Genomic DNA, 71,350 nt, shown 5'->3' with positions numbered 1-71,350 from the left:
CTTGAGGCAGCAAGGCAGTGCAGTGGACAGAATGCCAGATCTGGAGTCAGGAAGACCTGAGTTCAAATTTGACCTCAGATAATATCTGTGTGACTCTGGGCCAGTTCTTTCACCTCGGTCTGACTCATTTTGCACATCTGAAAGATGGGGATAATAACAGCAGCTTCCTCCCAGGGCTGTCATTGTGAGTATTAAAGGAGACAATATTTGTTGGGGGTTTTGCAGAACCTTAGAGTGCTATGTAAACGTTAGCTAGTATTATTATTTTCACATAAGTGGAGGCCGGAGAGAGGATTCCTAGGTGCTTTTTAAAACTTCTTCTATTCCATCATTCTGTAAAAGGGCAAGACATTGCTCTTAAATATCGCAAGTATGTGACATCAGCACCAGGATATAGGCAAAACCCATCTAACCATCAGTAATTGGTTCCATCAAACATAACTGTCCAGGGAGCACAAACGGGTGAAGGGTCAGAGAGCATCATAGTGGGGCTTCATGACTTTGCACTTAGTTTGAATCCTGTGTATGAATAACGAAGAGGCTGAGAGGCGCCACAGCAGAGAGGACGGGGCTTAGAGTTGGGAAGGCCTGATTTCAAATCTCATCTCTGACACTCAGTTGTGTGACCATAAGCAAATTGCCTGACCCACTCTGGGCCTCAGTCTCCTAATCTGTAAGATGGGGTAATAATACCTATGGCATCTGCCCCACAGGGGCAGATAGTATTTGTAGCATCTATATCATGGGGCTGTTGTGAGGCTCAAATGAGATCCCCCATGGAGAGGGCTATGTTATTGTGACAACCTTATTGTTGAATGGCTTCTCTACTCACTGGCTGGTTCTTGAGGCCTCCCACTCCCTCACCCCATCCCTGTGTCACTTCTATAGACCATAGATTTAGAACCTGAAAGGGACCTTGGAGATTGTATGGTCCAACTTCCTCATTTATAAAAGAGGGAGGGGCCTGAGGGAGGGAGAAGTTAAGTGACTTGTCCAAGGTCACCCAGGTTATAAGTGGCAGGGCCAGGCTGAATGCCTAGGTCCAACATTTTTTCCACTGCACTGCAAATCCCATCCCTCCCCCTCCCAGAGTCTTCAGGGCTAGGCTTTCCCTTCATAATTCTTTTGTTGCTTCCACCCAGGTATAGGGAAGCTAAAGAAGGCAATCCACTTAAAGTCATCCATAGCACAGAACATCCACCTATATTTTAACGATTCTACAGGTCAGTTCATGCACATACTACACAGGTGTGTATATACTTGCACTCACACACATGTACACACATCACAAAGTAGAAAATGTTGGTGTGTGCCTCAGGGCCTTTGAAGGGCGCTGGCTTCCCTCACTCTGTGTAGCTGGCTGGCAAATACCTCTCACTGCTGTTCTGCTCTGTTTCATAGCTAATGAAGTCTTCTCTGCCTCTGGTCTCCAGCAGGTCTCCCATCTCTTCCTTTCCAGGTTGTGATCATTGACTCAAGGTTGCCTGCTTCCAACTGCAGGCTAGGGGACTCCTCAGTCATTCCTGCCAAGGAATGGGGGCCACAGTGACTGCAGTTTGAGGACCCAGCAATAGAGGGTGCTGTTAGTCTTCACTTACCTGAGGGCTGAGCCAGGATTCTAAGAGAAGGAAGCAGGGTTTCTGTAGGAGTGGGTACTATGTGGTCATTGAGCACCCTCCCTGCAGGAAACAGAATTCCTGCATTTTCTGCATCTTTCACCTCTTAAACAGCTACCATTTGACCCCCATTCCTTTATCCTTTTGCTCTGTTCCCCAGACCTGGGTTCCCTGCTTTCATTAAATGTGCTCGGTCCCCGACTTTCACAAAGGTGAAGTGGCATTCACATTTATTCTTGCCTCATTCCTCCCAGCCTCACCCTGCAGAGCTGGAGCATTCAGGGCTCCTATCAGTGCCCCTTAGTGAAGAACAACAAGGTACAAAGGAGCTTGTACTGTTTAGTCAGGTAGGAGCTTTATGAATTTTTAATATTTTGTAGCTTAAAATGAAGATGTGCATCTGGCATGAAGGATAAGGGCAAAGTGACTTTAGAAAGTACGGTATGTCTTCTATGTGACAATGCCTCGTCTGCTTCTCTGCATGGAGGCCCTGCACCACACTAATGCCCATGATCTCTTCTTTCCTAGGCTACACTCTCCTGTACCCTCCCAGTTCTCCCCAAATGCCTCCCAAAGAATAGCACTCTTCCCAAATGGAGAGTTAGGGAAACCTGAGCAGAGCTAAGCAGACAGCCGAAGATCCCAAGCAAACATCACAGATTGCTTCATCTGGTAGGACCTTTTGGAGGTATCATAGCCAAGCCCCTGCCTCCAGGCATGATGGTTTTTTAATTCACTCTGAATACTGAGATCGCTTCTATTCTCCAAATCCTTAATGGAAAAAAGTTTTATTCATTCGCTTGGTTACCTAGGCAGCTGGTGTCACAGGGTACAGAGCATCGGATGCAAAGTCCAGAAGGTCGGAGTTCAAATCCAGACTCTGACAATTACTGTGACCAGTGTAACCTTGGGCAAGTCATTTAACCCCCGGTTGTCTCAGTTTCCTCTTCTGTAAAATGAAGATAATAATAACACATATCTACCAGGGTTGTTAAAAAATGAGGTAATATTTGTAGAGTGCATTGAAAATCTTAAAGCGCCGTATAAATGCTGGTTATCACCTGTTTCAGCATCCTTAAGTCCTCACTGTCAATACCAGACACATTCCGCTTCCTCGGCCTATTTCAAGGTAAGAGATCAAGTACTCTGTGCTTCCAGAGATCATCCATTCCATGAAGGCAAGACAGTCTTCTCCCTAATAGGGAGAAGTTGGAAGCTGGGATCCAGGGGCTCTTTCTGGATGAGTTACACAATCACAGAATTAAGGGATTAATTATTAAGTATTGTATTAAGTTATATATTAAATATTAAGGGATCTTTGAGATGATCTAATCCAGCATCTTTCCCCAGTTTTACAGGTGGGAAGGCAGAGGCTCAGAAAGGAAAAGTCTCTCACCCTAAATCCTATTCCAACTTGTGCCTTGGTATGGCCTGTCCATCCAACTAGATTGTAACACCCTGGGGGCAAGATCTCTTCCGTTCTCTGTATGCTCTCACAGCACCCTAAAGTATAGAACTGAGCAAGTAGTGGGTGATCAACTAATGTGCTTGACGGATTGACTGACTTCCTCTCCTCCTTCTGATCTTTCTCTCTTTTGGCATCTCTTGTCTAGAGCAAGCTGCCCCCTCCATCATTTTATGTCCCTCCGCTCAAAATCCACCTCCTCTAGGAAGCCACTTGGATCATAGAATTTAGATCTGAAAGTGACCTTAAAAATCAATGAGTCTGATCTTGGTTTTTTTAGGTAAGGCATCTGATGGCAGTTAGCTGGCACAGTGGATAAAGTACTGGGCCCGGAGGCACAGAGACCTGAGTTCAAATCTGGCCTCAGACACTTACTAGCTATGCGACCTTGGGCAAGTCACTTCACCCTGTTTGCCTCAGTTTCCTCATCTGTAAAATGAGCTGGAGAAGGAAATAAGGAACTACTCCAGTATCTTTGCCAAGAAAACCCCAAACAGCGTCACAGAGAGTCATACATGACTGAAATACAACTCAACAACAATAACAACGTCTGATGGCCAAAGAGAAAAAGTGTCCTGCTCAAAGTCGCCCAGGGAGTAAGGAGCAGAGCTGGGATTTGAACCTTGTTTACCTGATTCCAAGTCATGTCACTGGGACACTCTCTCCACCCAAAGCAGAGATGACAGACAACCCCAGGCAGAGATGACAGGAATGGGGCACTGGCCGTGCCGTCCCCTGGGATTGCTGGAGCAGAATGATGCTGCTGAGGTCCAGGCAGTCAATCGGTGACTCAGCATCTTGATCATTCCCCTGTGCGCTCTCTGCTGCTGCAGTATTAACTCTCTCCCCACTCTGGGGCCAGGCAGCAGCCTTCAGCTTGGGGATCCACTCCTCTGCTGAAAGAATGAAAGATAAACTCCTTCAGGTTAGATGGGGCCACACCCAAACTGTAGCTAATGTCATTCTAACTACAGGCTAGAAGGAGAAAGGCTGGGCATTATGTAGTTTTGGGGGTACAAAATGGCGGCTCAGGCTGGAGAGTTGGGTAGTAGCCAGTGAGGAGGTGAGGGCCCTGGGAATCCAGTGGCCAGAATCTCCTTCCTTCCAAGGCCTGGAGTGAGAGGCAGGGACCTCCCCCAAGCTTAGCCCCTCTCCCCAATAGGGAGAGCAGGAGTAAGTCCTCCGTAGATGATAGCACTGAAACCACCAGTTGTGTCGTCCTTGCTCGCCTTTGGGGAATGGGGAGACAGGTCTCATTGTTAAGGGTAAGGAAACAATAAAAACAGCCCTAGACTAGGCAGGGGTCAGGAGATCTAAGTTTTGGTTCCAGGTTTGTTCCTAGCTAGACAAGTGTAAGTTTGGGCAACCCACTATGACTAAAGATGAAAATCAGGAGGTTAGGGAATTTATAATATGCCTCAGAATCTGTAGCTTTAGAGTATGATTGCAGAGAGGTTTGCCTGTGAACAGATGATCTCAGGGTAAAACCAATCCATGAATAATCATTTACTGAGTGCCAATTTTGTGCCAGGGATGGTGCTAAGCACTGGAGATGCAAATGAACAGAATGAAACAATTCCTGCTTTCAAGGAAGTTACATTCTAACAGGGGATAACAACAAGGGGGTGTGTGTGTGAATGTGTGTGTGTGTGTGTGTGTGTGTGTTTGTGTGTGTGTGTGTACAGATTAGGTATAAAGGGAAGAAATACAAATAAATGCAAAGATTTAAATACGAGGTGGTTAGGGAGGGGGGCACTGGCAATGGAGGTAGGGTAGGGATCAGGAAAGGGTTCCTGCAGATAGATGATGGTGTTTGTGCTGCATCTAAAAGGAAGAGAGAGATTCTACGAGGCAGAGGTAAGAATCAGAGCAAAGGAGCTTCTGGAAAGAACTTGTCGGCCATTAGAAGTACGTAGCAACTGAGGGGAGACTCTGCCTCATCGTCTTCCCTGGAGACTTCTCAAAATACAGCCAAGTTCCTCTATCCGGGCTGGGTGAGGTTTAGTTCTACACACAGAGAGAGGGATGGGATGAAATGGCCTCTGGAAGGCTCATCCAAAGGAGCATTTGTTTCTGTGTGTGCATCGCTTAAAGAAATGACCAATTTATTTCCAAAATGAATTGGTTGGTACAGCCCTGCAAAAGTTAAAATGCATAAATTTATCTCTAAGTATTGATCTTTTTTAGTCTCTGAGATTCAGGGAAAGGGATCTTACTGGTTAACCTATTTCCATCTCATTACTTTGGCTTCTGCAAGTGTAATTTGGGGAGAAATAGAATCTACCCAGTCAACTCTCAGCTCTATGCACCAATAGAAGGGCAGCCATTTTCCAGATGATCCAAAGCCCAGTGTAATACTCTAAAAATCTCTTCCATCTGGTTGGGCATTGGGGGTGGTAAGGAGGATCATACAGACACAGGACCATTTAATACATTAGCACTGTGACCTTGTACAAGTCACTGCCTTCTCTCTGAAATGAGGAGATAGATCTAAGATCCATTTCATCTCTAAAGCCGTTGCCCCTGTGAATCATAAAGTTCTAGTGAAGATGGGGTCCTGGACAGGTCCTAGAGTTCCTCTAGTCTAGGGGTGGGGAACCTTCAGCCTCAAGGCTACTTGTGGCCCTCTAGGTCCTCAAGTGTGGCTCTTTGACGGAATCTAAACTTCACAGAACAAATATCCTTAATAAAAGGATTTGTTCTGTAAAACTTGGACTCAGCCAAAAGGCCACGCCCGAGGACCTAGAAGGTCCTGGAGGCTGTAGTTCCCCACCCCTGCTCTAGCCCAACCCCTTCATTTTACAAATGAGGAGACAAGCTCACAGAAGGAGAAATGACTTCCCCGGGGCTACACAGCAAGTTTAATGTCAGCGTCTGGCCCAGCAGTCAGCTTTTCTGTCTCCCAAACTAATGCTTTGCTCGCTAGACTGTTGAATTTAGTGCCTTTTCTCCCCCCTTGGATTTACCTGCTTAATTTTGTTTGGCTCAGATTGACACATTTTAAATGAACCTGCACTTGCGGAATTACAGAAATTTGGAATGGAAAGGAATTTTGTTGAGTTCCATCTTCATGTGCACACACACACACACACACACACACACACACACACCATTATAATACACAGTCAAGTGGTCAAAGTGAAAACTTTAAATGAAGGGGAGCCCTTCAGCAGCTGAGGCTGCCTGCTCCACTCTGGGGTAGTTCTAGTTATTAGGAAGCTCTTCCTTACGTCCAGTCCGCACCTGCCTCTTTGCTATCTCTACCACTGCTCTTGTTTCTGCCTCTGGGGCCAAGCAGAACAAATCTAATCTCTCCTTCACGTGCCCTACAGATGCTTGAAGACAGTTATCTTGTCCCTCCTGAGTCTTCTCTTCTCTGATCTAACCATTCCCAGCTCCTTCAAACAATCTATATTTGATGTGGATTTCAAGCTTTGCTTGCCCTCCTTTGATGCTGTGTTGATTTTTAATGTCCTGTCTAAAATGTGGTGCCAGAACTGAAGACATTTCCTGAGAACACCCAGGTCTCCTGGGGCACAGAAGTAGAATGAGGAGGCTGCTTGGTAATTGTGGACATGCTCATCACCCCAGAGGAGTCTGAAAACAGGAGGAGGAAGAAGGAAGGAAGAAGGATTTCTTAAGCACCTACTATGTGCCAGGAAGTGTGCTAGATGTTTTATAAATATTATGTCAATAGATCCTTACATCAATACTGGGAAGTAGGAGCCCCATGCTACAGTTGAGGAAGCTGAGGCAGGTAGCGGAGGTTATGTAACTTACTCATGGTCATGCCGCTAATAATAAGTGATGTTAGATTTGAACTCAGGTCTTCTTGATGCCAGTTTCAGTGATCAATTCATAGAACAGAGAGAAGAGAGAATTCTATGTAATTCAACAAACATTTATTCAGAATCTACTACAGGATGAGATGCCAGAGGATCAGATGGCTAGATAGTGTCGTGGAAACAACAAACATGAACTCGTACACCCAGGTCTTCCTGACTCCAGGCCCAGGGCTCTAACCATTGCACCACCTACCTGCTTCAGCTCGAGGTTTCCTTGATGCAAGTCCCTCATACCAGGGCCCTCTGGAATCCTAGTGGGAACGGGAGGGATCATCCCATCCAGGCTTCTGCCGTTAGGCTCAACCACCCTGCTAGCATACAAAACAGGTCCAGTAATTCTTAAACATCTCCTGTTCAGATCCTGCCTCATTATAGCTCTTTCCAGTCGAATAAGGGATTATAGCCTAAGTCGTAATACCTCTTTAGCACCTCTGGAACTTATTATAAGAGCTTATTACAGAAACACTACAGAGAAGGCAATCCCACTATCTTCCCTGAATCACGTAGTCCAGGGCCTTTGCCTGAGCTGCGGCTCACACCTGGAATGCTCCCCTTCCTCTCTTCTACCCCTGAGAATCTGTGGCTTCCTTCAACATCGAACTCAAGAGTTACTTACCGCTGGAGGGCTTTGCCAGTATCACCCTTCTCTAATGCCTTCCCCTTCAAGGGTCACTAAGTATCTACTGTATCTATGTACCCATTGCCTCCCTAATTAGACTGTAAGCTTCTTGAAGGCAATGGCCCTTTTAAGCTTTTTCTTTATATTTCGAGCACCTGGCATAGTGCCAATTACTGCTTGTTGATCAATTGCATACTTTTTTTTGTCATAAAGTCTTTTCTGGTGTTTAACCTCAGTCCTTCTATCTTATTAGCCTGTTTCTTCCTTTGGTTCAATAGTAATAATTTAGATAGTTTAATTCACAACTGAACAGGAATTCCCACTACAAGATACCCTATGGATGATCATCCAGCTTTTGCCTGAAAACCTCCCCAAAACTGACTTCACAAGTATAAGATGGGGAGGCATACATCATTGGGCAACCTTTTGCCTGAAGATCTGGAGGATTGGTAAATTTGGGGGTCAATATGGGTCAGAGGTATGGTAGTACATTGTGTTCTGGGAGAGGCATGGCTTCCAGGAAGAGGCAGGGGATCATCCCCATGTATTCTGCCCCGGTCTGATCCCATTGGGAACATACTGTTGAGTTCTGAGCATCACATTTTGAGAAGGCTATTGATGGCCTGGAAAGCACCCAAAGAAGGGCTGTTGGGCACTAGTGAAAGGGCTCCTTAAGCAAGGGCTGAATGGCCATTCATCAGGTATGGTATCAAAAGGATTTGTTTTAGGTAGGAAACATAGCATCATAAATTTAGTCAAGTTAACAAACATTAAGTACTTACTATGTGCCCTCCTTGAGGGTAAAGGCTATCTGTCTTTCTTTCTCTCTTTCTTTCTTTCCTTTTTGTCTTTCTTTCCTTCTTTCTTTCTCTCTTTCTTTCCTTCTTTCTTTCCTTCCTTCCTTCTTTCTTTCTTTCTTTCCTTCCTTCTTTCTTTCTCTCTTTCCTTCTTCCTTCCTTCTTTCTTTCTTTCCTTGCTTCTTCTTTCTGTCTTTCCTTTCTTCTTTCTTTCCTTCTTTCTTTCTTTCTTTCCTTCCTTCTTCTTTCTTTCCTTCTATTTGTATTTCCAGTACTTAGCATAGTGTCTGGTGCATAAGGTCTAATAAATATTTAATAAATGCTCCCTCTTCCTCCCTCCCTAGCTCTTTCCCTTACTCTCCCCCCTTTCTTTCCCCTCATACTCTATCTCCACTCTTCTCTCTCCCTCCCTCTCTTATCTCTTCTCCTCTTTTCCTCTCTGTCTCTCCCTGCCTCCCTCTATCTGTCCCTCCTTCCCTCTGCCAGTCTTTCCTTCCCCCTCCCTCTCTTTCTGTCTCTGTCTCTGCCTCTCTCTCTGCCCACCCCCCTGCCCCCACCTCTCGCTCTCACCCATCACCAGACTGTCAGGAGGTGAGTAACCTGCTTCAACATCTCTCCTCTGGTTGGTCACTCTATTGATCAGAGTTCTTTAAATCATTCCAAGTTATTCTTCTTTGTAATGTTATTGTTATTGTAGAAATTGCCCTCATTCTGCATCTGCATTTCATTTCTAGGCTGTTCCTCTCCCCATTCTTATGTCCTCCCTGATATCTTCCCTATTCCTTTGGCTTAACTTCCTGGTCCCTGGGAACCACCTTCCCCAAGCCTTAGAAGGGATCTGGATCCCATAAACATGCATCGTGGAAAATTCTTATCAAGGATATTGGCTCATCCCTAGGTCCTTCTTTCCCTCCTGCCCTCAGTTATCACGGCCAATCCATAGAGTCACCATTGTCCCTTATGGCATGTCCCAGCAGCCACCAGATTCCTTGGAATCTCACAAGAGAAAATGGACTTTTACAATGTGCCTGTGGCTGAGTAGGAACCCAAGCCGGGAGTTCTAACTCCTAGCCCTCAACCCAGCAATCTCTCTGGTCTGAGCTTGCTGGGCCAAGCTGGGGCCTTTTGCTGGACCCTGGTTGGGCATAGCCAAGGCCTCCCAGGACCCTGGGTCCCCTGGGTCCCTCCCTGCTCCTGCCAATCGATCCCCTATCAGGCTTTCAAAAGCTCATCCCAGAGCAGGTAGGGCATTTTTCTCTACCTGTCGTATACAGAAGAGAGGGAGAAGGTAGTACGAGTCATGTTTCAGGGTTAAGTTACAGAAGCCTGTCAACATGTAGAATCCACAGGGTCTAGAGGAACTGGGCCTTTAGGATATAAAGGGAAGAGAATCAACATTTATGCAGCACCTACTGTAGGCACTGTGCTAAGCACTTCGATCCTCACAACACCCCCACAAAATAGATGCTGTTTTTATGCCCCAGAAACACACAACTAGTAAATGTCTGAGCTGGAATTTGAACTCATGTCTTCTTGCCTCCAGGTCCAGGGTCCTGTCCATTCTGTCACTTAGCTGTGAAAAAGTACAACAAGCATGGGTCTGGCAGGAATCATGGAATTGCCCCCATCCCCAACTGCTGGCTCAAACGGTCCCTGGAATTCCACTTCTTCCAGGGAGCCCGCCCATTTTTTAAAAATTGTCTTGTTGGTCGTGTGATGCATTAAAAAGTTTTATTGATCTCTTTTCTTCACATCACAGTTATTTCCAAATGTAGCTGCCACTCCTTGTAACAAACTAGAGTTAAGAAAAAACAAATGACACAGCAACCACAATGATGGAATATGCCACATTCTGCCCCCATAGTCCCCCATCTCTTCTTCAGGGCCAAGGTTGGGTATTATAATTGTAGGGCTTTCAGCTACATCTGCGTCTTCTTTTCGTTATCTCTGTTGCAGCCGTTGTGTACATTGTTTTCCTTGTCCTTCTTCCTTCACTTTGTAACCGTTCTTTCCAGTCTTATCTTCCTAACTATTTGGAAGGTAGCTATGATTTCTCCTTGATCTCTCTCTCACCTTCTAAACACACTACTCCCACGACACCACTCCCTTTTCACCTGTAGCAGACACAGGAAAACCACAGCCCCTAGGTCCAAGCATAACCAGGGAGAGCAGGAGGAGCTTAGGACAGACAGGCTGGGCTCCTTAGCAGATCGTTTTCATGCTCTCTTGCTTGTGTGATTTTGATGGGCCAGGATAGAGCCTGGCTCCTTCTCAGGTTCACGTTTGGTTCTGGGAGTCCCAGGTAGCCAGGACTCATTTATCATCCTCAAACACTTGACTAAGCTCTCTTCCTGGGGACAGTGGCAGGGAACCCACAGAGCCTGGGATGGAGGTGGGGAGAGGCAATAAAATCTTGATTGTTTATCTCCTCTAGGAGTTGAAGTTCTCTCCTTAGCAGTGAGGAGGTGCGGTGCCTCCCTGGCTTCCTCTCCCCATTCTCCCACCTTACTCGCTTGAACTGGAAGGGACATAAGATAACTTTTTCGTGTGACAGCTGAGGAAGGTGAGGACCAGAGAGGGAAGTGTCTTACTCAAGGTCACACAGCCAGTCAGTGGCCAAGCTCTAGTCAGGACCCAGGCTTCCTAACTCCTAGCCCAATGCTCTTTTCACTGTAGCCTGCTACATCTCATCCTTGCCTCATGGATCCTACCTTCACAATGTCTCTTGCATCCACCTCTTTCTCTCCACTCGCAACATCTACTATTATGAATAGTATTGCTACTGAGATGGTATCTAAGAGTCCACCAGTTCATTGGTGATGTTTTTTGAATTTGGACTTCAGGGAGTTTTGGGGGGGATTTCTGGGATAGCATCTGTTTGAGCATCTCACATCTCCATAGCAACACAGGTAGATGAATCAACCAATCAACAATCACTTATAAAGTGCCTACTATCTGCCAGGTGCTGGGTTAGAGGATGATCACGTGTTCATTAGAGGATGAACCGTGTAGGCACAGTAATCAAAGATGCCCACCTAAAGACCGCTGCTGGCCATGATCTCCCTGACCAGTGAGGTGACTGGGACGCGGTAGGGAAAGAATGACTGGGAGAAGGTGGCCTGCCAGAGGAGAAGCTTGGTGAATGGTACCTGGTTAGGAGGCCACCTGAACTCAGCTTCCCATAGGGGTGCGACAGCGGAAGAAGGCAATGTGTAGTTTTCTGTGAAGTGGAGATTTGGGAAAGCAAGAGAGGTAGGAATACTTTCTTCAGTTTTTCAAGGCTTGGAGTCCAAGAAACATGTGGAGATCAAGTGATGGAGGAATGGATAAAGGCAATGGGAAAAGCAAGAGCCCTAGAATCAAAAGGATCTGAGATCAAATTCAGGTTATTTCCTGTGTGGATTCGTACAAGACATTTCTAATCTCTGAGCCTCAGTTTCTGAACCTGTAAAATAAAGGATTGGGAGTAGAAAACTTCTAGTTTTCCTTCTGGCTTTAAATCCCATGGCCAGGAATTACTTGTTAACTTCCTTTAAGAGGATATAGGAAGGCTTCCTGGAAGAGGAGGAGGAAGAAAAAGAGGAAGAGGAGGAGGAGGGAGAAGAAGAGGAAGAGGAAGAGGAGGAGGAGGAAATTAGAGGGAGAAATGAGAATTACAGAAAGGGGGCTTCACTCAGTCAGGGCATAAATTCTACTGTAGGTGAAAGGACAGCTCCAGTTTTAAAATAAAGTGCAGTCAATTCTCCATTATCTGTGATAACGGAAGGGAGAGGAGAGTGTATACTTTATGAAATAATGTATAACTCCAAAAAACATTTGCTGAGTATCCACTGATACTCATACTGATAAAGTCATGATAATTAGAAGCACTTAATTTGCACAGTACTTTGCACTGTGTAAAGGCCTTGCCCTACAACACCTTCGTGAAGTAGACCTCACAGATATTACTGTCCTTGTTTTACAGACGAGGAAATTGAGGCTCAGAGGGAAGTGACTTGCCCAAAGTTGTTGCTGTTGTTCAACCATTTCAGCCATGGTCTGACTCTCCATGACCCCATTTGGAGTTTTCTTGGCAAAGATGCTGAAGGAGTTTGCCATTTCCCTCTCCGGCTCATTTTACAGATGAGGAAACTGAGGCAAATAGGGTTAAGTCACTTGGCCAAGGTCGCACAGCTAGTATATGTCTGAGGCCAGATTTGAACTCAGGTCTTCCTGACTCCAAGCCCAGTGCTCTGTCCTCTACACCATCTAGCTGTCTGCAGTTTACACAGACAGCTGATTTTGAAATACTTTCGATGATAGTTTCACACACACACACACACACACACACACACACACACACACACACACACACATTCATTGACCCACTCACTCACCAATTTCACTCCTAGCCCCAGATTCCTTCTAGTTCAGACTTACTGAGAGTGACTAAGGACATTCTCTGAGCCTCAGTTTCCCTAGTGGTCCAATGTCCTTTTGTTACAGATGCTGAGGTCCAGAAAGGGGAATTAATTTGCCCAAGGTCATATAGATGGATGATCCATGAAAGAACTGAGATTAGGACTCGAGTTTCCTGATTCCGATTCCCTCCCCTTTTCTACTGCTGAATGCTGTTTCTCCTCTTTTCATGCTGTTCAAGGTTAATAAAGTACATTTTGTAAGAAAACCTCTTTGATAAGTGGTCAAAGTATATGACTGAGCAGCTTTTGGAGGAAGAAATCAAAGTTACATATAGTCAAATGAAAAAAATGCTCTAAATCATTATCGATTAGAAAAATGCAAATTAAAACAACTTTGAGATACTATCTTATACCTATCAAACTGACTAACATGATAGAAGGGGAAAATGACAAATGTTGGAGCGAATGTGGAAAAATTGGGACACTAATACATTGTTCGTGGAACTGTGAACTGACCCAACCATTTTGGAGAGCAATCTGGAATTATGCCCAAAGAGTTAGAAAACTGTGTATACCCTTTGACTCAGCAATACTGCTATCAGGTCTGTTTCCCAAGGTGATCAGGGAAAAAGGAAAAGAACCTTTATGTTCTAAAAATATTTATAGCAGCTGTCTTTGTGATAGCAAAGAACTGGAAACTGAGGGGATGCCCTTCAACTGGAGAATGGCCAAACAAGTTTTGGTATATGGTTGTGATGGAAAACTACTGTGCTGTAAGAAATGATGAGCTGGCTGATTTTAGAAAAACATGAAAAGACTCGTGTGAAATAATGAAGAGTGAAACGAACAGAACCAAGAGAATATTGTACGCAGTGACAGCAATATTGTTTGCAGAATAAATGCGAATGACTAAGCTATTCTGAGTTACATGAATATTCAAATCAATTATAAAGGACCTATGAAGGAAAATGCTATTCACTACCAGAGAAAGAACTGATAAATTGAACTATGTATTGTGTAGTTTACCATATATAAAAATATATCTCTATCTATCCGTCTATCATCTATCTATCTATCTATCTGTCTCTGTGTCAAATGTTGGCCTTCCCTAGTGTAGCATTGGGAGGGAGGGACAGAAACAGCTTGCAAGTCAAATGTAACAAAAATAAAATAAAATAAATATTTTTAAAAACACCTCTTGAGGGCTGTCATCAGAGACACTCACCTGAAGACTGTCTTCTGAGAGTAAACACACACCTTCCCTTAGATTGAGGTCCTAGAGCTGGAAGGGACCTCAGAGATCATCCAGTCCCACCCCATCCTTTTACAAATGAATGAGTGAAAAAAACATATAGTATATAAGTAAGTGCTCTATTAAGCACTGGTAATTGAAAGACAGCACATAGCAGGGAATGGTGGCCTGGGAGGGTTGTTTGGTTTAGGAAGTCACAGAATAGAAGGAGGTTCCTTTTGCTGTATCAATGACAGGATTGAGTTGGTAATGTCTCTAGAATGGGTTGGGGACCCAGGGAGGGGACGGTGGGTCCATGGCCAGCAGGCAGAGTTGACTGTGAAGTGTGTCTGGGGCTGGCTAGATTTTCATGCTTTCTTGCTTGTGTGATTTTGATGGGGCAGGATAGAGCCTGGCTCCTTCTCAGATTCATGTTTGGTTTTGGGAGTCCCAGGTAGCCAGGACTCATTTATCATTCTCAAACACTTGACTAAGCTCTCTTCCTGGGGACAGTGGCAGAGGACCCACAGAGCTTGGAATGGAGGTGGGGAGAGGCAATACAATCCTGATTGTTTATCTCCTCTAGGGGGTGAGGTTCTCTCCTTAGCAGTGAGGAGGTGTGGTGCCTCCCGGCTTCCTCTCCTCATTCTCCCACCTTACTAGCTAGAGCTGGAAGGTCATCCATCCCCTTCTCTCCACTCACATGGCTACCACCCTCAAATAGGGTGCACCTCAAATAGCACCTCAAACCTGGACTGTAGCAAAAAGCTTCCCCATTAGTTACTGCTTCCAGTCCCTTCCCTCTCCAATCCATCCTTCACACAGCTGCCAAAAGAAACTCACAAAAGCTCTACTACTCCCCTACCCAAGAAATGTCACTGACTCCCTATTGCTTCTAGGATGAAATTCAACTTTTCAGCTTGGCATTTAAAATCCATAATATGACTGTAGCCAGGGGTGTGCTAGTTAATATTTAACAACAGGCTCTCAATCCCCACCCCATCTGCCTCTCCACTACAGCCTTTTGAAGTAGGCAGTGCCTGCATAGATTATATAGATGAGGAAGCTGAGGCTCTCTCTGAGAAGTGAAGTGATTTGTCCGAAGTCACCCAGCTAGTAAAACTGAACATTTCCCAGGTCTCTGACCCCAAGTTCTGTGCTCTTTCTATCCCACTGTGTGATGGGGACAAGATATCTGACCACTTTGGACCCCTGACCCAAGCTGCTTGCCACCCCCACATACCAGCCAATAAGTCAATCAGCTCCTATAATGTGCCGGTACTGTGCTAGACCCCTGAGGTGCAAAAGTGAAACAGCCCCAAGTCTTAAACTCGATGTTTAACTGGGGAGATGAACTCCCAAATATTAAAATAGATATAAGGTGATTTCAGGGGGAAAGGGAACAAGCATTTATTAAGCACCTACTATGTCTCTGGCACTTTGCTAAGCACTTTACAAATGTTAGACTCATTCATCTTCACAACAATGTAATGTAAATGCTAAGAAGATCCCTGCTTTAGAGTGGAGGAAACTGAAACAAACAGAGGTCAGTTTACTCAGGATCCCACAATTAGTGGGTATTATTTGAACCCAGGTCTTCATGACTCTAAACCCAACACTATCCACTGAACTACCTCATTGGCTCCTTTGGTAAGGAGAAACAAAGTAGAAGGTAACAGTTTCTTTTTTAAAATATTTTATTTGCCTCCAAATTACATGTAAAAACAATATTTAACATTTATTGTTGTTTTTTTAAGCTTTGAATTCCAAATTCTACCCCTATCTCCCTTCCCCCCTCCCTGAGATGGTAAGCAATCTGATATGGGTTATATGTATGCAATCAGGTAAAACATTTTCATATTAGTCATTTTGTGCAAGAAGACAAGAAAGGAAGGAAGGAAGGAAAGAATGGAGGGAGGAAGGAAGGAAAGAAGGAAGGAAGGAATGGAGGGAGGAAGGGAGGGAGGAAGAGACAGAGAGATGGAGGGGCGGGCAGAGAGAGAGAGAGAGAGAGAGAGAGAGAGAGAGAGAGAGAGAGAAATTGTATGCTTTACTTTATAGCCAGACAACATCAGTTCTTTGGAGGCAGATACCATGTTTCATCATGAATCCTTTGGGCTTGTCTTGGATCATTGTATTGCCTAGAATAGCAGTCATTTGGAGCTGCTTCTTGTACAATATTGATGTTACTGTGTACAATGTTGTCCTGGTTCAGTTCATTTCACTTTGCATCAGTTCTTATAAGCCTTTCCAGGTTTTTTCTGAGAGCTTCCTCCTTGTCATTTCTTCTGGCACAATAATAGTCCATCATCATATACTGCAACTTGTTCAGCCATTCCCCAATTGATGGGCATCCCTTCGATTTTCAGTTCTTAGTCAAGGTACTAGTTTCAACTGGGCATTAAACAAAATTAAGGATTTTAAGCGGTGAAAGTAAAGAGAGAGTGAATTCCAGGAAAGGGTACAGCCACATCCTTCACCTGCTCTGTCTTGGCACAGTCCTTGCCACCTAATCATATCCCTCCTTTGAGCCTGGATTGAAATCTACCTTTTCAGGGAGGTTTCTCTGCTTGGCCCATTTGATGCCTCTGTGACTGCCCCCTCGGTGCTTTCAGAGCTGGTTTTCGTGACACTCATTTGTATTCACTGTCCTGTTCCCCTTCCTGGCCTACATCCCTAGCACTGTCCACATGAAGGCCTTGTCCCCTCCTTCCACTGCATTCAGATTGGTCCATCTGGGAGCACAGGCCTGAGTCATTCCTGGGCTCCACAATCCCTAGCTCACTCTCAGACAATCATGAAGCCACCTGGTCACTGTAGGGCCCCCCTTTCCTCTTGTCCTACTTCCCCTACTGTGAAAGACAAGGAAATACAGACAAGTAAATAAGGCACTGTTTCTTCCCATACCCTCAAAAATCAGAACTATTCTACAAGTCATAGGACTCACAGGTCACCCCTACAATTCAAAAAAAAAATAAAACCTTTCACCACATCCTGAATGCCAGTCTCGGGCAAAAGACAATTTCACTTTATGCAGAACACTGTGGGGAGAGAGAAATATATGATACAGCCCCTGCCCTCAGTGAGCACACAATCTAGTCTAGACTTAAACAAGGAAGTCTAGGTGAAGTGTGGACAAGAGATCACAGGCTATTAGAGCTGCAGGAGTTAAAAGAAGGGGGAGTGTTGTATGGACTGGAGCGGTTGGGGAGGTCATTTGGTACAGTGAAGAAAGAGGCTGCTGGATTTAGAGACAGATGATCTGGGCTTAAATATTCTTCTCTTGACATTTCTGGGCCTCGGTTTCCCCATCTACAGAATGAAGGTACTATCTAGATGACCTCTGAGGCCCCTTCCAGCTCTGAATCTATGAGCCTATGAAGTGAGATTTGCGGAGGGAGGGAGAGAAGGAGGAAACAACGAGAGCTGGAACCCTGACACACTGCTTTATGCCTGACTTTCTGGGGGAAGTTGCCCTATCCCGTTTAAAGGAGAAAGACAATAAGCTTGAGAATGTCCAGAGTTTTTATTAGCCAGCTCCCCAAGAGGCTGGTCATAAGGCTCACAGGTTATCCCTACAGATAACAACAACCACCCTGCCAATAACAGTAGTTAGCATTTCTATAATGCATTAAAGTTTATAAATATCAACTCATTTTATCCTCATGCCAGCCTGGCAAGGTAGGTACTGTTATCACACCCATTTTACAGATAAGGAAATTATAGTAAGCAGAAATTAAGTGCTTTGCCCAAGGTTCTATAGCTAATAAGTGTTTGAGGTCAAATCTGAACTCAGATTAGGTATTTCCTAGCAGTCTGAAAAGATAAGCCCTAATCTTCCTGTGGTTGCCAATTGCTTCCAAAAAACAATTTTTTTTTGGACTGCAAAGCACTTTGGGTAACTGTGGTGTGTAACTCAGAGGCCAGAAAAATCAGATCCCACATTTTTAGTGGTCCCTGATTTCTTGAATCCTGGCCCTGTTGACTGGAAATTCTGCCTCTCGCATAATTATAAATATTTGTGGAATTAAATTGAACTGAAACTCAGCAGCTGCATCCTCAGGTGACTTCCTTAGTCGATATTCTACTGATTACCTCGTGTCCAAACAGAGATATTTTAGTGGGTCCAAAAGTTCACCCCTAAATTTCCTAGACGTGTAGCCATGCAAATTGGCCTTGACTCCTTTCCCCTGACTCCATCCCCCCTGTCAGGCCCTTACTTGTCTTTTATCAAGAGCCAGTTCTATGAAAGTCTTCATTATTCCCTCATTATTGGGGCCGCTTTTGCCTCATGGTTCTTGTTAGAGATGGATTTAAAAGAGTGTTTCAGGCTCTGGGCTCTAGGAGGGCCATTGATCTCCTTCTACCTTATTAATGGTTCTATTTTTTCTCTTGCTGCCTGTATTTCTTTCCCCTTCTGGTAGATTTGTCAGAAACCCTTTCTTATCTTTTCTATGGATTTGGGAATTAGTGACTCATGTTTTACTTTTATGAACTCTTTTTAAGCCCTTCCCCCCACTTTTCTTCCTCTGAGCTTCCCAAACCTCACTTGGGGGAGCAGAAGATCTAGCCTTGAGCTTTCAGCCTCAATCAATAAGCATTTATTAAATTCCTACTATATGTAAGGCACTGTCCTAGGTTCTAGGTACACAAAGAAAAAAAAATTAGTCTTTGCCTGTAAGGAATTTTCATTCTATCAGAGAAAAACAATAGGCATGTATATTAACATATTCCAAATAAATCCAGGGTAGTTTGGTGTTTGTGAGAGCTGTGTAAAGGAGCTGTGTAAAGTCTTCATGTGAGACATGTCTTGAGCTGAGCTGTGAAGGAAGCTAAGGATTGATTCTAAAAGGCTGAGGGGAGGAAGGAGTGATGAGGTACACACAAGCCTTTGCCTTGGCCCGCAGAGGGGAGATGGAATGGAATGGGAGGAAGAGCTAGAAGGGAATTGAGTCAGTTTCCTGGGGCACAATCCAGGGCTCTTCAGCTCTTATTTTTTTACCGTCTAGCTTTTACTAACAACCACACCCCAGTTAGAGATCCTTATCTCCTGTTCTTCCTCAGTCCCAGAGCCAACTTAGCACCCCCCCACCCACTCACTCCGAGGTAAGAGATCTGCTGCTCCTGAACTCTAATTACCAACATGGCCTTGTTCCTCTGTCCTTGTTACCATCATCATTTTACAGTGGAAAGAGTGACAGATCTGAAGTTAGAGAAGCTTGATTCAAATCCCAAGTCTGCCTTCATGACTCATGTGATGTCAAACAAGTCACTTAACTCTCTGATCCTCAGGTTCCTCAGCGGTATAATAAGGGGACGGCACTGGATGACCTTCGATGTTGCTTGTGAACCTATCAACATTTGGTTGCCCATTTCTAGCACCCACTTCCTTGTTTTCCTTCTAACCCCCGAATGAGGGGCAATCTGGAGTTTACTCTTCCCCCTTAAAAAGAACACTTGGGTGGGAGGCTGGAGGCCCAGGATGTGATCCTGGTTCTGCCACTATTCAGCCCCATAACTGAGTACAATCAATCTACAAGCATTTATTAAATGCCTACCATGTGCCATGGGCTGCGTGCTAGGGGCTGGGGAGACAAGAGTTGAATCAAAATAGCTCCTGCCCTAAAGGAGCTTATAATCCAGCCAAAGCACCAGAAGAAAGAGGGATGAGGGGAAGAGCTCACTAGGGTAAATGGAGAAGAGCTTCAGACAGGCTGAGGGTAAAGTGGTGATGGGATGGCCAGCTGGAGAGGCTTACTGTGAAGTGGGTAAAGGGAGTCAGGAGCTCTACAGAGAAGACAAAGCTAGGGGCATAGACTGGGGGTGGGGCTTGGGACTTTACCTGCATAGAGGTGATGGGTACAGTTATGAAAGTGGATGAGATTACTAAAAAGGAGAGGAAAGGAGAACAGAGGAGAGGAGAGGAGAGGAGAGGAGGGGAAGGGAGGGGAAGGGAGGGGAGGAGAGGGGAGGGGAGAGGAAGAGAGATAGGGAGAGGACCTAAGACAAAGTTATGGTGAACATCAACATTTAGGGGGGTTGGAGGTAGGAGGAAAAGCAGGACAATAGTGTCTGAGGAAGGAAGAGAGTGGAAGGTTTATGCTGTGTAAGCCCCTCACTTGGGGTTCTAGGCTATGAGTTACATTCTTGCCAGTAATCTGGAAATACACACATGCACACACACAGTGTGTATACATATATATTCCTAGATGTTTGTGTATATACACATATTTATACATACACATTTATACGTATATGTATATTGTCACACATGTATGTCTATATACACATACACACGTGTATATACATACACAGGCATAGATACCTATATATGGAGTGAGGTAGCACAGTGCCTGGCATGGATAGAGTGCTGGACATAGAGTCAGGAAGACTCATCTTCCTGAGTTCAAATCTGGCTTCAGATATTTACTAGCTGTGTGGCCCTGGACAAGTCACTTCACCCTGTTTGCCTCAGTTTCCTCATCTATAAAATGAGCTGGAGAAGGAAATGGCAAACCACTCCAGTCTCTTTGCCAAGAAAACCCCAAATGGGGTCACACAGAGTCAGACACAACTGAACAACAAAACTATATATACATATACATACACAATAATATACATAAATTTTATATTTATATATAAATATATTTTTAAGAATTCAACTTCTTGCCTTTCCATCATATGACTCATGACAGCTCATCTTGAATTGTTCCATTTGGCTAGGGTTGGGGGGAGCAAAAGGAGCTAGACTCCCTGTGCATGCATGGCACCGCAAGTCAGCTCTTTTTGGGGAGCTCCTAGATGTCAGCTCTCTTTCTATCCCTTGGGTAGTGATGGACTCTTTGGGATGTGACAGGAAGATCATCTCATCCTCCATCCCTTAGGAAGCCTGTTTCATTGCCTGACAGCCAGGATTCCTCTTCTTGCTGCATAGCTACCATGTCCCACCTGTCCTTGATAAAAGAGGCTTATCACGTCCCCGAACTATGTCCACAAATCCTTGTCTTAGTCTTAGGATTTAGAGCTGGAAGGGATCACGAAGCCCAGCTTCTTGATTTAATAGATTAGGATACTGAGTCCTAGAGAGTGACTTGAAGAATGCACAGTCTAGGAGATTTAAGACTCATTGAAGTGAGGGGGATGCCTCCGGTACATACGGCAGATGCCCGGAATTATAGGCCCAAGGAGAAGACGTGGGAGTCAGCACATAATGTGAGGGGTCCAGAATGGTAAAGAGACTCTGCCAATGGTATTTCACCAAGCCATGATATCACTGCAGGTATTCTAGGAGGTAAGAATGTCTTCTGATCCTGTAGCTATGACTACATAGCCAAGCAAGAAAGAGGGTGGGGAACTCTGCCTCTAGAAAAAAAAATTACCTTAGGCAATGAAATTGTGTTTGACAACAGCAATCCATCATTTCACTTCTCTGAAAACTGGAGGGCAAAGAGTTGGCCTGAGTAAAGTGAGAGGCTGTCCAGAGAAGTGGACTTGGTTCCCTGGACAAAGAATGCAGGGAACTATAAGGCACTAGGAGGCAGAGGTACTCCAAAGAGGAATCCCTTGGCCAAGTCAGAAACCATGGGAATGAGAAGGGGGAAGGGAGAGGGAGAGAGAGGAGGAGACAGAAAGAGAGGCACAGAGACAGAGAGACACACGGAGAGACAGAGACTAAGACAAACAGAGAGAGAGAGAGAGAGAGAAAGAGAGAGAGAGAGAGAGAGAGAGAGAGAGGAGAAACAAACAGACACACAGAGAGAAGCAGAGAGAGGGAAGGAAGGGAGGGGAAAGAGGGACAGAGACAGAGAGATAGAAGGAGAGATAGAGAGAAACACAGAGAAAAGAGAGACAAAGACAGATACAGAGAGAGAAGCAGAGAGCGGGAGGTGAGGGAGGAAAGAGAAAAAGAGAGAAAGGGAGAGACAGAGAGACAGAGACAGAGAGAGAGAGAGAGAGAGAATGAGAGGGAGAGACAGAGACAGAGACAGAGACATAGAGTCAGAGAGAAGGGAGAGAGAGTGTGTGTGTTTATTAAGTGTTTATTTTCCAGGCACATACATTGCCAACATAGGTACTGGCATTTTCATAGGTGCTAGATTTTCCTTGGCAGGAGGGATCTCACAAGCCAAGGAAAGACAGCTTCAAGGTAAAAGCGATGATCGACAGTGTTGTTTACCCTGTATCTCTCAGGTTTATTGGCCGGATAAAACAGAAGCATGTATGTGAAGGCACTTTAAAAACCAGGAATTCCATATTAGGGGAGAGAGTGGGATAGTAGAAAGAACACAGCTGACACCCATCACCTTCTCCAGAACCACTCTTTTGCCTTCTGCCAATAGTGTCCATTCTGGAAGACTCTGCTGGACCTTGGCCTGCTGCCAAAGGGCCCCAGACATGGTCTCATTTAGGTTGAAGGCAACAGAGTGTGTTCGCTCCAGGGGCGTCCTGGGGGCAGCTCATCCTGGCTCCCTTTTGTTAACATTTCAAAGTAATGAAATAAGTGAAGAAATTCCAGTACTAAGCCAAGGACTTGGTTCAAGGTTGGGGCTATAGAACTGAGTACTGACAAGGCACAGTGATATAACAAGGCGCAAACCCAGACCTTGCCCTTCCCTGGTTCAGGTAGACTGTGCAGGTCTGAAGAAGGATTCAATTCTCTAGTGACCCTGATTTCTTTGCCTACTTAGAGAAAAAGAAGAAGACTTTAACCTCGGGGTGTTCTGGATTATTGCAATGATCCCTTAATTGGTCTTGATTCCAGTCTCTTCCCCCTCCAATCTATCTTCCATGTCCCTCAAATATAGGTCTGACTACACTAGCCATCTGTTCAAAAAGCTTTAATGGATCCCAGTTATCTCTAGGATAAAATACCAATTCTTCAGACTGGCAAGTAAGGCTCCACACGATCTGTCTCTCACCTCTCTTTATAGACTTATTAAATATTATTCCATTTTATGAACTCTGAATTCTAGTCAATATGCTCTATTAGATGTGTTCCAAATTTGACATTCCTCTTCCTGACCCTGCTTTCAGAGATAGAGGAAGTTGGTAGCACAGTACCTAAAATGCTGGACCTGGAGTCAGGAAGAGCTGAGTTCAAATGCAGCCTCAGACATTTTGTGACTCTGGACGAGTCAATCTTTATTGGCCTTAGTTTCCTCAGCTGTCAAATTTGGATAATAACAGCCTCTATCTCTCTGGGCTGTTATATCAAATGAGATAATATTTGTAAAAAACATGAATGTACTCCCTCCTACCCTCTGCCACCTATAATCTCAGACTGCTTTAAAGGCTCGGTTCGGATGTCAGCACCTACGAAAATCCTTGTCTGACCTCCCTCCCCAAATTATTAGTGCTCTTTCCTGCTTCTAATTGTCTCGTATTTAATTATTTGTGTGCGTGTTGTGGCCCTGCTCCTCCCCCTGAGATAAAGTAGAGATCTTTGAGGCCAAGAATTATTTCATTTTTATTTTCGGGTTCCCAGTGTCTTGTCTGTATTTAATAGATCAATAAATTAATCAACAAGCATCTATTAAGTGCTTACTATATCCCAGACACTATGCTAATCACTGGGGTTAGAAAAAAATTGTCCCTGCCCTCAAGAAACTTACATTCCATCAGGAAATATGTTTGTTGAATTGAATGGAGTAATGTGTTTTTCTAAATCATGATAATTCCCCTGGCTTTAAACTGCTGCTGTTTCTCATCTTCCGTCTGGCTGGACCTCTAGTTTACAATGGCAAAGCACTCCAGTACTTTGCCAAGAAAACCCCAAATGAGGCCACGAAGAGTAGGACGTGACTGAAGCAATGGTCACAGCTGGGACCAAACCCCTTCGCTCTGGTTCCAGCGCTTTTCAATATGGCTCTGTTCCCAATGATTTCCAGTGTTGTCTGATGCTGGTTGGGGACACACTTTTGAGCTTAGTCCATTAGCATTTCCCCCATCACTTTCTTAAGACTAGATAATCAACAAACCAATACATCAAGTCCCGACTTGTAGTGTTTGCTGATTTCCCCACGGTGCAGATAATCACACTGAAGATTTGACAATTGGCAAGTGTGAGTTGGCTCTAGCACACTCCCAGGTGAATGCACTCTTTTTGCTGCTGTCACCTTGGCAAGTGTGAGTTGGCTCTAGCACACTCCCAGGTGAATGCACTCTTTTTGCTGCTGTCACCCTTAATGAGGCCACATCTGGGGACCAGGAGACATTTGGGCAGCAGCCCAAGCTAGAGCAGACCCTTCTGTTTGGAGAAGGCAAAGGACTGGTTCTGGAAGGTGATGGGTGTCAGCTGCCCTGCCTGAGGGGAGAGGCGGGAGATGACGAGTATGGAATAACAAAAGCCGAGGAAGGGGACAGTTTCAAGGTGAAAGGGGTGATCAGTAGTCTTGTCTGCCCTCTCTCACACAGGTTTATTGGGAGTATAAATGCAAAGAGTACATGTGAAGGCACTTTGAAAAGCAGGGATTGATGTACTGGCTGGTGGGAGTGGGGGGGGGAGGGGGAGCAGAGTAGGATAGTGGAAAGAGCGTGGGATTTGAGATCAAAAGTCCCAGATTTGAGCCCTGGTTCTGCCACTTATTAGACTTGAGATTCCTCATGTGGAAAATGGGGAAATCTTCTAATGAGTTGTTATGAGGGTCACTTGAGAATATTTCTGAAGCAGTTTGTAACCATAAAACACTCTAGGATTTTGCTTGGTAGCTTTTACATCTGTTGTCTGCATTAATTGTTGTCATTCTTCATTTGCATTTCCTCCTAAACCTGAATGGAGAGGCTCATGAGAACCCTTTCTATATCCTCAGCTATCAACTGAGCCACCATGCGGAATATCTTCAAAAGGAACCAGGAGCCCATCGTGGCTCCTGCCGCCACCACAGCCACCATGCCAGTAGTTCCAGCGGGGCCTCCAGACAACTCCACAGAGAGTGGCGGTGCAGGGCCAACTGGAGAAGACATGTTCACCCAGCTGAAGGATAAATTCTTCAACGAGATCCAGAAGATCCCCTGTGAGTATCTCCTGAGGTGGGGAGAGGGGAGGAGATGTGACCACAGCATGGGGAGGGAGCATGCAGATGGAAGCCATGACAGTGCTTGGGGAACGCTTAGAAGTCCCTGGTGATATCCACCATTGTGGGCTGGGACATTTTTTTTTCATTTTTGGACTTGACTCTGGTGTTTGACCATGGGGATTTCTTAGGCTGCAGGATGGCACTGTGGTTGTAACTGAGTAGGAAGTGGGTCCAGGTGACCTTTAAGGGCCTTCCTTATAATCTCTAAGATTCTAGGTCTCTGGGTTAATCCTCACCAAATGAGGGTGGAAGGCTGACCTGGGACCATTCTCAGGAAGAGGCCTCTTCCATTGCTGATTGTGACAAGAGCTACCACATTCCCTTTATAGGGCCAGTATGTGGATTTCTGACAGATCTCTTCAGTTGGAATTGTGTCCCTAGGCAGAATACTGAGGAATGTTTTTTTCAGGCAGTCTTCTGCCCATCTATTGGGGCTAAAGGGGTTTGGGCTAAAGAAAGAGTAGGGGTTTGGGTAGCATTAAAAGCAGTTCCTGCAAATGAAATGCAAAACACTATGGAGGATGGTGGAAGAGTAGAGACATTATAGCTTTGGGGAGTAAGTAGCAGAAAGACTTCGAGTCAGATTTCTCCAGATGCTCCCAGTTTCAAACCATGCCATACCAGGATTTTCTGAAGGAACTGAGGATGGTTAGCCTGAGCAGAAAAGATTTAGAAGGAGCACGATTGCTGTCTTCAAGAATGTCATGTGGAAGAGGGAGTAGATTGGTTTTGTTTGATCCAAGAGTAGAAGGAGGAAATGTGAGTAAAAAGGACAGGGTAGCAGATTTAGGCTTGATGTAAGCAAAAACTTATGACTGAGTAGAGCTCTCTTCAACTGGAATGGGCCATGTTGGGGCATAGCAGGCTCCCTCTTACTTGGGGTCGAGCAGTGGTTGGATGGAAGAGCATTTATTGAGGATTCTTGCTCATGTATGAGTTGGACTGGGTAACCCCTAAGGGCCCTCCCAACTCTGAGATCCTGTGGCTCAGTGAAATATTCTGCCCTGTTGTCCCCATAAACCCTCATTCCCATCCCATATTCTTTGTTAGATGGCCCATTCCAATGTTTGGTTTGGGAAATATGGTCATTGGAAGGCTGCAGAGGAATGGAACTAGGGTTGGCTTTGTGGTGGCAGCACCTCTGCAGGCAGGGAGGGCACTATCGAGGGGGAAAGAAAGGGCCCTCTTCTGGGCAAAGGGATTCAGTGCCTATCAAGTTATTGTGCCATGCTATGTGCGTGCAGTACCTCCCTGGGCACTGATTGCCATCGCTGTGGTTGCTGGCCTCCTTCTCCTCACCTGCTGCTTCTGCATCTGCAAAAAGTGCTGTTGTAAGAAGAAAAAGAACAAGAAAGAGAAGGGTAAAGGCATGAAGAATGCGATGAACATGAAGGACATGAAAGGAGGTCAGGTATGGTACCTGCGAGGGGAAGGCGGAGGGGCGTGAGACACCACCTTGTTCATTGGGACAGAGCATCCTACTAGGAAGTTCAAAGTAGTCTGGGGGTATTTTCTTGATATCCTCCCTACTGCTCCTTAAAAAGAAGATATCTTAGGCTAATGAGGGTAGGGGAGGTTGACACATGGGGCCACAGTAGGCAGCAAGGTGGCATAGCGAATGTAGAATGTTGGACACGGCATCAAGAGGAACTGAGTTCAAATCCAGCCTCAGATCCTTACTTAGCTGTATGCCCTGAGGCAACTCACTTAAATTCCGTTTGCATCAGTTTCTTCAACTACAAAACGGAGACGGTAATAATAGCACCTGCCTTTCAGGATTGTCTCCAGGATCAAATGAGGGAATATTTGTTAAAAAAAAAAAAGTGCTTAGCACAGCATCTGGCACATAGTAGGAACTAGACAAATGCCTGTTTCCTTCCCCTTCTCCTTATTGTTGTTACTGCTTTGCCTCCCAAGTCCGTTGCCTTGGTTTCATGAACATTATCACCCAGAAGATCAAACCAGTTAATGGGAAAATATAGTTCTGCCAACCTGGACTCCCATGGGCCAATCACAGGGTGGAAGGTCATGAAATTTCCTCCTCCTTCCCCTCTCATTAAAAGAAAGACCCCTTGGGTTGCAAAAACAAACTATTGGACAAGAAGGAAGACCCTTTAAGAGGGCATCATAGGGGGACCCTCATTCAGAAGGTCGTGAAGGAGGAAGAGCGTTGCCTTGGGCATGAGGAGACCAGGGTCCTTGTCTCAGTTCTGTCACATACTAGCCATCTCACCTCTCAAAGGTCCTCTATTTTCCTCATCTGTGAAAGGGTGTAATGATGCCTGCCACGCCCATTCCAAAGGGCCGTTGTGAGCATCCTGTGATGTCCTCTGATGATAAAAATCTGTAAAGAGCTCTTCACACGCAAAGCAACGTTAATAAAACAATAATAACTGACATTTACATGGTGCTGATTATCTGACTTGAACAACATTTCAGTGAGGACTTTAAGGACAATTCCTCAGACAGGAAGTGATCGATCAATAAACATTTATTGTGCATCTACTATGTGCCAGGAACCGTGCTAAACTCTGGAGATACAAATATGAAAAAAGAAAGATAGTCTCTGCCCTCAAGAAGCTTACAGTCTAATGGGGAAAGAACATACAAAAGGAAGCTGGAAAGTGGGGTGGGGAAGGATGTACCTGATTTGGGGGCATGGTGATGTGAGTCAATCAGAGAAGTCCCAAAGCAGTACAGCCCAGAGCGAAATGAGGTCATGTAGAGAAGGAGAAGAGGAGAGGGCAAGCTTCTAGAAGGCAGAGACTGGTTCATTTTTGTCTTTACGTCCCCATCATCCAGCTCAGTGCCTTGCTCACAGTAGGGCCTTGTTTATTTGTTTTAAAATAATGGCCCTGGTAGGAATAGGACAACATGCAGGGCAAATGTGCCTCTGGTTTTTTTTTTTGTTACCTTTTAGTATAGATATTAATCTAATTATGCTCCAGAACCTGCAAGGATTCTTGGTATGACATGCTTGGAGTTCTCTTCCAGGCCTGCTCAGGACTCCTGGGTAGACTTTTATAGATCCCTGGTTCTCAATTTTACCCAAATTTGCAGTGGGAATAGTTCCAATATTCAAGGAATTTAGGATCAAAGCAGGGAAGAGGGGCAGCTAGGTGGCACCCTGTCTCTACTGGAAGACCTCCAAGGCAGGGCCCTCCCTCTGAAGGGAGCCATCACACTTTAGGACAGTTCTAATTGTTAAGAGTTGCTTGGGGCAACTAGGTGGAGCAGTGAGTAGAGGACCAGCCCTGGAGTCAGGAGGACCTGAGTTCAAATTCGGCCTCAGACCCTTGACACTTACTAGCTATGTGACCTTGGGCAAGTCACTTAACCCCAATTGCGCTGCCTTGCCCCCTCCAAAAAAAAAAAAGGCAGGAAAGAAATGGCCTCACTTTAAAAAGACATCGGTAGAGTAGGGAATTGTGTATGCATGTGTGTGTGTGTGTGTGTGTGTGTGTGCGCGCGCGCGTGTGTGCGTGCGTGCACACATGTGTGTATTTGTGTGCCACTGGGAGTTCCCATAAAGAGACATTTCCCCAAATCTGCTGTCTTTGGACTCCAGGCTGGTCTCTCTAAGGATGGTCGGCTGGTAGAATTAGTCAGCTGGTAAGCATTAATCTTTATGATAAGGGACTTCTCTAACCTGGCTTTTCTCTTTCTTTTCCTGTCATCACGGAATTCTCCCCACCAACCCACTGCCTGGTCTGGATGGCATTCATGGTATGTCTGTTTGAGTGGTATAGGGCCTAACTCGGAGAAGGTTTTGGAGAGGGGATTGAAGAGGGAGGAGAGCAGTCAGGGAGTAACAAAGGGGCACTATGCAAGTTGTCTAGGAGGTAGAAAGAGTATCAGATTTTGATTTCAGAAGATCTGGGTTCGAATCTTGGTTCTGCTACTCTGTGACCTTCAGCGAGTTGTCAAATTTCTCTTGGGTTCTCTTTCTTCATCTGCGAAATGAGGGAGGTATATTAGTGGATCTTGTCCAGCTTTTAATTCTATTAACCCCAAATTCCATCAGCCACTGTGTGATAAAGGCAGCTTATAGCAGCTAGCCAGAGTCAATTGTCAAATTTTCAGTGTGAGCATTTATACTTTGAAATTCAGCAAATGCTACGAATCAGGACTTGATTTATTGTTCTGTTGATTGTCTAGACTTCAGAAATCAATGGAAAAAATGTTAAGAATTCAGACTTCAAAGTGCATCCTGTTTATATCCCCCACCCCCCACAAAGAGCCTAGCATACTACTGGATGGAATAGTCAAGACTCGGGATAGGGTCCAAGTGGGAGCCATGAGCCTAGGACCTCCACTGACTTGAGCGAGTACCTATGGAGAAGCTTCTCTAAGTCCTTGGGAAAATCCCACTTCTCCTGCCAAGGATTCTTCCCTTCTGTCCAGATGATGACCAGGTCCCGGGGAAAAGGGGAGACGCCCTCCACCATTCTCCCATTGTGCTCAGCTGGGCTGTTCTGTCTTCCTAGCTTCGCCAGGACGATGATGATGCAGAGACGGGCCTGACAGAGGGAGAAGGTGAAGGAGAGGAAGAGAAAGAACCAGAAAACTTGGGCAAACTGCAGTTTTCATTGGACTATGATTTCCAGGCCAACCAGGTGCTCAGGGGTTGGAGGGAGGCAGTGGAAAGGTGAATGAGAGGCAGGGTTGTGCTGGAGCCTAGAGCCCACTGTTAAATTTTCAGTCTGAGCGTTTACACCTTAGAAAATAGCAAATGTTACCAGTTGGGGCTTGATTTCTTTTCTTCTTTTCTAGACTTAAGAATGTGATAGAAATAATGTAAATTAAACTAAAAAATATGTACTATGTATATTTTTCCTTCAGAGAGCCAGTTGTTAAACATTTACTATCATACTACTGGGTTGAGACATGGGCACAGAATGGGAAAAAGCACAGACTTGAGCTTGTGTAGTCAGGCTGAAGGGCCTAGGGTTATGACCATCTGAGCTTTGTGATCAGCAAGACCCCTTTCAGGTTTAGCATTCTATGCTTGTATGATTCAGTCAGAGAAAGATAGAGGAAAGCTTGAGGGGACATAGGAAAAGGGAACAGGGTGAGCCTGACCCCAGGATAACTGCTAACAGGGGAAACCTACACTGTGCTCTTTCTCAGGTGGGAGGGAGGACTCAGTAGAGCCCCTGGATACTCTGCAAACCTTCTGGTAATGTGGCTGGTGTCTTCTGGGAGTCTTGTTCCACCCTAGGACATAGGACCAAATGAGAAGGTCTCTAGAGATCTAAGACCAAGCTCCCATAATAAACTTCCAAGCCAGGGGCTGGTGGAAATGGGCAGCTTGAGAATGTTGGAGCAGGACTGAGAAGTGGGCTCATTTCTCTCCACAGCTGACCGTGGGCGTCCTTCAGGCAGCCGAGCTCCCTGCTCTGGACATGGGAGGCACCTCAGACCCCTATGTCAAAGTCTTCCTTCTCCCAGACAAGAAGAAGAAATATGAGACCAAGGTCCATAGGAAGACACTGAATCCTGCTTTCAATGAGACCTTTACCTTCAAGGTGAGGTTGAGAACTCCTTTTCCCAGGTCCTTCCCTTCTTTCCCTCTTTGATTTACTCCTAAGAATACAATGCATAGGATCATGGGCAGAGAATTTACAAATGGTGATTCAGAGTTGGCATTTTATCCCCTAAATACCCAGAGATTACCCTTCCTGGCTTCTAGCTCCATCGGGGAATAACCCAGCCCAGAAAAATTTGGTTGAGATCAATGAACTCTCAGCTACTGTCCTGCTCTCACCCAATGGTCAGCTTATTCTTTTAGCCTCTGAAGAAATCTGGGGGCTCCCTGCCCATTTTAGCCTCCACTTGCTTTTCTAGGTCTCATCCAACTCTAATCCTATGATCCTATCATCAGGGTCCTTTTCTCACCAAACTCTGTGACTCTTAGGTTGTGCTGGGGATATCTTGGGGCAATGATACAGGCCCTCTTCCCATCATCATCACCCCTAGGAATTCAGACTCTTTACAATACCCCACCTATCTGTGCCCTGACATGTCCTACAGGTGCCCTACCAGGAGCTAGGGGGCAAGACACTGGTGATGGCCATCTACGACTTTGACCGCTTCTCCAAACACGACATCATCGGAGAGGTGAAGGTGCCCATGAACACTGTGGACTTGGGCCAGCCCATTGAGGAGTGGAGAGATCTGCAGGGTGGAGAGAAGGAAGAGGTGAGGCAGGGAGAACCTGGGCCAGTTTCAATGTTGTACTTGAGAAGGTACAGAGAGAAGGCCAGGGCCAGGGCCAGACCAGTACCAGGTAGAGGAGCAAAATGAGATCGTTGAGTCCCTCGGGCTTGACCCTGGGCTCCAGTGGTTAGGAGCTCACAGTCTAGCTGGGGAGATAAGCTATACACATATGGAACCAAGAATATTACAAGACCATGTATCTAGCCCCCGATGGGAGACACTGTAGTATAGACCTAGAGTAATGCATTCAAATCTCAGCTCAGGCACTTGCAAGGTGGGTGACCTTGGGCAAGTAATTTAATTTTTCTTACTCTTAGTTTCCTCACCTGTAAAATGGGGATAATATTTCTTGAACTTTTTGACTTATGGGTGGTTGTGAAAAAAATGCTTTGCAAACCTTAAAGCATTATAGGAATATGAGCTGGTACTATTATCAAATGCTAGATAGTGTGGTACCTGAGAGGGAAAGATCAGCATAGGCTGGAGGAGTGTGCAGAGAAGGCTCCATGCCCCCAGGGCTCTGAGAGACCATGGGATCCCCAGGCCCATGGAAGTGAACCCAGTTCCAAGCTAGTCTGGATAGGGAGAGTGCCCATTAGAAAGAAGAGGAGGAGGGGGTGCTCTGAATCCCACCCACCCCATGCCTCCATCCTTACCTGCTTTGGGAACATGTGGTCTAAAGAGTAAACAAGGCAGATAGCCACCTAGGACCCACACACAAGGGGCCATCTGAGGAACATTTTTAAATGTAACTGTTTACAAATGCACATATTTCCAATGCCAGAAAAGTCTGCTCTCCATGGCCCATAGGTATTTATTTTGTGATAACTTAAATGATATGTGTTATAGTGAAGGCTCGAAGACTCCAGTGAACAATAACAGTAACATGGGGCCCGTGCAATTTAAAAACCTTGCCTAGGGCATACAAATAATTTGTCCCTCTGCCCTGGACAGCTACAAGTCAGGGTAGATCTCCAATTATCCTCCAGGGCCACTTGCCTGCCTTGGGAACATGTGGTCTAAAGACCATCCGCCATTCCTGTTTATTCTTCTCATCTCTGATTTCTGTCTATTCCCTTCCTCCATCTTTTCCTCCCTCCTTTCCTTCCTTTCTCTCTCCTTTCCTTTTCCCCTTTTCCTTCCCTCCTTCACTCTTTCCTCCCTCCCTCCCTTCCTTCCTTCCTTCCTTCTTTTCTTCCTTCTTCATAAGTAACTGTGATTTATCGGAGATGCAGATAAATACAAATGAGAGGCTTAGGCAGCATATCTCCCTTGTGATATAAATAGCACTTGTGGGAAAGGCCATTATTAATCAATAGCTTTGTTGAACTGTAGCAGGAAAGAGTGAGTTGAAATATAAGGAAGAACTTGTTAGCGATCCAGGGATTGATAACTGAAAGAGCTCCCTCAGAAAGAGAGACCTTCCCCTCCTTCCCCTCCTTCCCCTCCTTCCCCTTCTTCCCCTCCTTCCCCTCCTTCCCCTCCTCCCTCACCTCCACCACTCTCCCTCCTCCACCCACCTTCCCCACACCCTAATCTAGTAGGCCAGGTAAGTGGCAAGCCCTGACTGGAGCTGAGCAAAATGTCCTTAGGAGGACCCTTCCAGGCTGAAGGGGAGACTCTGAATTTTGTTTTTCCCTCACTGGGCAGCCAGAAAAGCTTGGAGACATCTGCACTTCCCTCCGCTACGTGCCTACTGCTGGGAAATTGACTGTCTGTATTCTGGAAGCCAAGAACCTGAAGAAGATGGATGTAGGAGGCCTTTCAGGTGCGTGCAGATCCACCATTGGCCATCAGGTGGCACTAGTGTCAGACAGCTCTCCAACTCCTATATTTCCCAGTTTTTTTAACCTTGAATTCCCATTCTTGGAGAACTTCTAATCATTCAAAGCATATTGTGATCAACTCTCCAGGAACCTTGCTAGGGTGGTACCCCTAACTCCAACAGTGCACTGCCAGGGCTTTATAGAGGGTATAATGAATGTCGCTGTGCCCACAGGCCCAGTTGCCTTTGGCAAAATTGTGAATTAGGTAAAGCTAACTTCAGGGTCTTATTTTCCTGTCAGGACCCCTTTCTTGCCAGCGCCAGCCCTGGCCCCCAGCTTTCCTATGTTGGAGAAAAGCAGAAACTGTATCAATTCAGTTCAACAAACATTGAAGTCTCTGCTGTGAGGTCAGGCAGTGTCCTGGGCACATCAAAAAATGAAATAATTCAGTCTCTTCACTATGGTGCAGTGGGAAGAGAGCTAGATTTGAAGTCAGAGGTCTCGGGCTCAAATCTTGGCTCTGCCACTGACTAGCTGTGTGACCTTGGTCAAGTCACTTTCTGGTCACCTCAACTATAAAATAAGGAGATTGACCTCAATAAGCTTCAAGGTTCCTTCCAATACCAAATCTATTATCTGACTCTCAAGGAGCTGACGATCTGTGGCAAGGCTGGGATACGTGTACAAGCCAGTATGATTCAAGGTAGCATGTAATGGGCACCAAGTGACCCAAGGCACTAAGGGGAGGTTGTGGAGGGATCCCCTGGGGGTGGCATCAGAGAAGAGGTGGGCCCTGAGCTTAACCTTGAAGGAAGAGGTTTTCAACAGGAGAAAGATGGAGGTGGAAGGTGCACTCCAGGCGTGGGGAATGTACAGCAGAGAAGGACAGGAGGGGATCAGGGAATAGTCAGTAGTCCAGTCTGACTAGAATATTGAATAAATGAAGGGGAGCGGTATGAAATAAGGCCAGAAAAGCAAGGAAGAGCCAGTTTGCGGAGGGACTTGAATGTCAGACAAAGGAGTCTATTTTTTTTTACCCTATCGTGCTTGGAGAGCCATGGAAGAGTCTGGAGCCGGGGAGTGATGTGGTCAGGCTTTGGCCTTAGTAGACTTATTTTGAGAACTAAGTAAAGAATGATTGAAGCCAGCAAGAGACTGGAGACCGGGAGACCAGTTAGGAGGCACACAGGGGGAATGAATGCATGAATGAAGACAGTAATATATCAAGGGTTGCAGGGGCAGAATCATCAAGATTGATGAGATGCAGAGGGTGAAGGCAAAGGAAGACTCAAGAAGGACTCTGGGAGGGCAGGGTTAAAGAGGAATATGGACTCAGTCTCAGACATACAGAATTTGAGGGCTTGGTGAGACATCCACAATGAACATCCATGCAAAGGCCTGTGGGTAGTCTAGGTATTGGTGATATGAAGAAGGGGGAAGTATGTTCCCACAGGAAATTATGTTGTCACTAGGCAGGATAATGGGAAAGCACCGGCTCAACCTGAAGCACATGTCAGTCCATCAAACTGCATTTATTAAGCACCTACTGTGTGCCAGGCACTGTGCTAAGTGCTAGGGCTACAAAGAAAGGCAAAAACCAGCCCCTGCTTTCAAGGAACTTACAGACAATGGGAAACACAATATGCAAACAACTATGCACAAACGAGATATAGACTGGATAAGTTGAGAGTAGTCTCAGAAGAAGGGAAGTCCAAGAGGTAGAGATAAGGAGGGAGAGCATTCCAAGCATGGAGGGAAGCCAGAGAAAATGGCCAGAATCTGAAGATGGAGTGTCTTGTGAGGACCAGCTAGGACCCAGGGTCGCAGAGTACATGGAGGAGAGTAAGCGCCACAAAGACCAGAAAGGGGAGGCAGCTTATGAAAGGCTTTGCATTCTAAACAGAAGATTTTATTTGATCTTGGAGGTAATAGGGAGCCACTGAAGTTTATTGTGGTCAGATCTGTATTTTAGGAAAGTCGTTTTGACAGCTGAGTGGAGGATAGAATAGAGTGGAAAAAGTTTGAGGCAAGGAGACTAGCCAGCAGGCTATTGCAACAGTCCAGGTATGGGGTGACGAGAGCCTGTACCACGGAGCCATAGGAGACAAGAGGGTATATTCGAGAGACCCTGCCCTCCAGGAGCTTATATACACCCTATCGGGGAGACAATACATACACATATTAGAAGGAACTACAGCATCTAGACAAAGTAAATAGAAGGTAATTTCAGGAGGAGGAGGAAGGCACTGGCAGTTGGGACTGGGGTCAGGAGAGGCCCCATATAGGTGGTAGCACTTGATTTGAGCTTTGGGGTGGGATGTCCTCAGTGGACAATTTCTCCTCTCCTCACAAACTAATCCATCTGCTCCTTTGGCCAGGACACCCACATTCTGAAAGCATTCTCTAACTGGTTATCATAGTCCCTGGAGGTGGTTCAAGTTGATAGTCCTGTCTTATTTTGTTACGCTTCCAGAAAGATTGAACATCACTGCAAAGGCCTGTGGGTAGATTGCCAATAGGAAGAAGCTATAGGGAAAGAGGTTCCCATAGGAAAGAATGCTGTCACTAGGCGGGACAATGAGAGGGCACCTGCTCAGCCTGCAGTACTTGTTCCTAGCATGCCTCAATCACAATTTGGTTACTGTGTCCTTCTAGCCATACCTCTTCATCAACCTTCTAACTCTGCTTCCTTCTCTCTGCATTATACTACTCCCACTAGTCTTTCAGCTCTCACCCCACCCCTGATTTATTCTTCATCTCTTCAACCTAGTTGTGAGGCTATAAATTGGTCAGCCATACTCCATTTCGTGGAAGAACATGACTGTGAGATCCGTTTCCATGTCATTGGTCTTCCCCTGTGGATACAAGTAATTAAAATGATTTGGCCAAACCAGGAAAATGTAGAGTACTGAATTAATTATTTGACATTTGGAAGGGACTTTGGCAATTTTCTAGTCCAACCCGGAGGCCGAAATGAATCTTCACTATAATAGACATGACAAATGGTCACGCAGGCTTTGCTTGAAGCTCTCCAATGAGGGAACATTCACTAGTAAGTGAGGCAGTCCATGCTATTTTGGAGATTATAACTGTTAGAGAGCTTTTCTTGACATCAAATTAAAATTTGATTTTTTTTTTTTTGCAGCTACCACCCATTACTTCCATTTCTGCCTTTCAAGGCCAAACAGAACATCAGTCAGACCTGTTTGATTGGAAAGGAAAACATGAAATAGGACTAGAAAATTAAGTGGAAACCAGATTGAGAAAATTGAAATTCCAGGCTGAAGAGTTTGCATGTTGTTCCAGAAACAGTAGGGAGCCACTGAAGACTCTTGATTAGGGTAGTGATAGGGTCAGATCTGTCACGGTCAGATTTTGGAAATATAAAGTTGGCAGCTTCACAGAGGATAGATTAGAAAGGGGAGAAAAGTCCAGGGGGATGAAGACTGAGAAAAGATCATTTTATTTGGCGATTAAGAGGTGACTCTGGAGGAAGCGATTTCAGTAGAGTAGTGGGATCAAAAGCCACTTTGCAAGGGGTTGAAGAATGAGTGGACAGTATGGAAATGGGTGTGAGGCAGTGAGTGTCGATGCAATTTAACAGGGAAGGAGTGGAGAGATATAGGTCAGCAACTTAATCTGAAATATTGCTGTGCCATAAAAAATGATGAAATGGACTATTTCAGAGGAAACTGGGATGACACTTGGGAACTGGCACAGGGCAAAGTGAACAGAACTAGAGCAGTTTATACAATGATCACATTATGGAGAAAAACAACTTTGAAAGACTTTAGAACTCTGAACAACCACGGTGATAAACCATGAGTCCAGAAACATTAACATGAAATATGCTGCTCGTCTTCAAATAGAGAGGTGATGAACTCTATGTCACTAGCTCATACCGGGGTAAAAGATTATGTCTAGCCACATACACACATAGCCATACGTAGACACAGCACAGGGCATGCTCAACATAGGGAGGAGCTATCCATGAGTGACACGGGTTCTCTTGGGAGGTGGTGGGTTCTCCCTTGCCAGAGCTCTGTATAAAAGGGCTTGATAGTCCCTTGTCAGGCATGTGATAGAAAAGATTGTTCTGAACAGCCTCCAAGGTCCCTTGCAACCGTGGGGTTCTATAATTCTGCTCTATGATAGACTCCAGCTATCTCTCCCCTGTCCCACTCTGTCCTTAAAAGGTAGCCAGAGAGTTCTCCCTTTCAATGGGCTTGCAGGAAAACATGTAGTTGCCTTCAGGGGTTGGGTTTTGGACTCTATAGATATTTGTTCTTCCATGCCTAATAGAGAAATTCATTCCTGGTGTTTTGGGGGGGTTTTTTTTGGAGGGGGGAAGTCAGGACAATTAGGCTTAAGTGAGTTGCCCAAGGTCACAGAGCTAGTAAGTATGTCAAGTGTCTAAGTCCAGATTTGAACTCAGGTCTTCCTGACTCCAGGGCCTGTGCTCTATTCACTGCTCCACCTAGTTGGCCCAAGCAACTCTTAACAATTAGAGCTGTCCTAAAGTGTGAGGACCCTGCCTTGGAGGTCTTCCAGTAGAGACAGGGTGCCAACATTTGTTGGGCATGTTATGGTACAGATCCTTTCGTGTATGGATTGGATCAGATGACTGCTGACATCCCTTTCAGCTCTCAAATTCTGTGATTCTGTCCAACCGCATGTTCAGAAGCCAAGAAGTTAGCTTTCATATTTCTGGGAGAGTTTGAGACAAGTTGGATCAGAGGTGGGAGAGGAGAAAGGGAACAGAAGGGAAAGGGGAGGGTTTTGCAACATCTGATTTTTTTTTTATATGTGTTGCTCAATTTTTTCTCTTTTCCTGTTTTTTCTTTTTTAATTTTTTTAAACTTTTTGGTATGAAGGATGGATATCTGGGAGGGGGAGGGTACAGGAGGAATTCTAGGTGATATAAAAACAAAAGATATAAATAAAAATCTATACAATGTATCCCAAAAGTCTTAAGCACAATTTTAAGCTTTATTTGCTTAATTACCTTAATTAACTTGAGTGTAGTTTTAAACTTTATTAACTTAACTTTATTAACTTCTAAGCTTAATTAACTTAAGCTGGTAAAGTTTTAAACTGCACTGAGACTTTTAGGACACACTATATTTTAAAAAGACAGTATATGCCCTATTTCACACCCATAGGATCCCACCTCTGCAAAGAAGAGAGATGCATTTTCCATCTCTCCTTCAAGGACAAGCTTGATTATTATAATCACGTGGCATTGGGTTTCTTGCTGTTGTTATTCTCTATATTTACTTTGTTGTAGTCATTATATAGATTAATTTCCCTGGTTCTGTTTACTTCACTTTGCATTGGTTGATGCAAGTCTTCCCATGGTTCTCTGAGTTCTTGATATTCATAGTTTCCTGTAGCCTCAGGGTCCTCATCTGTCAAGTGAAGGGATTGGACTCTATCACCACTTAGGTCCCTCTTGCCTGTAAATCTCTGATTCTAACCTTTGGTTCGTGGCAAGCCCCTTGATGGCTGAGCTTAGAATGGAAGAAAGGCAGTCAGATGACCTAGGCTTCAGATTCTGATCCCTGTACTTACTATCTGTGTAGCACTGGGCAAGTATACTTCTCCCTCACCCCCAGTTTCCTGAATGATGGAGTTGAACTTCCTCGGGGGTTCTTACCTTTTTGGGCATCCTAGGATTCTTTGGCAGTCTGCTGTGGCCTAGCAATTCTTCTCAGAATAATGTTCATAAATGCATAAAATAAAATACAGAGGATTACAAAGGAAAGTAATTCTATCTAAATAAATAGATTAATTAATATAATTAATTAATAATAATTAAATAAAAATATAATAATAATTAAATTAAAAAGTTCACGGACCTGAATTAAGAATCCATGGCCTAATGACAACACATATTTGTAATGGGTTTTGTTTCTTTTGCTTTCTCAATGGTGAGGGAGGGGAGGGGGAGAATTAGGAACTAAAAAATTAAATTAAATTAAAAAAAACAAACCCTTAGCCTAGATGGTCTCTGAGGCCCTTCCCAGCTCTAAATTTTAGGATCTATTTGTATGCAAATGGATCCTAAGATTTAGAGCTAGAGAATGGATCCACACAAATGGATCACATTAGAACAAACGAGTTAATGGATCTGTACAAATGCAGTTTAAGATATAGAACTATACTATGGTAGACATTGAGGGGAGGAGACAAAGGTTCCTATGAGGCATAACCCTGACCTCATGGAATAAGCCAGGAGAGAGAAAAAGAGAGAGAAAGACAGAGAGACAGAGAGACAGAAAGAGACAGACAGAGAGACAGAGAGAGACAGAAAGACAGAGAGAGAGACAGAGAAAGAGGATTCATGGATGACTATTATTAAGAAATAATCAGCACAATCATAACCAGCACCCACAAGAGTTGGGAAGCCTCGGATGGTGATGGGTTTCTCCTTCTGCAGATCCCTACGTGAAGATTCACTTGATGCAGAATGGTAAGAGGCTGAAGAAGAAGAAGACCACAGTGAAGAAGAAGACCTTGAACCCCTACTTCAATGAGTCCTTCAGCTTTGAGATACCCTTCGAGCAGATCCAGGTGATCTTGGACCCACCTGGGCTCTGGGCCTGTGGTGCAGGTTGGGGGCAGTCACAAAAGGAGGAGATTTGGGATAGTTTGAGGGAAAGTACTTTATAGACACTGACCAAATTCCCTAATGCTCTCCTCATGGAAGCAGGTATAGAGAGTGGGATGCATTTCAGGTTATTCTGAAGTGACATAGAAGATGATAAGGAGAAAAAGTTCCATTAGATAATTAATCTCCAAATCACTTCCTTGGGCCTTTAGAGCACTAATTTACGTGTGTGGAGGGATGGGTTTGATGAAACACAGTAGATCCAAGAGGAGAACCTAAGGGCAAACTGGTTGACCTGAGTTTGAGTCTGGCCTCAGATACTAGCTGTGTGACCCTGGACAAGTCAACTAAGCCTCAGTTTCCTCATCTGTCAAATGCGAAGCACTTTGTAAACCTTAAAATGCATACACTTATTTTGAAAATTTATTTTAAAATTATTTTAATATTTAAAATATTATTTTAAAATTAATATCTTGCCCCAACCTGCTCCTGCCCTGCCTAACCTCACAACAACAACTCCTGCCTCTCATTCCCTGCTAGGGATAGATATAGATGGCAACATTCTTAAAACTATCCTAGAAAACCCTCGTGGCCTGCCCATCTGTCCTCTCTTCATCCCTCTCTCCTTTCTCCTCTCATTTCTTTGTTCTTCTTTTCTTCCTCCCTCCCTTCTTCCTTCTTTTCTTGCTGTCTGTCTCCTCCCTCCTTTCTTCCTCCTATGCTATTTCACTTCCAGTTCTCTCTTTTTCCTCTCTCTCCTTTTTTTTTCTCTCTCTCTTTCTGACTGTCTCTCTGTCTCTGTCTGCCTGCCTCTCTTCCCCTCTCTTCCTTCCCTTTCTATTTACTGCCTGGCTAGCTTACATGTAGTGATGTGAGAAGAGTCCAAAGACTTGGGTCTGAATCCGAGCTCTGACCACGGACAATCACTTAATCCCTCTGAGCCTCAGTTTCCTCGTCTGTAACAATAGTGGCCCTACCTAACTCACAGGACTATAGTGAGGGAAGTGCTTTGTAAACCTTTCAGGGCTATGTACGTGTGAGTGATTGTAATCACACCTTCTCTAGGTGTGGGGGGCTGGGATGGAGAAGGAGGGGAGGAGATAATTAAATGTTAGGCTTTTAAAATTTCTTGCTGGGCTGCAGGTTGCAGTTATAAGTGAAAAATGAAAGTAAATAAGATCAGTGTTATATCAACTAAGCCCTTTACTTAAGCAGAGCAGGTACTACTGCCACCTAGAACTTAGAAGCAGGCTATGACCGAGTAAACTCTAGCGTCTTGGGACCCTCTATAAGCTGACCTCACTTTGCCGGCAGGCAGATGGCCATGATGGCAGATGAGCTTGGCCACCTATGAACATCGTAGAGATCTGAAGCCATCCTTTCTTCTCTTCGGAAGAACTGTCTTATTTTTGGCAACGAGTGAGCCAAGGAAAGCCATTCGGGTCAGAAATACATAGCGAGTACCAGACTGGGAGTCGAGACATCAGGAATTTGCCCCAGCTCTGTCACTGACCTCAGAAGCGGCTTACAGCTAGTTCCTCTGCCTTTTCTAGCTCTTGTCTCTCACTCAGGAAAAAATAACTCACATCCTCCTCATGCTCCCTGCCCCTCAGAGCTCCAATGAAAGGTCAAAATAAGAATCAGAAGAGGCTCGTATTTGTGTGTAGGAGTTACAGTGCTATCTAATGAGAATAATAAAAAAGGAGACGGTGACATGCTCCTTTTTGCCTCCAGAAAAGTCAGAACAATCAATGAACGAATGTTTATTAAGCTCCTATTATATGCCAGGCAATATGATAGGCACCAGGGACACAAAACAACAATCACCACAACAACAAAAACCACCAACAACAAAACTAACAACTGGGAGGATCAGGAAAGACGCCATGGTGGCTCAAGGTGGTCCTTGAGCTTGGCTTTGAAGGAAACTAGGGATATGAGGAGTCAGAGGAGAAGAAGGAGGGCATTCTGAACACTCCAGGAATAAGAGGGAACTATGTCATTTCTGGGCCTAGATTAGCTGTAGAGAAGGCCTTCTTCACTGTTAGGATAGCTAGAGATGGGCGAAATGAAGAGACCTTCTCTCTGCTCTGCCCTCCCACCCTCAATATGCCTGGGGTTGTGTTGGATACAACTCTGCCCAGAGGCAAGGGGATGGATGCAGAAAGGAAGGAAAGAAGATAGGTAGGAAGAAAGAAGGGAAAGAAAGAGAGAAGGAAGGAGGGAGAGAAGAAGGGAAAGAAGGAAGGAGGGAGTGAAGGGAGGATAGAAAGGAGAGAAGGAGGAAGGGAAAGAGGGAAGGAAGGAGGGAGAGAAGGGAGGAGGATAGAAAGGAGGGAGGGGAGGAGGGAAAGAGGGAGGAAAGGGAAGGAAAGGAAAGGAAAGAAAGAAATGTCTATTATGTGCCAGGCACTATGTTAAGTGCTTTACAAATATTAACTCATTTGATCCATGTAACAACCCTAGGAGATAGGTGTTTTTATTATCCCTATTTTGTGACTGAGAAAACTGGAGCAGACAGAGGTTGAGAGACTTGCCCAGTCATAAAGCTAGGAAGTATCTGAGGCCAGACTGGAACTCAGCTCTTCTGGACTCCAGGCCTAGATCTCTATCCACTAAGTCGCCTAGCTCCCTCATACAGGGAACTCTGGTAGAACCTTTTAGCCCACAATTTGGAGTAGAGATGGACAGTCAGGATGACCAATAGGGACTCCTTTCTGGCTCTCAAACTCATCTCCTTCTTGTTTCTCTCACAGAAAGTCCAGGTCGTGGTCACAGTGCTGGACTATGACAAACTGGGTAAGAACGAAGCCATCGGCAAGATCTTCGTAGGCTGCAACGCCACAGGCACGGAGCTCCGGCACTGGTCTGACATGTTGGCCAATCCCCGGAGGCCCATTGCCCAGTGGCATTCTCTCAAACCCGAGGAGGAGGTGGATGCCCTCCTGGGCAAGAACAAATAGGTGGCCTCTGAGCCTGGGTTCACCTTATGAACACTGACGAGACCCAGAGCTCTCAATACCTCAGTTAGGCAACTTTAGAGTATTCTTTTGGTTTGTTACCATCTCCTTTCTTTCCCTCTTTTCTTTCTCTCCTTTTTTTAAAGACAAATTTCCCTCTGTTGGCTGTGCAAGGAGAGTCCCCTAACAGGTGAAAGAGAGGGCTGGCTTTTTTCATTCTTCCCTATAGCTGCCCTGTGCTGCATGCCCTCTCTGTTTCTCCCCTCCCTTTTCAAGGCCTCGCTCCAATTCCACCTTTGGGGCCTCTTGTGGTGGACCCACAAAGGTTGGCACTTCCTGTTTCATGAATGTCTGGGACCAACAAAATGGTGGCACTTCCTGTTTCTTAAATGTTCTGGACCAACAAAATGGTAACACATCCAGTTTCCTGAATGTTGACTTATGGAGAGGGCCCTGGGAAGGCAACATAGCAGTTGAATCTTGTGATGGCCCAGCTACATCTCTATTTGCACGAGGAGCTCAACTTCGGAGTAATGAGTGAATCAAGTGAATGACCTGGAGCTTCTCCATTTATTTCTGGAACAAGAAAGGACATTGAGAAGGTGTGGAGAGAGAAGATTCTTCAGGAACACTGAAACTCAGAAAGGAAAGGGCCCAGGATCCCAGAGTCCTGTAGTTTACCTGTAGCCTGAATATCAGAAATCCAGATATTCAATGTGGGTAGTTACTCGGAAAATGGCAGATTGTGAAGATTGAATTTGGCCAGAGCCTGGACCAAACCCCCTTTCCCTCCCTCCTTCCCCATGCCACCATGGACCTTTGCCAGCTATTCTCTCTTCCAAAAAGCAGCCTCCTGCAGTAGTCATGCAAGTAACCTGCTCTATGAAACTTGCCTTGACTTGCTGAGGGACCACCAGTCTGGGGAACTCACTCCCACTTTGTCAGCAGCAACAAATCATCAAGAGACAGAGGCTCTGTTTCCCAGAAAGATGACAAAAAAAAGACAAAGCCCATAATTCTCCATTCCTTAGAGGAGAAGGCAGATATTGGTTTCCTTCTAGAAAAGGCATACAGTTTGATTTGCATCTATTTCCCATCATGCTTTGCCTTTTAAAAATGACACAACTTTGGTGTGGAGATATGTAATTGGTGCAGAGCCAGAGAATTTTAGCAGAAAAAAAATGGTTAAAATGATCTTAGGTCCCTGAGGTCCAGATGAGAATTGGCGGTAGGTGAGAAAGATAGTTGGTGGACACTTTTGGTCTGAGTAGCAGAGTTACTACCTGGTGAGAGATAAAAGCCAGCATTGGGATTTTTTTTTCTCTCTAGTTCCTTAGGTTATTTTCCCCATCCCTCCTTTCTGTGTTCAGGGAAGGGAGAGGTTAGGTCCATTTGGAGGGACTGCAGAGAGACTTGCAAGGGAGTCCCCTGACTTAGCATTTTATAGGGATGCTCCTCTCTGGATTCCCAGAAGCATAGCTTTTATTCCAAATGGGCCACTGGAAGCCTGCTGGGGGAACTGCCCTATTGCCTCTCCCTGGGCCTGCTCCCATTAATCCCTTACTCACAGCATTGATAAAAGCCATATATTTGTTAGCCAAGGTTGCACTGAGTCCCCTTCCAGGCCCTCCAACCCCTTCTTCACACTGGGCAAGAGTGAGGCAAGTTTTGACAACCCTGTGGGATCAGTATCACCTTTCTCCCACCCACCAAAGGAAACGCAGGGACCTTAGGTCCCTGTTGCCTCATCTCCCTCCAAAACCCAAGCCTTTTGTTTCTTTAAGTAGGAGAAAGCCACTGATGGCCCAGGAAGCATGCCTTCTGAGTAGCACAAAATGGCAGAACTTTCTGTCTCACCCAGTCATGGCCACAACTGTTTTCCCCAGCCTACAAAGCCAGGTGGGGAGACCTGGGAGGAATCCAGAGAAAGGGATAGGGTGGGGTGAGAAGAGGACACGTCACATCTCTGGGTTTCACTGAAGATGGACATAAGTTTACTTTTTGTTAAGCAGGTGAGGTGGGATACTTCCTGGGAAGTAGGAGTCAAGCCTACCTGCCTTGAAGAGGGGATCAGGCTTTCTGCTAGTGTTCCCTGGTGGCTAGGAGGCTATTTTTATACTAGAGCCTATTTTTTTTAATGAGGGAAGAGTTGGACTGTAATAAGGATAATGGGTTTTAGTCTTTGCTGACCAGAGCTGTGATCATGGGGGCAGTGGAGGGAGAATTAGGGCTCTTTAGAGTAGGACATGTTGGTTTGATGGGAAGGACATGGGACTCTTCCCTCCTGCAGAGACATTTGACATTTTTAGTGACTTCTAAGCATCTCTTTCCTTCCCTCCCACTACTCTCATCTCCCCCAAACCTAAGCCCATTGATCAGCTCCTCCTTTAGTTTTCATTTTTTATTCTTTCCTTTTCTTGTCTCCCCCTCCTATCTGGACTTCGAGGAATCTAGTCTCTTTAGAGTACTTTCCATTCCTCTTCTCCCCTTCTTCGCCCAACAATTCCAATAGTTTTGCAGCATAGGAAGCCTAGAGAAAAGAGGCATGTTGGCCTCTCTGGGAATCCATCTGTCTAGAGGCCAGGCAACTAGACTAGGGACCTTGGGTCCCTCCCCTCCTCTTAGCTGACCTCAGTGGTTGAATGAGAATAGTGAATTTGACTCTTGACACCAAGCCAGATCTGATCATGTGAGATGGAAGGAATGGGCAGTCAGGTGTCAAATGGTTCCTGAAGAGCCAGGGAGGATCCTGAAGTGGGGGGAGGGACTGCAATTCTCTCGGGCTGGACAAGCTAACCAAGCAGATTGGCATCTGTTGCTAGTCTTGGGGTTTTTTTTTTGTTTTTTTTTGTTTTTTTTTGGCAGGGGGAGGCAGTTAGAAATGGGTGCAAGAGCTTGTGGAATTCCCAGTAGTGAGGATTACTGTTCTCTCAGGCTATCGGGCACTATTCAAAACACTCATTTCCATTTAGATCTGATTCTGGGGATCCTGGGACTTGGGGTATTGTAGGCGATTGGTGTTGGGTTCATAGCTAGAGGAAGGCTCTAGGGGGCTAATGGGACCTCTAAGTGTTCTTAGGCAGCCCAGGTTTGAGAGACAGCTGAAGCTCCCACTCCTTCCTCCTATTCATAGGACTTCAGTAAACCTGACCCATCCCCCTTATTTCATTATTCTCTCCATGATTCCATGGGGAACACCTAACTCCCTATCCTAACCTACAGAACCATTTTCTAATGGGAAAAGTAATGATACTAATTACTTACCCTGTCTAGCGCTTCAGAAGGCTAGGGGAATGAAACCACAAATCTAGTCAGACCCAGCCCAGGGCAACCGTGGGCAGGGGATGATATTCTGCACCCTCTCCTCCTCCCTCAGTCAATAGGGAAAGATGGAAAGAACTCTAGACTCCAGACTAGCCTTTCCAAAGGAGGTTGGGGTGGGGGTGGGAAGAGATGGTTGATTTGAATGAGTTCTTCGGAAGGTGCATTTAGTGCAGAAACTCTGAAGGAAGAGAGTTGGATTACATAGTTGCCTTAAGGTTTCCTGAAAGAGTTCTTTTGCTTCTGTTGAGTGGGAAATAGATTTCTTAACACTGTGTTCTTAGGGTTGTGGGAGTAGGGTTTGGAGTTAGACATCTGGGGGAAGGAAGAGATTTCCACAACTCATTCAAATCCCTAAGACAGTTCATGGTTTGTAAATAGCCCAGGCCCAACCCATTCCCATTTACCAAAGGTTCCCCATATTTGAACCCAGGAACAACCCTCTGTAATTCAATTTCCCTCAGTCCCTGGCTGGACTGTTGTACCATCTGCTAGGTTTTGTAGGTCCTGCCCTTGGAGCACTGGGCAGGCTGGGAGAGAAGGTGAAGGCACTTTGTCCCAAGTGAGATACTGTAGAGGAGTCCTGAGAGTCTGGCTCTGTTGGGAGGGGGTGACTAGGTGCCCCATTGTTACCTTTCTCTCTCCACATTCTCCACCACCCTCTCCCCTGGAGGGCCAGAGACTGAACACTAAGGATTTCACTTAAAGTGGTTTTCAAACTGCAATATTGAGAAGGGGACACTGTGACTTGAAGACACACAAATATAATTCATTTTTTAAGCGACAAAAAAAATTGAACCAACTGAAGCCATTCAAGCCTCATCTGATGCCCTTTCTGTTTGTGTTTAGTAATATATATATAAAAGAAGATTATATATATAATATATATGAAAAAGACATTTAATTAAGGTGCATGTTAATAAGCCTTCTGTAAATAGCCGCATGACAATGCTGAGATTCTCTCCCCACTGATCCACAGCCATTTTACAGAACCCATCAATGCTACGACTTCATTTTTTTATGTGGTATGAATGAGTTCTGTCTTCCCATCCCTAAAAGAGAAAACCTTCTGTCTGATGGTTATCATGTGACTGAGTCCTCCTCTAAGTGGGGAGTTGGCCTTTTGCGCATGCAGTCCATCCAAGAAGTAAGAAAATCAGAACCAATCTTCCTCCGTGCCCCTTACCCTGTCCCCTCCCTCCCGTCTGTCTTTGTTGGGTTTTGTAGAACCAAATGTATCTTTGTTGCACTGTACCCTGATCTGATATTTAGTGTAAACGTGGCTTTTGTGTTCCATGTATGATGTATCTGTCCCTCCCGATGTCTGAACTAACTGATAAGCCATAATAGGGCCGGTCTGTCAGACACCTGCCCTCTAGTTCCCAATGTCCTTTCCAGTGAGTTTCCTGAAGCTGCTTGTGAAGGGCTCACCTTCTGCCCCCATCCCCTCTCCTACTCCTTACTTTCTCAGATGAAGTCTTCATAGCTTTCCTCTGGGTCCTCAGAGAACAATCTCTGGATAGCTCCAGCATAAGCTGGTTCCTTTTGCTGTGGTTTCAAGGTTTTTGGTTCTATCCCTTCCTTGACTCTGGATCTCCATCCCTTTTGGGAACAAGATCAGTTCTTCAGGAGTAGCAAGCCAGTGTTATTGCCCTATGCACCTCGGTTTCCTTATGTGTATATGAAAATCCCTTCTTTGTTGACCTTAGAGGGTTAGCATGAAGATTGGATGGAGTAATGGATCAGAAAACACTTGGTAAAACATTGCAAAAACCACTGCTCAAAAGGCAGGAATTATTGGGATTCTTTTGCCCCATCTTGTCCTGCTAGTCAGGGCAGGCCCAGTTCAGAGTGGCTTGGGGCAGGGGGGTAGATTACTTTGTGAGGCTTAGAAAGAAGGGAGGGTACCGAGTGCAAGTGATTTCAACCTATCCTTTGGTTAAGGACCCGCACAGAAACTCCTATCCTAGAGAAGGTGTGGGTGCTGATACTCCATTATATTAGGAGAGGGAGAGATGGAGGAAGGCCCTGGATGTTCTGGTTGGAAAGCTCATGCTATGATGGATGGCTTAGGTGGGAACATGGGCTACCTAGCTCAGGCTTCAGCAACTTCATACTCCAGGGGCCACTATTAGAACCAAGCAGTGACCACGAGGATCCCTAGCAGAGGCATGACAAATTATTGGCAACAGGAGTGGTTGAGATCCATCTAGAGGCCTGGATGCCCCAGGTTAGCAGGCCTTCTTTGCTACCATATGCTCTCACCCGGCCCACCTCTGGGAGGAGCTGAGAAGAGCAAGGGCTAACAGCAGAACTAAGTAGGTCCCATCCCTTTAAAACCTGAACAACCGCATTGAAGAAGAGCTGCCAGGATCTGACCCAAATGTGGGCTATGGCAGAAGCTGGAGAGATCATTCTTGAGCAGGCTGGAGACAGCAGCACCTCCCTCCAAACTCCTGGGGGAGAGGTCATGGGTGGACAAAGAGAGATGGAAACAGCAGAGAGATGAGAGGAAAGAAGAAAAACCTGTCTCTCTCTAGCCCAGCTTGGGTGGGTGGGGAGAACTTTCCCACTTTTCAAATCCAGAGTTGATTGGAAATGGAAATAGTAGGGTTGTAGAGAAGGCTGGGGTGAAAGGAGAGGTGAATGATCTGGAGAATAGTGAACATCTCCATCCAATCCGCCTTGAGGGTTAGGGCTCTGGAGTCCCTAGAAACCGTTCCTTAGAGAAACTGAACCACTATCCCCAAACCCCAGTCCAGGAAACTGGCTTGCTTCTTCCTGAATATCCTGGGACCTACAGAACCAGAGCTGGGGTGGACCCAAGGATACCTCATTGCCCACCCCTACCCCAGCTGGTCACTGGATGTCATCCTCATCAGATATCCCCCCAACCTTGCCTCACATGAACGATAAATGCACAGATGTTGCCCCTTAACCTATCATGTCCCAGTCCCCTCTCTTTCCCCAAGCTTGGCAATGTCCCCCTTTCCTAGTGTGGACTCTTGTTTTTGTCTGATTTCTTGTCAAATTGTTATTTTGTAAAGAGCTGCGTCTCCTTATTAAAGAAATGAGCTGAAAGAATGCTGGGGGAGGGGGGAGCCTCTAGTCTGTGTTTGCTGGGGAGGGAGGGGGGAAGGGATGGCGGATGTGGAGGGATGGGGTCCTGAGGCCCCAGGGTGACCATTCTCCTGCTTGGCACCTTGAGGAATGGGACCGCAGAGAAGAGCCACACAAGGGCCATTCTCCATTGATGAAAGAAGAGGAATGGATTCACATGTTGGAATGTGTATGCCAGGGATGTCAGGACAGCCAATGAAGCATTCTAGCATTTTCTCGGAGGCCCAAACTTTTTCTTGAGGGCCTAGTGGTGGAGGGAAAGTAGCCCCTTGGAGGGCCAGGGTTGAATGAGGACACCTACAGCAGTGCCTTTCAGCAGGCCAATGCCGATGGGTGAGGCCAGTCTTCCAAGGGAAGCTGTACCTGGCTCCGGGTCAGGGCTTTGGAAATGGAGTTGCAGATATTTTTCTGAATCTTCAGTTACGAAATAATTTCCGATTATCCTGTAGCAAAGTGTGAGGGGTGCCTTGTGCAAGAGCTGGGGCTCAGGTGCAGTACCTCAAAAGTGGTTCCAAGAAATGGTTAAGCCCGGGCTCAGCTCCCTGTTCGTCCTGCCTTCTCATTTTTAGGAGGTCGTTGAAGCAGCTGCTGCTGCTGCCATTTAGAGAATTTACACTGAGCGTCTTCCATGCCCCTGGTCCTGGAATGGGGCTGTGAGATTCCAATTATCTTGAAATGGCAGAATTGCTCTCCAGCTGAGAAAGATTGGGCGGGGGGGGGGGGGGGGGGGGGCGGGGAGGAGGGAAGGGTATTGCATAGAGATTGCAATGAGGCTGCCTCAGCTGCTTAGAGCACCTCTTGTTCCAAACCAGCTTACAGATTCCATCTTCACCTCATCCCCAACCTCTGCCCCCACACAATGGAGTGAGAGTTTCTGTCTGGGTACAATAAAGATACAGCATTGTCGGGGTGGGGGGGAGGTAGTTGGGGAGTGGATCACAGCTCTAAGGGCTTCCTAGGAGTTCAGATACTTTGATACCAACTCATTGACTGATGAGGGAAGAGGGATTACAGGAAAAAACTAATCATCACAATACAGGATATGGAATGATATAAAAGGATAGTATACCTTGGGGTAGCTAGGTGGCACCATAGTGCACAGAGCGCTGGGCCTGGAGTCAGGAAGACTCATCTTACTGAGTTCAAATCTGGCTTCAGACACTTGCCAGGTATGTGACTCTGGGCAAGTCACTTCATCCTCTTTGCCTCAGTTTCCTCATCTGTAAAATGAGCTGGAGAAGGAAATGGCAAACCACTTCAGCATCTCTGCTAGGAAAACACCAAATGGGGTCATGAAGAGTCATATATGAATGAAATGGCCAACAACAAACAACACATAGTCCCTGGGGCTGGGGGAAGGAGGTCTGAATGAAACTCTTGTTTCAATGGAGGGAAAGGCAAGGTGGAGTGAGCCTAATGACCAGCACAAGGGATGGACAGGAGAATTTCCTGCCTACAAATGGTTTGAGAAAAATCTATCACCAGGGAGAGGTAGTGAATTCCCCATCACTCCGAGGTTTTAAGAGAAGGCATTTTTCTGCTGAGAGGCAGGTGGGTGAATGTCGAGGCTTGACCTGAGCCTCGGCCACATCCTGGGAAGTACACACATTATGAGAAAATCATTCAGGTTGTTCTTTTACAAAGTGAGAGAGCCCCAAAGATGAAGCAACTCCCTGGACTCCCAGTATCATAGGACCAGAGGTAGAATTAAAACTCTGGGCTCCCGATGTTCACCCAGGGACTTGGGCCACACCCATTATAGCACCCAACGAGTCTGTTTTCCCCTCCGGCCCTCACATCCCTGAACTCCCCGTTTTGTTGCCAAGGATCCCCTTTTCTGACCAGGCCTGAACTTTTCAACTATGATATCATGTATGCGAAGCAGGCTGCTACTTTGGCCCCAAACCCCATGACTGCAGGGGAAAGGAATTTCCCTTCCCCGTCCAAGTACTGTTCGCTCCAAGGCAGTGACCAAGGATTTCCACTTGGTAGAAACCAACAGGTTGAGAAAAGCCAGAGATGGAACTTAACTTCTGCTAAGGCAGGTCAAATCCGGGCCACCTAGAGGGTGCCAGTTGGTAGTCACCACCCCTGAAGTGAAAGGTGGGAGGTTGGGGGTGGGGGTGGGATGTAGCAGTTTGCCTTGAGGCAAACATTCCTCCCACTCCTGTCTGCTCTGAAACCAACACCCCCCCCCCCCTCCCCGGCTCCCACACCCGGTGCAGTGTGGAAAACTTCAGGGAATTCAGATCTCCTAAATTAAGCAATGGACTCACGAAAGAGAACATAAGCTGCTTGAGGTTAGGGGGCTGTTCTCCAGAACATGGCAGTCCTTTACATGTAGCAGGCGATTCATCATCTTGTGGAATTTGTTAAATTGTCAAAGACTAGTATAAACTGGTAAAAGCTTTAGAGTGGATATCGGCTGACCAACAGGCTAGTCAAAGCTTGCTGAGTAACCCTGGAGAAAGTGAGCCACTTAGCCTGCCTCCTTGGGCCTCACGGCATCCACCTATAAAGTAATTTACCTCTTCTGCCTGAAAGGCCTTAAGCTACTCTGGTCTTGGTGACATTTCCCCTTTAGTGTTTCTCTTACGCACAGGTGCCTCTCCTGGCCTTTTAATTGCCTGAGACCTTCTTGAGGTTGGGAAAGTCCTTTAAAATGGATGGGAGAGTGACACTCATTTCTGTCCCAATCTGTCAGGGGTAGCCTAGACATCCTGAATGGAGGCAGGTAAATCAATGAAATGGCACTCAGGAAATTCTTCTCAGGTGCAAGATCCTATAAACCCAAGACCCAGGACAGATACAGATGCAAAGTTAAAACACAGTTTTATTTACTCATTTATAAATACTGTTGTGTTTACAGGCATCATATAGATGTGAATATTATTATCTCAAACTTTCAAACACATAATAATACTATATAGTGACAACCAGTAAAACAAAATCATTCATCTCAGGGTTGAAAGGCCACTCAAATTTGCATAAAAATACATTCGGGTCACAAGAGTCCCACATCCCCCCCTTCCCCTCCCCCCCCCAGTGTATTTACAGTTGACTGAAGTTAGTCCATACAATTCAGCTGAAAAAAAAAATGGTTATATCCAGTGCTTTAACAGCGGTGAAAGTAAGGTTAAGGGATGAAAAGATGCAGAAGACATAGAGTGTTGCCCTCCAAGCAGGAAGGTAGTGCATCTTCTGGCCATTTCCATCAGTCTAATTTAGGCAGGGCAAGAGGAACAAAAGCAGAGATGCTACAAAGCCTATCTCCAGATCATTCAGGGGAGAAGGGGGTTGGGTTCTCCCCAGGTGGCAAAATGGGAAGGGGGAGATGGAAGCCCATTCCAACCATGGTCTGGGGAATCAGGGCACTACTTAGAGCCACCAACAAGTTACCATACACTGGCAAGCTAAGAAAGGAGAGTGATGGGGCCTCAGATGACACTCAGGCCTCATTCAGGGGCTTCTCTACCCATTCCTATTGGTGTCTTGTTAACAAGCAGCTTCAGACCTTTTCCTGTCCTCCATCAGATGCTTAGTTAGAATTTCTATTCCTGGGCTTACTATTTTGTGAAGGGACAAAGAAGCCTTAATAAAAGTGGGGATCTGGCTTGTATCTGCATGGCAGAATGTTTCAGCCTGAGTATGGTCTTTGCCATAGCTCCTTACCCTTCAGAATATCTGCTCTGATATCTGAAGGGAACACACTTTCTTCAGAAGGCAACTAGATTCCCCTAGACAATCGCTCCTGGGATCCCCTCGTTGGAGTAGGTATGCACTGAGTTACTGACAAAAGATGTACCCAGCCCTCAGATTTCCACTCACTAAGCTGGAGGATATCACCTGGATCCAGGCACAGTGTGGCCAAGCGAGAAACAGCTGAGTTATTAAGGACCACACCTGGATGAACTGGAAAGTGATCTTTATTTTCCCATGGCTACCCATAAGCCCTCACTAAAAGAATGACAGGGAAATTAAGGACAGTCCAGGATATATTCAGCACTGATCCCTGCAAAAAAAAGGTCTGAAGTCATAGTTCTGTGGCCTTCCTAGAAGTGACAGGAGGATGTCCTGAACAAAAGCCCTATGGACTTTTTTTAATGGGTCCCTAGCCCATTAGGACATCAGGACCCCTGAAACTGAGGGCATTATGTGGTGTTCCAACTTCCATCTCACTGCATTCTTGGAAAAGCTCCTTCACTAAACAGACATCCACTCCACAATGCCTGGAACAGGAGGAAATGTATGTGGGGAAGAAAGAGAAGGGGACATCTAGCCATTCCTAAAGGACATAAGGGGGTCCTGATGTGACCCTTAGGTGACACTACAAAAGAGGAAAGGGGCATTCAGGGAGGATTTGAGAAGAGATAATCCAAATGACATCATTTCCATGGTCCAAAGTAGGTGAAGGGATTATCAAAAGGGGGGCTCCCAAGATAGGGAGGGCTGGGGATAAGAAGAGATAAACTGTTGGGACCATTGAAGACAATGGTGTCCTATGATTGCATCTCCAATTGAGCGTCCCACATCTTTACACAGCATTGACATCAGCTTAGCAATTCCCAAACCCCTGTATTATTGATAAAAGAATGATCTTAAAATTTCTAATAGATCTCAGACGAAGTCAGAACAATCATTAACGGGAAAGCTATAAAACCAAGCCTCTGCCTTCTCCACCAGATTTTATCTGCAGCTCTTTTTTGAGGATGGAGGAGGGATTGATCCTAAGTGACCTGTAGAATGGCCAGGGGTCATTCTTTGACCACCACTCCCAAAGGATAGGGAACAGCTTCTCTCAGGTGCACAGTTCAGGTTTCCTACTGGAATTTTTCTCTAGTGAACTGCCTTATTTGTTGATAGCTGTGATACTAACAGTTTCTTGGCTGCAGGAAGAAGTTGGTCTGTTTTTCCAAAGTAATCAGAATGCAGGAGATCAATATAGCAGCCGCAATGTTGGGCTGATGCTCCTGAAGTGTCAATACCCATTAAGAAAGTTGATTAAAATCTAGAACAATGATTTCATACTGCAGGCTGAAGCTTTAATTCTATATGGCTAACCTTCCCTTTCAGTGTCAGTCTTGGCCTCTATGCATTGTGAACCTCAATCCCACTGTCTAGGTCTTCCCTCCTTCCTGCTCCGGCACGTGCATACAGACGACTCTCCCTTACCGGGCTTTCAACTTTCAGTCCTACTCATTGCACTTCCATCTCTTACTCTGTGGGGCAATTTGCTGAAGACAGATGGTGCTCAGTAAGACAGGGCCCCGCCTGCCTGTTTGCCAATGCTTATTGACCCAGTGGTCTCCTTTACAAACCTTCTACTCTCATGGGAAATTGCTTTGAACAAAACCTCAGCCACTCCTTCTCACACCAAACAGTCCTGACTCTAGAGAAGCTCTAAGGAACCCAAACTAGGGGCATCTGCAAAGTAAAATTTTTCTCTTTTTGCTGTAGAATTTGGGTCTATTTATGAAAAAGCTGGGGCGTGGAGAATACAACCAGACTGTGGGCCTGGAGTAAGGAACAGTGGAAACCAAGCAAGAGGTCTTGGGAAGGTGGTGGGCCAGGCCTACAAAGAGCTACCCCCCATTTCCCATTAAAACCTCACCACAAATTGCTTTCTGCCCATTTCTCCACAAGCTTCAATTTCCCCCTCTGCAGGCTGTAATGTCCTTATGGAGCCATTTTGAGGAAGAGCGAATGTAACACCATTCGATCACCCTCAGTATTAAAATCACTTTCCAACGAGGCTGACAAGTCAGCCCTGACTCTGAAGACTCCTATTCAGAAGAAAACAATGATGCTCTTATGCTTGAGTTTCCCAAGTAACAAACAGCAGCAGTTCTGCTAAGGATGGAAAAATGCTCTAATCTTCTAAAAATTGTCATAGACTCTCGGTGCATGAGATATCTAGTCAGCCTCCCTCATTTTACAGATAAGAAAACAGGCCCAGAAATACAGCATGTCCAAGGTTACCCAGTTTACGACAAAACCCCAGGGGTAACCCCTTCTATGAGGTTGTGTTCATTTCCTCTCAGTGCTGCTTCATTTTTTGGTACAAAGGGATTACATCTGTGCTAGGTTGTGGCCATTTCTGCAAGACTCGTGCATGGTGTTCACTAGTTGGAGTTGGGGGCCAAGAATTTTATAAAATCTTGGTAATTCCTTAATGCCAACACTAACCTGGCAGAGATTCAAGAGACAAGGGAGAACTCCAGGGTTAAAAATCAGGTCATCTCTCAACTTGCACCTCTTCATACACCAGATTCCTACTTAATCTAGATTGACTGAAGCCAGTGGGGTCAGTCAGTAGGTAAATATATTGGGGGGCGATGCCCTGAGACATGTCAGGATAGTGAGGATGCAGGATTTAGGAATGAAGAATTAGTAAAACCCAAAGAAATATTTTCTCCACATCATTTCTTCCTACAATATACTAGTCAAGGGCCCTCTCATTCTTGTCTTTGTATACCTGGCCCTTGGCACTGGGCCTTGCGCAATGAACTTAGTATCTGCCGAAATTTTCATTTACTTTCTAAGGGAGGGCATAAGGAGCCTTTTGATGCTATTTGTATCGCTTATGCAATCCAATTTGCAGCAAGAAGTGACCGAGACTGAAATGCTGCCACGTCTGAGGGGAGACTTCAACAGGATCCAGAGGCACCCTGCCGCAATTCTGGAAGAGTGGTGGTGGTGACCAAGAGGGTGACCAGGGTCTGAGGCAAGGCAGTGGAGTGCACAGCCTTGTGAGTACCCCTTGCTGACCTTCATTCAGGAGCTTTTTCATTTAAACAAGGAAGTTGGTTTTTTTAAAAATAACTCAGGTACTCTCTGCTTCACAGAAACCCCAGGTTTAATGAAGAGTCTCTCACTCCTTGGATAGCAATATAGCAGAGGTAAGCATATGTGTTTTGGGGCTGCCAGTGAGCTGCATGAAAAGCTGAATATTTGTCAGTGGCTTCAGAAAACTCGGGTAGAAGCTGGAAGGAGGGGTAGGAAGGTCAAAGAGGGAATCAGATATATTCTACAGTCAGAACAGACACAAGTGAGGTTTCTAGAAAAGTCAATTGAGGGGGACTGCCCCAACATAAGAAAATCTAAGCAGCCCTATTTGACCTCACTCTATTGAGATGGCCAGAGATATTTGAAGAATTTGATGGTTTTCTCCTAAGGGAGATAACTACTGGAATTCCCCAAATGACCAAAACATGGCTAGATAATATTCCAGTGTCTTTTATGACATTATAGACTATCTCATTGATTAGAATAAAGCAAATGCTTATAGTACAACTCATCTCACTCATTACCCTTAAGTGAATATTTTTCCAATTCTGAAATGCCACCCAAATATCATAGAATAATAGCTTTCCTTGACCTATGGTTGGAAAAGGAATCAACACATCATTTTGCAAGACTATAAAACTGAGTTTTGGTGAGGAATACAAAGTTTGAAACCCTTGAAATGTAACTTCTGATTGCTAGATGCTTCAGACACCTAGGAAGAGTTTCTCTACTTTGATGAACAGAGGAGACTCAGAGTGGGCAGAGGCAGTATACATGAGAAAACTGATCACTGGACTTGAATGAAAACTCACTGAATTTTATATAGCAAGGATGGTACCCCCAAAGTCACATCTGAGAAAAAGACTGGGGTAGTTCTAGTTGACCAGAAACTCAATATGAGCCAACAGTGTGATGCAGCTGCTAAAACAGCTAATGTTCTCCCATGCTGCATTAATAAAGACAAGAGTGTCCGGATCAAGGGAGGTAAGAGTTCTACCATATGCTCCACTGGTCATACCACACTAGGAGCATTACACTAGGAGATGGTGACCAGGAGAGTGGAGAGCCTGGAGACGATCAGGAGGAACAGCTGAAGGACATTTGGCATAGAGAAGACATTTGGGGAGGGAGAAATCCATGATAATTGTCTTCAAATATTTAAACGACTGTAATAACTGTATGGCTCCAGAGGACATGTTGTATCAGTGAATGAAGCATAGTGTTAGATTTAGGAAGAACTTCCTAAAAATTCAAGCTAGCTAATAATGGAACATGCTTTCTTACAGTGAGCTTCCCGTCACTGGAAGTGTTCAAGTAGAGGATGATCTATCATCTGTTCTGCCTAAAATGCTGTAGAAGCGTCAGTTGGTTGGCTGGATTAAATTACCTCTGGCTCCTTCCAGCTCTAAGACTCTATGATATCATAACTCACTTAAATAGCTTGAAGACACTCCATTTTTCTTTTTGCTTCTCCCTCAAGTTGTTTCCCCACTGATTTTTTAAGATGGAAAAGCCTCTAAGAGCAGGCCACTATGTCGTTCCAACATTTAAGTTTCTTCAGTCCTCATCCCAGCAACACGAACTGCTTTTAGTTTTCTTGGTCATTATGTTCAAGTTATGATTTCCCACTAACACAACTTAAGCCTCTTTCCAACTTGTCTCCACTCTGAGCCTTTCACCTGCCTCCCTCTCCCTGGGCCTCCTTATGTTGGGCTATTTTCCCACCAGAGACATGCAGTAAGGCTGAGAGGAAAACAAAACACAACATCCTCCCTGGGATTGGGGGGGGGAGTGGGGTTTTCACAGCCTAGATAGCATCTAGAATAATGGGTGAGGTGCTTGTGTGCACCCTGATGGTACATGACACCACCCTCAGAGAGGGAGCAGGTGCTGCTGGCTGATAGGGTAATTCTTTTCCCCTGACAGCTTCAGAAAATACCACTGTAAGTAGCTAAGGTCAATGGAGCTCAGATGCTACAACATGGATTTTAGATGGGTGGCCAAGCGGGAAGGGAAAAGGAGAGGAAGAAAACACTAAGTGAAGCAAGGCCACCTGGGCCCTGGGGAGAAAACTGTACAAGGGGGAGTGGAGGTTGAGGCTCTTCTGCAACCTTACCAAACAGATGAAATAGAAGTCATGTAGTCGCCATGAAAAGATGTTTCCTGGGAGAATGAGAACAGTCTCACTGTGAAGCAACTGTCACCCAAGTCTAATAAAAACATGCCCCCGGCAGTTGTCTGGTGATTAAATCAGTCCAGCTGTTTTCCTTGGGCACATGGCACTCCCAATGGGATCCCTGGGCCAGCAGGTGGCAGCCTTCACACTGATCCACCCTCCTCCCCCCAACACACAGGGCCAATGGACCAGGCTATTGCTGCGATGGTGCTGGTTGAGAAGGATAAGCCTTTCAGGTCTGGACTGAGTCTAATGTGAGCAACAGCGAGCGCCAGAGGCGCTCCACCCTGCCCCAGATGGCCATCTCTCATTACCACCATGATGTCTCCATGAAAACTCTCCTAAAACATGGGGGTAGATGAGATCTGGGGTGTGCAGGAAAAATAAATGTTTGGGGTGGTGGGACAGGGAGGGGTTCTTCAGTCACAAACACTGACTCCTTTTGGTTGGAAGGTGGAGGCAGAGGGGAATGGGGGCTGGGGGACGGCAAGTGCTTTCCCTTCCAAAGAATGAGTCTATTTGGACAGCTTGCTGATAACTCTGATGAGGGCACCATTTTCATCTTTCAGCCTCTGGTTGTCGGACTTGAGTTCTGTCAAAACCTGCAAAGACAACAAAGGTGTTGGAGCTTCTAAGCATTCAGTATTATTCCCTCCTCTATTTTCATCCCCGAGTAGCCCGAGGCCGGTATCCTGAGCTCTATATATCTCACCTCCTCAGTAGTCACCCCAGGAGAAGAAACTCCCACCCCCACCCCTCAAAAAGGAGAAGTACAGCCTCTTGGTAGTCTCTGATGAGACTGGGGACAAGTAAGAAATGACACCCCTGTCTTGTTATTTGGACTACCACTGTCAGCGGCTGGATTTTCCACTTTAGACTTAATATGGTGTAGTAAACAGAGATGCTAGACGTTGTGACTGGGAAGACCTCAGTTCAAGTCCATGGGCACTTAACCTGAGACTTTCCTTCACCTGTAAAATGAGAATTGTAAGTTACACCATCGTCCCTGACTCCTTGTAAGCCTTTGAAAGGCTCAAATATAAAGCATCTTGAAGCACTGTGCTAAAATGTCAGCTATTCCTTATTTTTGTTTTCCATGGACTTAGTGAATCATTTCTAGTCACTGATAACCTGTAAACCTTTTATGAATTCGCTCACCTCCAGCCTGGAGAACCTAGGAGAATCCCAACTGAAGGAGATGAAGAAATGGGTGGGAGGGAGGACAATGGGGAGTGACAGGTGAGGACAGAAAGGATAGGGAAGGGAAGCTGGTCAGTACCTGGGCTTTAGAACAAGGCATAGAGAAAGTAACTGGCAGGCTTTCTATACATGGTGATGGTAGCTGTTATTCCAGGCCACTAGAGGTTAGAGAACCTTCAATGATATGACAGCTCAGGAAAACGACACCTACTCACATGGTACATATTGATTTCTGTTAAATCTATGGGCATCACCACAGATGAGAGTTTGCCAAGTGCTCCTACTCCACTGACGGTCATAAAAGAATGCCAAGGTCTCCTTGGTATCATGACCACAGGCTCAATGGCTATCAAAAGACTGATGCTCTAAGTTTCACTGACTTGGAACTTGTCCCTGGAGGACAAGGACCACTGTTCTAGTTTGGGTGGTAATGGAAAAACACTAGTTCCGAACTCCAGCTTGTGTCCCAAGGCACCGTGAGGAGAGGGTGAGCCCTAATGGGACATTTGGAAATATTTACATCTGGGCCTTGGTTGTCACAGCAGAAACTTAGGTGAGAGTAGAAAGCTCTTTCACTGTGAAGGACACAAAAGCCTAGATCTAGGTTACAGCTAGGTAATATTGCATGGCTGATAGCTAGGATGATTCAACCTTCTAATTCCAAAGGACAGCTGGCAGGTGATACTGCCTGTTATACATGGCCTGGCCTAATCCGTATCTGGGTTCTAGTACTGACTCTCACACTGACCAGTTGTATGGTCTTTGGTAAATCTCTACTCTTTCCAGGGTCTCAGTTTCTCCATTTGCACAATGGGGAACACGATGATTTTCCTCCCTATCTCTCAGAGTTGATGTAAGGCTAACGAGAGACAACATACTGAAAAGTGCAAACAAAAGGGTATAGAAAAAACAAGAGACATTAATGTTACTGTTACGCAGCATGGAATGCAGGAAAGAGCTCTGGACTAAGACTGAGGAGGTGGCAATTTTAATTCTGTCTTTGCTACTCCCTATCGATGTGATCTGGGTGAATCACTTCACCCATTTCAGGTCCCTGAGGAGAAGAATCCCTATACTAACTACTTCCTCAAGACACTGTGAGGATCAAACAAGGTAATAGATGTGAATGTGCTTTTAAAAAATGAAGCACTTTACAGATTTAAGGGAGTATCATCATTTTTGAGCTCTTCCTTAAGCAAAGCTGCCAGCTACTACTGCCTGAGGATTGGGAAATTTTTTATGAAATACCCTCATTCCAATAACATTTTTTACAAAGTACAATCTTACTCTTCTGTTTTGTCTAAACCCAAGCAAGAGCAGACCAGGCTGCCATTCATTTCTGTACCTTTGCTACTTGACCAGAATAGCTTAGTGGCCAGAGCTGGGTGTTCAGACTCTCATTCTAAGCAATCTTCTAAAACGACCAGCTCCATAGCTCTCTGCTGCAGGGTGGCCTTGCACCTCTAAACCTTCCCTTCTGCTGCTCTCTCAAGTCTCATCCTAGGGTCCTGCAGCCTGACTCTCAGTGGGACTTTGAAAGAAGTTCCTGCATCATGGGATTCTATACAGAAGTTATGGATGGCAGTGAACTGTATTACACTGCTAGCTGTTCATCCAATCAGAGCCAGGCTGGGTGGGGTGTGTGCATGTGCATGCCTGTGTGTATGTGTCTTTTAATGCACAATCTGCCAAGCCTCAGAGATTTATTTCCACATTGAGAACCCAATTTCTCTCTCTCTCTCTCTGTCTCCCCCTCCCCCCACCCTTGTTTCCCAACTGACATCCAAAGGTGTGATGTTCACTTAAGTACAAGAACTGGAATCCAAGAATGGAGAAAAAAATATGGCCCCTTAGACTTGCCCAACTTCATTTTTAGGAGACAGGAGGGAAGAGCAATGCTCTTGGATACTTTTTGGATACTTGTATGAGGAAACCTAAGGCAAAGGGGGGAAAAAAGTAAAAAAAATTTTTTTTTCCAAGTACTGTTACAAGCTCCTGCCCAGGAGTAAGTTAATGGGAAAATGTTCCAGGTTTTATTTGCTGCAAAGGGATGAGACAATTACAGGGAATGTGGCCTTCATGCCCTATCCCTGAACTGTTCCTGTCCCCTCCCACATCTCTTAAAGTGCTCAGAAGACAGAGGAGTTGGTTCCCTGGGTGGGGGGCAGACTTGAGGCAATGTAGAGCGCTGGACTTAGGAATCTGGAAGATCTGGGCTTGAATCCCACCTCAACCACCTACTAGTGGTCTGATCCTGGACAAGTCACTGAACTGTCTTGGGATTCAGCTTCCTCATCAGTAAAATGAGGGGGTGGATTCAGGGATTCTGAGGTCTCTTCTATATCCTGGGCCCACGGCTAATCAGAGGGCATGGAGGAGGTTATCATTTTACCAATCTGGCTGTTTTTCCCAGCACAGCTACTGAGCAGTGAGTGACACTGTGGTCTGGAAGAGCTGTACCCATGGTTAGCAATGGTGATGTGTGGCCCTCGGTGGTTATAAGTAGCAGCTTCTTCTATAACTGCTATCTGATGGCAGGTAAATGGCTCTTGAGAGCAGGGATCACATCTTGCTTGTCTTTATTTATCCAACTGGGTCTAGCAGGGGGCACTGGACATAATAGAAATGTTAAATGAAATTAACTTTTAGCAGTATAGTGAAAGCAGAAGGTTGAACTTTAGTCTTCAGCCACAGTGCTGGCATATGATAGTCACTTTCTGAACAGAACCGTCTGAGCCAGTTTACATAAGCTAACAGGTACACAGAGTAAGCCCTGGAAACGAGAGAACTAGCCCTGTCCCTTACCTTGTAGCAACTTAAACACAAGCGGGAAAACACTTGGCATTCCTCCTGGGATCAACACTTGTCAACTGCACTCAGTATCTTGAGGTTTACTGCAACTTGGCCCATGACAGGTCATGTGAAGCCTTAGCAGGGAGCTGAATACTCAAGGAGGGTGACTAGGTAGCTCAGGGCTGGGCTCACTTCTCTTTCAGTCTCTTTCTCCCTGTGATGGTCTCTCACAAAAAAATATTAGTTCAGCCCTTAGGATAATTTGGGTACTTCAGATATAGCGGGTATTAGTTGCTAGCCACTGACCCCGATGGCAAAAGCAAACAGAAGAAGGCAAAAGAATGGGCCTGACCAGGTCTAATTATATTACTGCCAACAATGAAAATCTCTTTTCTGAGTAAGGATGGTTTTTGGCAGCAGAAATTCTATCATGTCATCCCAGGATGTAAAAAAATGGGTCTTTGTGTCTTTCAGTTTTACTGGTCATCAAGAATGTGTTAAGCTACTGCTTTTTACTTCAGCGGTCATCAACATCAACTCTTCTGCAAAGATGAGGACCCTAAAAGGGGTGGATTACTTATCTAGACCACAGATGCATCCCAAGAGATCTGGAATGGGGATAAGATGTGATCAATGTCCCCTTGCAAAGAAAACAAAGGCTGAGTTGACTGAATGGGCTGGCGCATCGCATTCTTCACTCTGGTGCACTTCTGCTTGAATAGGATTGGCTAGAGGGTGTAGAAGGACATTTGCACCCCCAGCTCTATCCTACCTCCACCCCACCAATGGCCCTTAATGTGTTAAGGAATCTGGTTCACTTTGGAGTGCTCCACGGTCATTCAGACCATTAAAGAGAAATCCCAGTACTTGTGGAGGTACAAATCCACCTCTTTGAGGGCTGGAAGCCTGGTCCTTTCTCTAGGCCACCACTTGCTGGAGAGTCATCCTAATACCAATGTAGGAGCCCTACCCCAACCAAAAGATGTGTGTGTGTGCGTGTGTGTGTGTGAGACACAGACTGAATACAAATCCAGGTGTAAATCTTTTTGATTTCTAGGAGAAAGTGCTTTTGTGTTGACCTTGCCACTCAGTTTAAACACACAGCCAGTCCTGCTGGGTCTATGCCACCATTTTACTTGGTTTTCTATTAGCCCACTTGTTGCTCCTCCTCATGGCCCCTTCTGTTCCCAGACTACCAGTATTTACTAGGTATTCACATGTAGATGCCCTAATGTCACAGGGCTGTGCAATGAGCCCCCAGACCAACCAGAAGAGTAAACCTGCCTGGAGTGGTGGAGGAGGGAGGTGAGGTAGAGAGGAAGGGGTAGAGCTAGAGCTCTTGGGTCTCCGAGGACTCGATGGACACTGAGAGTCTGGCCACCACCCGGGTCAGGGCCCTGTTCTCAGCCTGCAGCTGTTCGTTCATCTGCTTCAGGGTTTGAATCTGTTTAAGCTGGTGGAGGTTCTGCAGAGAGTGAGACATGGAGGGGACAGAGACAGACAGACAAAACAGACCAAAGGAGATAAAAAGTAGGACAAGGAAATCATGTGACTTATTGTTTTTTTTAGTTTGCATGCAAGAAAGGAAAGGAAAAGAGGAAAATGGTTGGAAGGAGAGCAAATGGGAATGGAATGATGGAATAGAAAGCTAGAGAGATCAGAGCTGAGCCACATGACTCTTAGCTAAGCCCCAAACACAAAGAAGGCTGGCTCTTTTAATGGAACTAGTGACCACCTCAAAGAGCACATCTGACTGTGGTTCTCAACAGCAGCACCACTGTGTGGCTCTTGGGCTTTCTGCAGGATTTATAGGGTAAGTTAACCTTCCTTAGTCACTCAGACCTTCCTTCATCCACATCTGGACTCAACAAAGGGGGCTTTATATCCAGACTAAATACTCTGCCTACACCTAATTGAAATCACTGTCATTTCCTTTCCTCTCTTCCACCTTTTTCTTTTGTGATCATCCTGTTATCTCTCTTTGTTCTACTCTTTCCCCTCTTATTTCTTTACTGTGGGGGCTGGAGGGAGAGGCCTGTGGCTTGCAGGTTCATTTTGTATACAGAGCCATGAGCAGATTGGGGGAAAGGAGCTACAATATACCAAAACAATAAAGAATTGGTACTTTTCTCCAACCTTCTCTGTAGGAACCAAAATTAACACAGCCAGTTCTATCCTGAAGTCCAGAAAGCTCTGTCCAGGCTTTAAGAGCGATTAAACTGCCACTGACCTATTGTGTAATTATCTGCACCCCTAAAGTAACAGCTGATGGTGCTTCCTTTGCTCACCATTCATGCAGAGGCCCGGCGCTCATTAAAGATATTTGCAAAGACACTAATGCTCTGGAAAATATGGCTCAATTCTATAGCATTTATGAGCATTTAGCAATAACAGTAACAGTTCTGGCTGACGTAAGTACCGGGGCATCCCTAGACATGTGGGGCCGTGGCCCGGAATGGCGCCTGAAGCTATGCTAACTACAGGTTTCTGTTTCTTCTTTCTATTCTGGGTCTCTTCTAAGACAATGCTGCCACATGTGTTATTCTGGGAATCTATGGTTGACTCACATGGAAGGAAATGCAGGTTTCCACCTTGGTTGCAAACTAGTACTTAGGATATTTTTGTTTGGTCTGACAGCGAGCCAACATTCTCCCAGGCCACAAAATTCCGACCAGTTACCTAAGGGCCACAAACAACAACAACAAAAGCCCACCAACCGACGCCAGCATTTAATACAACGAGCCAATCACTCATCCTAGGTAAGTGGCCACACCTGGCCGATCAGCTCTTCGTTAGGAGGTGAACACTTTTGCTGTGCAAACAGAGTAAGTGATAAACAAGCAGGCACACCTCTGCCAAGGTTACAACAAGTACCGGAAAGTCACAGGGAAGACAATGAGAGGGAAGTCTGCCTAGAACCAGCACAGGGGCAAATGAATTAAACGAAAGATTAGTGGAATGACAATTATTCAGGGGTGAAAAAGAGGGAGAATAAAAAGACAGTGGGACATAAGAAGTACAGTGGTGGGGGGGGGAGACACACAGACGTAGCTGTTCAACATCCCTTTCCCCAAGTAGGGAAACTAGTTATCCTGAAGGTGAAGGCAGGGCAGCCAAACAGCTGGGGAGTCAAAAGGATGGCCGGGCCTGGGCTAGCCTTTTCACTCACTTCAAGCAATTCAGCAGGGGCACAAGAAGGGTATTCAGGAGGTGCCGTGCAAGGAATTAAGAGGAAAGGCATAGGGGCTGAATCTAAGAACCAACGGAAAATTCCCTACTTTGCTTCTTCAATGTTTACTGAGCATGAGGCACACTCAATGTCATCGTACCAAGTGGTCCCTGCTCACACGCTAATATCTTGAATTATACAAGATCCCTAGTTCAGTGTGTGGGTGTTTGCAGAGTGAGATGCAGCTCAAAAGCACAGGAAAGAGATTTGGATGAGGGAGGATCTAGTTGAATGTTCTAATGGAAGCAGTACTGGGTAGGTGATCGGGAGCTAGGAAGGAGGAGGAGGAGAGGGGGATGGAGACAAAATGCAGAGTGGAGCTGAACAGAGGCCAGGCTTACGTGGGATCAGGCTGGAGATATTTCTAAAACAAGTGGAATAAACCAATTTAAGACCAGTCATTCTCTGGAGGTACTGGATGGGGTGGAGGAGTAGGGGAGAAGAAGGAAGACAGGTGTCAATCCTTCAAAAGAAGCATATCAGCGCAGGGCAGAAAACCAACCAATTCACCGTTGGTACATTGCAATCCAAATGCTCTAGCGCTGTTTAGGCAGACATGCAAACCTGCTTGAAAAGACAGGTCCCAACCCTAACTCAGGCCAGAATCTAAGGAGTGACTTATAAAGGAATGAGTCACTTACCTTTCCCGAATTATGGTCAGCAATAGTTCAATGGAGGTCACAAAGGACCAGACCTACATTCTTATGTACATGCCTCCTCACCCTTGATTCTCTATCCTTGGCTCATAGCAAATGATTGCCTTTTCATCCCATTAGGCACAGTTTAACAGACAGCTATTGTATCTTCCCATTGTCCTTGAGCGAGGGTTGTACCTTGATGGCACAATCTTGAACAATTTTAATATTCTTCTCCCACTGACTTGTCTTAGGAGGCTCTGATGTATGCTTAGAAACTGGAAATGTGTTCATCAGCCATGGGCATGGCTGGGTTCCTGCTCTGACCAAAAAAAAAAGTCTTATGTCTCTTAAAGAGAGGAACGGAACTGCATGCACTTGGTGACCCAGATATCTCATCTCTGGCTATCAGTCCTTCTGTGATGTTGAAAGGGTCAGGGGCCCAACACTAGCCACCACTACCATCTTGAAGAACGGTTACAATAGTTAATGAAAAAAAAAAGGCACTGGACTCAGAGTCAGGTAGGCCAGGATTCAAATCTTTCTTCAGATGCTTACTAACTGTGTGACTCTAGGCAGGTCATTTAACCTCACTAGGCCTCAGTTTACTGAACTGTAAAATGAGACGGTGGAACTCGATGGCTTCAAAGCTCTTTTATAGCTTTAGATCTATAATCCTATGAGCTTTCTTGGGCTCCTTTAGGAGAGGAACAAGACCACTTGCATGCCTAGACTTCAAAAATTGTTTTTTGGCCTAAGGCCAAACCCAGCACCATGGCCATAAAGAAATACATCCCGGTAATATGATGGCAGCACCTTCAGGAGTGTCGGAAAACTCAGGGCATCCACATTCCCCTAAAGGAGGGCTAGAAGTTTTCTTGGTCTGCTAGTAGGATCTCCTTCTCTTCAGGCTTTAGCAAAGAAGAGTCTGGAGGTTCTGAGCCAAGATACCTTTATCTTTGTCATGGCTCATGGAAATCTCACTTCACTAAGGCAGTGAGGTGACACAGTGCTTTGGTAAAGCACCAGGCCTGGAGTCAGGGAGCCCTGAGCTCAAGTCCAGCCTCAGATACTTCCCAAAGCCATTTAACCTATGCCTGCCTCAGTTCCCTCATTTGTAAAATGGGGATAATAATTGCCCCTCCCCCCCAGGGCTACTGTGAGGATCGATGAGATAATATTTGTTAAATGCTTAGCACAGTTTCTGGCACATAGGATGTACCACATAAGTGCTCTTTCCCTTCCCTTCCCACCCTCCCCCCAACTGATAATTCCATTTCAAACAGACTTCATAATTGGTTTAGAAATAAACTGAACACTTACCCTAAGGCTGTATTTGGTTACCTGAAATTTTTGTGTGTATGTATATGTATATAAATATATGTGCATATTTATATATAAACACATATGTACATTTCAAGCTCTCCTGGGTTATAAAGAGAGTAAAGATTTTCTTCAGGCTCTCTTCCAGTTCATGGGAGAGATGGTCTTTCCCTGCGCAATCTCTGGGGAGAACTCAAAGGAACAAGTTGCCTATTTTAGTTGGCCTGTTGGGAAAGAAGGGAATGGAGGAAGCACCCAAACCACAATCTTGCTGCACAGAATTAGGGCAAATGTGTTGCTAAGGGGGCTCCCACACCTGCCAACTGCGCTCCTGTTGTGCTGACCTCTTCAATTAGAGCATCATATAAGGCTATTTGTCCAGTGGCACCAGTCCCTACTTGCCTGCCTGACCCTACGGGTTTATTCTAAATTTGGGCCATTATCTGTGGGAACAGTGAGGCTTCTAATTCCAGGTCCATTTTTGTGTGGGAATAAGTACATGTGACTGGAACTCTACAAGCACCCTACTTGATTGGGCTGCCCCCCCTGCCCCTAGGGTACTCCTCAGAGGGCACTGCATTTGACCCCATTTAAAGGCTCTAGCTCAGCACTTGACAACAAAAGGAAAAAAACTAACAGGAAGAAAAACTCGTTCCCTAACAACAGAGTCCAAGTGGCACGGCTCAGAGTGTAGAGCCCAGGGAATGCCACGTGACAGAGGAGATCCATTCATCACAGGTGAGTGACAGGATGCCCCAGCTCTATGGCCACAGAGTTCCTGAATGGAAACAGTGGCTCTGGGAACACAGGAGGGTCTGATCTTGTCAAGACACACAGACTTAAAGGGGCTAACTATTAGTGCCCTATTGCTTTGTGTCACTAAGAAGACGCAGTGTGGCACTCTATGGATCTGTCTGAGACCTAGGTGGCTGTAGGTGAGATCGAGTCTGGGTGTTGTAGATGTCACAGGCCAAGGGAGACAGAAATAAGAGTTTGTCCCTGAGCACTGGGGCTGGTGAATAAGCTATGATCTGGGGCCAGAGGAGCCCTCAGATTGGCCAAGAACCATTCAGTGGATTGACAGGCAGCATGGTTCTGTGCAAAGAGCAAAGAATTTGAAGTCAGAGGACCCAGGTCCAAGTTGTGGCTCTAGCACCCATGATCTGTGCAGCTATTCTGCCTCAGTGTACTCATCTGTAAAGTAGAGATGACAACGGTAACTAACTGCCCTACATCACTGTGAGGAATTGGAGCTCTGCCCATGGAGTCATCTGCTCATTCACCTTGACGGATCCAAACAGCCTCCATTTTTCTAGCCCAATAGTCCTGTTCTCCAAGTGAAGAAAACCTGTGCTCCAGAAAGCTGCCTCTTGGTGTCATAACCAGTAAGAAAAGAAGCTGTGAAGAGATAGAACAAAGCCAAGCACCAGGCGGCTGAGGACATGCAGCATCCTGTGGGGCCAGGCACTACCCACACCAAATCTTAGGGGCGTCTTACGTTCTCCTTCCCTGGGGCAGTGACATCCTCAGAGGGCAGTATGCCAGCCTCTACAGCTCAAAACAGCCCAAAAGTACAACTCTGCATCAGAGTGGCCAATGGCCGTGTGGCAAACAGGGAAGGAAAAGGAAGGACAAAGGGAAAATGCAGGGAAGCCAAGAAGTGTTTCTGGTGGCCTGAGCTTGCTGCATTGGGTGAGTGCCAAGCATTCCTGAATATGTCAGGGAAATGGTCTGGGACAGGAAATCAATACAGAAATCCATCTCCACTCTGTTTCAGAATGATCTTCTGTGCTTCCTTTTGCAGTGTGCTAAAATGGGGAAGGGGATGTGGGGGAAGCCCATGACCTCTGCCAGGCTTTGTCAGGCTTGGAGCATGCGGCCACATCGAGTCAGAAGACCAGCCCTGGCCCTACTGCCCAGTCCTGTGAGGGTGAAGCGATTTGTTACGGAGCCTTAAATTTCAACTCACGTCTGTCTGCAGCCTGCAGGAGTCACCCCTTCAAAACAAAGGCAGCATTAGTTCCAAGATGCACTTGCGGGGGGGGGGGGCGGGGGGGGGGGGGCGGCGGGCGCGGGGTGGCCACAGTAGGTGTGGTTTGACAAGTCTCTGTAAAATGTCCTGAAGGGAGGAACTGCCCCCTTACCTCAGTAGATCTTTCTCAAGGGTGATGAGTAAACGACTCAAATCTGTTAAGCATTCAAAAATCAGACAGAGTAGGGAAAATAAAATCAAATCTCCTGTACCTTCATCTCCTCCTCCATTTCTGACATTTTCCGTTCCAGGGCTCGCCTCTCCTGTTTAAAGAAACAGCAACTATTTTAGGAGGGGGTCAAACTGTGCTTTTTTCCAGCTGGTCTCATAGAGGTAACTGTGTGACCTGTAAACAGCAGTTTTCTCTAACTCCCCTAAAAGGGTTCACCTGTTTTTGGTTTTGGCACACTTCTATTCCAGGTTTGGGGGTCTGTGGTGGACCTTACCACTCTGGGGATAAGGCTACTTCTTTGAGGAAGACCGCATTAAGTGAATTCCATAATGGAACAGCAGAAGGTTGTATAGGGAAATGGCATATGATAGTATCAATACAACAGGACCAAGTTATCCCAGGTCACAGTGCATAGGTCAAAAATGTCTTCAAGCTTCAAATGAACTTCAAGTGACCAACACCCAGTTTTTCCTTTTACCCACTTCAGTCATGTTCCTCCCACATATTCTCAGAGTCAGTGTCCCCCACAATGGGGAGCAAGTGTAGACTGCCCTTGATACATCACCCTGCCTCCACCCCAAGTATCTTGTTTCTTTTTATCCTAAGGACTAATCCCTACTAGTCCCAGTAAAGGGATCATCACTGGGATCAGATCAGATGGAAGCTCAAAGAGGTTTGCATGAGGGGAATAGAATGTATGACTTAGGTAGTTTCCAAATATAAAGTAATGGGAAGCTGGGACAGAAAGATATAGTCAAAACCTAGCTGAGCTCATCTATTCAAGTCAATCATAATTCAGGTCTCTTAATAGAGAAATGTCAAGCCCGAGGAGCATCCTCAAACCTTTTAGGCAAGTGCCTCAGTTAGCACAGAATCAGAAATTCTTCAGTCAGTGGAAATCTCCGTTGGCTTGCATCATCTCCCAGATGAGCTCCTCCCTTCTGCTGATGAGGCCCAGAGGGGTCTAGAGACCTTGGTGGAGGGTGTGCATGCGATGATTTTCAGCTAAACCAAAATACATTTTTTACAGGATGATGTGGCACAGTGGAGCCTGGAAGCAGGGTCTTTATGAGATGACCAAGAATGGAACAAGGGGAAAGGATTGGCCATCTGGGATCCCAAAAGAATTAGAAATTAAACTCAGGCAAAAAGAATTTTTCATCAAGCTGGGGATAGAATGTGGCAGGACTAATAACGCCTTTTTAAGATGAACTTTTTCCATTGGCAAGAACAACAAAGCCAGGGAAAGTAAAAAGAGAAACAGAGATAGAGCAGAGGAAGGAGGAACACACATACCCTTTTCTCCACCTCCAGCATTGTTGATCGGTCAGAGGTTTTTTCTTGTTTCTGCTGATATCAATGAAAAAACCCAGGTATTACTATTGAAAACCTAGGACATATAGAAAACCCAGTCTACTCTCCCCACTGTCCTCAGCCTGACATTCACAAACACAAAGCAGAGCTTCAGAGGTCCCCCACACCAGGGGTCCCCCAACTGTTATACTGAGATTGGCTGGCAGAAGGTCAAGATCTGATACAGCAGGTCTCTGAGTTAGCTGGGTCTGTCTGGACTCCCAGGGACATTTGTTAGTGTGAAGGGAGGATGCATAGTCAGCAGTAGGAGCCATCTCTTTCCTTCAGCACCTCCCCATCCTTGACACCTGGCTCTCTTTCCCAACTCTTCACCTGTGTCTTACAGGATGGGACTTGGTGAATCTCAAAATGAGAAAACCACTTTGAAGCCTATTCTTGCCCCAAACAGTCCCTCTTTCCCAATTTCCTTGCTGCTAGCACCCAAGGGAACTTTAGATCAGCTGTGCCCTGTACCCTAAAGTACAGTATGCAAGTGGCCTAAAAAAATGCAGAACTTGAATTTTTGGTAAACAAAATGGAACACTCTTAGACTTGAGGAATGTCTAATTGAGGGTCAGGGGATAGACTAAATATAAATAAAGTTTCA

The 71,350-nt window shown here is 45.5% G+C and overlaps 2 protein-coding genes across 9 annotated transcripts in view; one reads left to right on the top strand and one right to left on the bottom strand.

The window, feature by feature from the left end:
* The first annotated feature begins 24,798 nt into the window (after positions 1 to 24,798).
* SYT2 (synaptotagmin 2) lies at positions 24,799 to 42,606 on the top strand. The gene is made up of 8 exons (XM_036757552.1): positions 24,799 to 24,985; positions 26,293 to 26,459; positions 29,545 to 29,664; positions 30,409 to 30,576; positions 31,082 to 31,249; positions 32,918 to 33,035; positions 39,473 to 39,606; positions 42,400 to 42,606. The coding sequence occupies exons 1-8, from the start codon at positions 24,799 to 24,801 to the stop codon at positions 42,604 to 42,606; spliced, it is 1,269 nt and encodes a 422-aa protein (XP_036613447.1).
* Positions 42,607 to 51,859: 9,253 nt separating this feature from the next.
* The window catches only part of PPP1R12B (protein phosphatase 1 regulatory subunit 12B), a 256,546-nt gene continuing 237,055 nt past the window's right edge, over positions 51,860 to 71,350 (bottom strand). For 3 of the 8 annotated variants that reach the window (XM_036757291.1, XM_036757293.1, XM_036757295.1), the window contains 3 exons: positions 70,687 to 70,740; positions 69,431 to 69,481; positions 51,860 to 58,608 (listed from right to left, as the gene is read on the bottom strand). In XM_036757291.1, coding sequence (XP_036613186.1) covers positions 58,522 to 58,608; positions 69,431 to 69,481; positions 70,687 to 70,740 — 192 coding nt within the window. In that variant the 3' untranslated portion in view covers positions 51,860 to 58,521. Of the gene's footprint in view, positions 58,609 to 63,283; positions 63,465 to 68,469; positions 68,585 to 69,430; positions 69,482 to 70,686; positions 70,741 to 71,350 lie in introns of those variants that run through there. The other 5 variants (XM_036757289.1, XM_036757292.1, XM_036757286.1 and 2 more) reach the window with 4 other exon arrangements.

The sequence above is a fragment of the Trichosurus vulpecula genome, chromosome 4 (assembly GCF_011100635.1).
Source record: "Trichosurus vulpecula isolate mTriVul1 chromosome 4, mTriVul1.pri, whole genome shotgun sequence".
In the NCBI taxonomy this organism is placed as follows: Eukaryota; Metazoa; Chordata; class Mammalia; order Diprotodontia; family Phalangeridae; genus Trichosurus; species Trichosurus vulpecula.
Note: the sequence above shows the minus strand (reverse complement) of the source record. Positions and strands in the feature narration are given on the sequence as shown.

Coding starts and splice junctions, on each gene's coding strand:
- SYT2 (XM_036757552.1), top strand. CDS start 24,799: ATGCGGAATATCTTCAAAAGGAACCAGGAGCCCATCGTGGCTCCTGCC. Junction 24,986..26,292: donor CGAGATCCAGAAGATCCCCT/GTGAGTATCTCC, acceptor ATGTGCGTGCAG/TACCTCCCTGGGCACTGATT. Junction 33,036..39,472: donor GGATGTAGGAGGCCTTTCAG/GTGCGTGCAGAT, acceptor CTCCTTCTGCAG/ATCCCTACGTGAAGATTCAC.